This window comes from Leptosomus discolor, chromosome 1, assembly GCF_034619465.1.
Source record: "Leptosomus discolor isolate bLepDis1 chromosome 1, bLepDis1.hap2, whole genome shotgun sequence".
Classification (NCBI taxonomy): Eukaryota; Metazoa; Chordata; class Aves; order Leptosomiformes; family Leptosomidae; genus Leptosomus; species Leptosomus discolor.
The window spans coordinates 134,563,534-134,634,194 of record NC_141391.1 but is presented as its reverse complement, the minus strand read 5'-3'; the positions used below and the strand labels follow the sequence as shown (position 1 = coordinate 134,634,194).

The 70,661-nt window shown below is 45.5% G+C and overlaps 3 protein-coding genes across 3 annotated transcripts; 1 reads left to right on the top strand and 2 right to left on the bottom strand.

Moving 5' to 3' along the window:
- Positions 1-19,120: 19,120 nt before the first annotated feature.
- On the bottom strand, positions 19,121-25,446 carry LOC104345795 (C->U-editing enzyme APOBEC-1). Its single transcript, XM_009950364.2, has 4 exons — positions 25,413-25,446; positions 20,754-21,154; positions 20,093-20,208; positions 19,121-19,141 (listed from the first exon to the last, which is right to left on the bottom strand). The coding sequence occupies exons 1-4, from the start codon at positions 25,433-25,435 to the stop codon at positions 19,121-19,123; spliced, it is 561 nt and encodes a 186-aa protein (XP_009948666.2). The 5' UTR covers positions 25,436-25,446.
- Positions 25,447-45,743: 20,297 nt separating this feature from the next.
- On the top strand, positions 45,744-48,940 carry LOC104351864 (homeobox protein NANOG). The gene is made up of 4 exons (XM_086465291.1): positions 45,744-46,060; positions 46,517-46,785; positions 47,521-47,610; positions 48,524-48,940. The coding sequence occupies exons 1-4, from the start codon at positions 45,892-45,894 to the stop codon at positions 48,938-48,940; spliced, it is 945 nt and encodes a 314-aa protein (XP_086321417.1). The 5' UTR covers positions 45,744-45,891.
- Positions 48,941-56,066: 7,126 nt separating this feature from the next.
- On the bottom strand, positions 56,067-61,838 carry LOC104351863 (homeobox protein NANOG). Its single transcript, XM_086465275.1, has 4 exons — positions 61,658-61,838; positions 58,217-58,491; positions 56,784-56,873; positions 56,067-56,429 (listed from the first exon to the last, which is right to left on the bottom strand). Exons 1-4 carry the CDS (start codon positions 61,836-61,838, stop codon positions 56,067-56,069), a joined length of 909 nt encoding a protein of 302 aa, XP_086321401.1.
- Positions 61,839-70,661: the final 8,823 nt, after the last annotated feature.

Sequence of the window (70,661 nt, the reverse complement as noted above, 5' to 3'; positions counted from 1 at the left end):
CACCTCATCCGTTGCTAGCTGGGAATAGCCAGGACTGCAGCGATACTGCCAGAGAGCGATTTGCCCTCCCTTGGTCCCTGCAGAACTAATTCAGGTGGTCCACCAAATAAAGTTCTGGGTTTGGCCTCACCCAGGTGGGAGCAGACAGCCTGCAAAACTGTGCAGCTGTGTTCTCACTGGCAGCACACTGATCTGTACATTTCATGAGGGCTTTGGGGAGCACATCTCTTGGCTCTTTGAGCTGCACTACACTGAGCTGCTCTGTGTCCTCCCCTCCTCCCCTGTGAAACTGTTTATTTGTCCTTCTGGGTGTGGGTAGGAAGTTGAAAACCATCACCATTTAAGTGGTATACCCTATGTCCTATCAGCAAAATTGGCCAGTTGTTGGAAAGCTTGACTTGTAGTATAGTATTGAAGTGAGTCCTGGGCAGCCCAGGTAGCTTAGCTTGAAAACCTCACTTGAAGCCAGCAGGTCTTCTAAAAGTGGATTGTGTGCAGGCCCAGGCACTGTACTACCTCCTGCCTGGAAAGAAGGGAGCTTCAGTAGCTATGGATCCAGGTTTTGTGCCCTGGAGAGGTTGAAACTAGACAATAAAAGCCTAAAAAGGAAGCAGAAGACTTGCTGGTCAGCATTTTCAAGTGCGAGTTGCAATTCTGGGTGTCCAGCAAGACATTTCCCATACAGAAACAAGAAGTCCACTCAACTCCTATTAACTATGTTGAGAGCCGTGGGAGCTTGGGGTCAGTACTGATCACTGTGTGGACCTCCCACCCAGCCAGGAAAGTAGCCACCAACACACTTCACCTCTGCAAAGTTTTTCCAGCATGCATCTGATGGAAAACACACTTCATTTCCACATTGTATTGTCCCTCAGACTTAATTTGTCATTCATGTAGGTTGAGGCTGTGGCATTTTAGGTGGTGTATTGGCACCCACATCAGTCACCATCTGTTTCTTCAAATATCAGGTAGGAGCACCACAGCTCTCACTACTCAAGTACTTTTCATCCACTGAGCATTTCCTCCTAGATTAGACCTGCAATGTGCTCCCTCCCTAGCCAACTGTCCTCTGCTGGAGGCACCTTAACAGTCCCACAGTCTTCTGTTTTTTCAGGCCTTTTACTGCCTGTATAGCGGGCAAAATCAAAGCACCCTTGTGCCTGGCAATCACTGTGTTTCCACTAGGGGACCCCATTAGCACCTGATCTTGTGGATACAGTCTTTACAAAGTTGAAGACATGGATTCATAGTACATGCCTACTCATCACCGCCTTCATACTACCCAAATTACAGATGGGTTGTTCTCTGCAGTCTAAACTCTTGAGGCTTTGCCAAGGCTAAGTGTGTCCCATATTCTGAGGGTGCTCTGTTATTTCCTTCATGATGGGTGTGAGTTTTCTGCTCCATCCTGTTCCTCTTTCTGGGTAAGGCTGGAGGCTCCTGTGTCGCTCCTCAAACACCTCCTCTGGTGATAGGCCAGACGCAGAAGGACAGCAGAGAGCCCCGCTCCCACACTGCCTCCTTCTGCTAGATGCATCACAAGCTTCCTACAACTTCAGGATCCTGAAGCATTCTCATCTTGAGGAATTTTGACCAGGAATAGCAATAAGGGTTCTTCGCAAAGCATTAATTTGCAAGCATGGTGTTGTATATTTGTTTGATATGGTGGATATTATTTATATAAATAAAGGTCTTACAAATGAGCTTCTGGTTTTGTCATTTTTTTGGTACCATGTGAGTAAGGGAAGTAAAAGTTGACAAAGGATTGACAGGTCATCTATGCTTTCTGATTTCTGGAGAGACAACCTGGCACTATCCTATTAAACTGTCTTTATCCTTTTCACTTCTAACTTTGAAGTCGTTGACAGTATCACCCTACAGATCAAGGCAGATAAATTGTTCAGGCAATAGGTACTTTGGAAATACTACCAAAATCTGTGCTCTAAATGCTAAAGGTGTTCAAGATGCTTCCTTCATTGATTACAAGCCTATTGTCCCCATTCATGACTCGTAATTGACCAAAGTGAACATCAAATTGCTGACTCAACATACTTCACCAAAAAAAAAATCAGAGATGGAAAAATGATCTCTGTCTTCCAACTTTTGGTATTGGCTTGTACAACACCATCGTACTTCTCAGTGAAATTGTTGGAGAGGTACTAGGGAAAGTAGTATTTTCTAAAAAAGCATTTGAGAGTTGGCTTTTGCTTAAATGTTGACGGCCATTGAGTTGAAGATAGTTGTTGAAACATGACAATTGGTGACATTATACAATAGGAGAATAAACACAATGAGTAAATGCAAAGAAACGTGCACTGCATTCAGAATGCATCCCAGGTTGCTGCTTCTGAATCTAAAGCAGATTAAATTCAGAGTGGACTATTTAGCTAATCCGTGTGATTTAGCTATAGGAATTTATCTCTTCTGCTATAAAGATTCTTTTTAACCGCACTTTTTCTGTTCTCAAATACCAATTCATGTTATTTATCACAAGGTATTCTTTGAATTTGCATTATTAATTAATTCAGTCTCAAACGCATTAGGTGTCTCTGCCAAGAATAACTCCCTGGAGGATGACTGCTATGTAGTAACATCACTTTTTCAACCCAAGATTTTTTAGTTGCTTTGTAGACTGTGGATATAGTGAACATTTCACTACTGCTTATATGCTCTTGAGTACCACTTACCTTTACAGCCTATCCCTTATACAGACAGTAGCTGTGCTATTCTAGACGTCTCCTTCCTTTATATGTACCTGGGAAAAACCTAACCCCTCCAGGGGACTGTGGCAAATATACCTCAGGCCCCATTGCCTGAGCTGTGGGAAATGGGGGCTTGTGATTTCTGGGAAGGTGTGTCCTCCCAAGACTGTGGGGAACAGCCAGAGCAGGTGACTATGGTGCTAGCTGAAAACCCCAGTCTCACTTGGTTCAACATCCCATAGCTTGCAGTGATGAACAAGGCACAGGCGCATCCAAATAGCTTTACAGCTGCTGCCCAAGCCTTGCTCTCCCCGAGGGTGCCCACTGCTCCATTCTCTTGTTACTCATATCCTAAGGACTACAGCCGCAGTTAATGACAGGATAGAAAAGATTTACCAACAAATCTGGGACAAATTTGAGCTTTTGCTAGGCCTGCCCCTGTGACTGGGTGTGTAATGTTTTGAGTGCTTTTTGCGTGTTCAAGCTGTATACGCCATTACTGGAAGCACACCTTCATGAGGCCCAGGGTACTGCTGAAAACCATCCTGCCCACAGGTTGGGGGTAGCTCCTTCATCCTTGCTGGATATCATCCTGCATGTGTCTGCATGCAGTCACCTGCGTGACCTTTTGGCAATCAGACTCTCAGGACACATCTAGTCTTATGCCAAATAACGTGCTTTATCACCCTGGGGGCTGGGATACAGAGACCACCTGCTCTGTGAAAGCTCCAACTCTGCAGCAGAGTGAGGTACAGGATTGGTCTTTGATAAGAGAGGAAACAGGATAAACAGAGGATGGGATGCTTATTGATACAGCGTGGAAAACCAGGCATGGTTCTCTTCTCCTGGTGCATGGGGGTATCTGGCACCCTTTACGAGAGTGTTGGCTGGAGGGATGTTTTTCCTCACTGCAAATGGCTCCCAGCGTCCAGCTCTTGACAACCCTCAGAACATACCCATTGAAGAGCAGGACACTGACATCATTTCCACAGCTGCACACAGCATTACTCCAGGTCAGTACACAGCGTCCTTGGACATTACATAGCAATAATAAGAAACAGATTACCATTAAACAATGCAAAGACACACTCCAGGCCCTTGCAAATACAAGGGGGGTTTTCAAAGCATGTCTTGCCCCCAGCTTGCTCTTTCTGCCTCTCCCGCACATTAGTATTTGGAAACCAGGACAGAAAGGGGCTGCTACTTGCCTCTTCAGGGGTTTTTAGCCTAGATGTATTTGTGTCCAGCGTTGTCCTCTAGCTCAAGTATTTTTTTTCTCCCCTCCCTGGTGCTGACCCTTCAGTGTTTCTATGAGCAGAATTTTCATTATTTAATCTCATATGTATTAAGTATTCACAGCAATGGAAATCACATTTGATTCACAGAAGAAACGTGGAGGGGTTTGGCACAGAAGAGACAATTTGTTCTGACAGTGCCAGCAGCAATAAACAGAGCCTCTGAAGGGGAAGGAGAAAGTGGGTTGCTGCAAGAGCAGAGGTCAGAGCAGAAGGGTAGGCGTCAAAGTGTGGCAAGTATTTTGAAGGCAGCCTTTGGCTTTTAAATCTCTCATATATTTTTGTGATAGGCAGGTTTCCCTTCAGGCTTCCAAACCCTCATCAGATATAACTAAAACACCATTGTTGTTGCTGCTTTTGTCATTATTATTATTAAGCATAATAGTTGAAGGACTGATGTGACTTTTGAAGGTGCAGCACTAGTGCTGAGAAGGGTAATCTTCCTGCCTACAAGGAGCCTGTCTCCTCACATGGGTGAGTGCACCCAAATTCCAGGGCAGGGAGGATGTTCGTGTCTCCATGCTATAATCTTGTTATTAAATCATAGTCAAGAACTATCCTACTCTACAAGCTGGAACAATGCTTTTAACAGTCCAGAGGGACAGAACAAGATCATAGCAGGCCAGCTGTCTTCTGTGGTCACCTCTATAGTCTAGCAGTGTGGGAGACCCATCTCTAGGCCCCTACACACCAGTAGGAGCACAGCAGGGGTACAGCAGATTGCAAGTTCACTGCAGCAGCTAAAACTGGTGTAAAAAACTTCACTGGGCTGACTTGTAACTGGCAAACTTCTAAATGGACCAGAGAAAGTTTATCCTCCCGCCTTCAGTGGGAAAGGACTGAGCCTTCCATGAAGAATCATGCACTCTAGCTAAGTCATAAAAATGAGTATGTGCACTTCAGTTAATCCAGGAATTTCTGTGCAGCTGAATGACTTGGTAATATCCAGAGCTGATGCTAGGGGTAGAAGAACTGTGACCCATGACAGGGATGGGGATGCCAGAGACCTCTGCTTTATTATGCCCCAGTGCTCAGCTGTAGCAAGAAGCTATCCCCAGCCAGATGTGACTGGGAGATGCAGGGACACCAGCCTGTGATGGTGTTCACTTCAGAGTCCAGGCTCCACTAGGAGCATGGCACCGTCTCTCACACTGCCTTGTTCATCATTTCTGCTTTATCAGGTGTCCTCTTGTTCCTTTAGAGATAGTCCTACACATTACAGGACCATCACCACTGCAAAGTCCTTGCCTAACTGACTAGGATTGCTGCTGAGCAAATAGGCGCATCTCTGGTTCACTCCTCTGGCCCAAACTGACTTGTACTGGGGCAGGGCCATGGGACCCTGGTCACACTCCAGCTGGAGTTGTTACAGCCTCCATAAAATTCTGTCTCTGTTTTCAGTTGTCTCCAAGATCCTGCTTCATTTCCTATCCCAGAACATCAGTATAGCTGCTTATGCTTCAGAAAGGGCTATTGAATACTCAGAAACCACATTTGGCCTAGGAAGAGCTGAGGAAAGCTGGAGCCTGGGAGTGTGTCAGGCAAGAAGTACTACATCTTCTCACTTTGTTCTCTTCCCTAGTATTTCATTTTCAGGAACTCGTTGTTGCTGTGTTTCTCTTTTGAGACTTCTAGCAAGACTGATTAGCCCTTCTAAGAAGGAGGAACAAGCAAAAAAGAAGTTGAACAGAAAACCAGATACAGGTGACAACAAATGGAAATGTTTGGTTTTGGAGTAAGAGTCAGAAAGACAATACCGTAACTATAGGGAGCTAAAAAGGGACATGAACCAGCACATCCCTGTGCAGGCACCCACCTGAGGAGCCAGCAGACACTTGCCAATATTGCTTTGAGATTGGATGATGGAACAGGAGTTGGCCCAACAGCTTCCAGGATGTGTGTCCAAAACTCATCAGGTTGCATACCCATTTCATATTATTGCTAGTGCTGACCTACTGTTAATAATCCCCAAAACGTTCCTCACAATCTGAAGAGAGTCACATCTACTGCACCACCTGTCTGAGAGAAGCTGCACTGGGTAGTGCTACAGAGACCCATGTTAAATGAAACTGAGGAGGCTGGTAGGATGTACTTTTTTTCTTCCTCCTTCATTGATCATTTTGTCCTCTGTTTTTCTGCTGTATATCCTGACTTCTACCTTGCTTTTCTCCCTTGGCTACCATCCCAGCCTCATCCAAGGCTCTCTGGCCTGGAGCAGAGTGGATGAGTATCAGCTGAAGTTCAAAGCAAGAATAGGGTACTCTTGGTGTGCCAGGAATAACTCCTCTGTCCTGCAGTAAAGGCACTGTCCTCTACCTTTCCTGCAGGAAAGCTATTTCATGGTTTCATGATTTTTCATCTGACTGAGATGCACCTTGGACTGCCAAGAACAAAGTTGAAGGATTCACAGCAGGGTCTGTACTTACCCTCAGGTTATACTGCAGGAAAAAACAATTAATTTGGAGGAGGTTACCATATAGTTGTTATAGGATTAAGATCAGCTTTGGGCTGGTATATTCCTTACTGGACTACTGGTCCTTTCTCATGTAGAACAATGTGGTTGACACAGCCCTAGTTTCTGGACTATCTAATCTCCTTCACGTAGTTCTACTTACAAAAGGCTCTTGTTCTCTTTCTTGGGTCTTCTCAAATGAATTCTCTCCCATTAAACCCACTTTCCCCTCCTAATTCAAATTCATGTCTCATCTAATCTCCAGGGAATTTAATCATACTACTCCAAAGACCTGGGCCATCCAGTCTGCCACATTCCTCCAGAGAGTCAGAGCTTTAGGTACACTAAGCTCCAACCTTTCCAAGGTCAAGTCTGACTGCATGTTTATTCTAAGGTACAGAAACATGCCAGCATTTTTAGATTTTTTTTTCATGTAAACTAGCAATGTGTCAGTAATTTCCACACTGCTATGCGTAAAATCTTTGCTGTGCTGTGCTAAGCTGTGAGCAAGATTCTGTGATGCTTAAGTATTTCTGGAAGAGACATGGATGGGTCTTCAGGTCTTGCAGATTTTTTTAAACTCAGGGGTTTGATTTTGTGCTGGTCATGGACACTTGTCGTGGTTTAACCCCAGCCAGCAACTAATCACCGTGCAGCTGCTCACGCACTCCTCCCCTCTCCCAGTGGGATGGGGAGCAGAATCAGAAAAAATAAGTAAACCTTGAGAGTTGAGATAGAACAGTTTCGTAATTAAAATAAGATAAAATTAAAATAATAGTAATAATATGATATACAAATGAGTAATGCACAATGCAATTGCTCACCACCCACCAGCCGAGGCCCAGCCCATTCCCAGCTAGTGATCCCAGAGAAGAAAATCCCAAAACTGCAATCCTGGAAGAAAGCGAGCTCCAGTTTCCCGGCTAACCCTCATGTATATCCTGAGCATGATGTTGTATGATATGGAATATTCCATTGGGCAATTTGGGTCTGTTGGTGTAGCTATGCTCCCTCCCAGCTTCTGGGGCACCTGCACACTAGCAAGACATGGGAAGTTGAAAAGTCCTTGATTTCTTAGCAACAACTAAAAGCATCACTATTCACACCAGTTCCCGTACTGAATCCAAAACACAGCACTATTCTGCTACTAAGAAGAAAAAATTAGCTCTATCCCACTGAAACCAGGACAACACTACAAATTGTTGTATAGCTTTGTGCTGTTGTACTTTCTGCACTCTCAGAGGGGACCCAGTTAACTTCTGTAGCATAATGGAGTTTTAAAGCAAGACACAAATGAAGGTATTTGAAGATATATATGCTGATTAGGCTCAAATCAAGTTGCCACATTCCACAGCAGACCAGTAACTTAGAAGTTATGTTTCTGAATGGTTATGGACTCTGGTGTACTTGAGTGATTTGATTTCTCTCTACAGAAACAAAGAGTTAACACTAGAATGGCCAGAAAGAAGGCATGTGACATCCAGCCTGAGGTCCTGGGCAGGGGGAAGAAAACTTTAGCTCTGCTATACATTGCTTGAAGTAATATTATTTGGTTAATATAAGAGACACTCCCCAGTCAGCTGCTCTCAGCTTTAGATATTCTCTGAGACAGGAGGGACTGGAGCTGCTTCCTCAGCCTGCAACTTTTCTGGCTGTCTTGATCATCTGCTAAACATCTGGAGACTTTGGTGTGGCCAAAGGATGCTATAGGCATTAATCAACTAGAAGGGATAAGCACGATTCCCACCAGCCCCTGGCTTGTTCTTCAAATAAGCGTTTGTGCCTGTATGTTGCAGATCCCAGCAGCAGCACATTCCCCAGTGGGCCTCCTGCTTGGAGGTGTTGGGAATCACAAAACATGGAGCTCCCAACATGATTCATTCAATTGTTTTGCATTATTTGGAGTGCAAACTGAAAAATACTGCAAGGCCCAACACACCTGTATCTTCTTTTTGCCTTCTGCCTGTAGATATAGCTCAGAGCTCTCAATATCCCTTTATTACCAGTAGCCCCAGAATAGAAAAGCAACTCTTCTCCAGTCACCCCAATGCACCAAGAGAAAAAGAGCATCGACAAAAATGGTGTCAAGTCACATAGCTGTGGAATGACAGATAACTTTTCTGGCACCCACATATCATCAGAAAGTTCAGCAGAACACAGTGGAGAGAAGGAAACAGAAGATGTCATCTGCAAAAGCTTGTAATTGTATGGATCTCCAGCAGCTAATGATGGTTACTGCCATTTTCCTTCATACAAATCCTGTCTGCAGGGACCAAACTTCAGTGCTTCAGAGAATGGTGATAACCTCTGGGCGGGAAAGCTCTTTCTTGGCCTTTGTGAGCAAACACCAGTAACCAGTACACATTTAAATTGCTACATGTCTGGAGCAAGGGTCATACATACAGGTGGGACTGTTGTCACAAAAGTGGGGTCTGGTACCTGGTGCGCAAAACACCAATATACACACAGAGTTGAGGTACTTTATTTCATTGATGTCCGTTAATAGGTGTCTGTCACAAAACAGCACACTTGGCCTCAGAGATTTACATAATTATATACATAGCTAACATATTCATCATTATTCCCTTCAGTGATTGGTTCTTTTTCCTCACTTCTAATGCAAATTAGGGCACAAACTCTGTATTCTTCTTCTTCTAATGTCTTCTTTGAGTAGGTTGTATCATTTGGTTAGGTGGTCAATGAGTCAGTGGTGGCGATCTCCTCTTGCTGGAAATACCTTTTGCCTACTTCTTCTCTGATCTTGGCAGTCCCAGGCAGTTCTTCATGGTTTGCTGGCCAAACCACAATCCATCACCCTTTCTGACAGAATATCCTATTTACTGACAGAGCTACATTGTCTAGTAGCTAGCTCCTGAATCTCACCTTAAATCATGTCTAGGTACTGTTTTACCGAAGTAGGATTGGGATTATACAACGGACTTTCAGCAGCTTCCCAGTTGCTTCAATCACATTTTACATTTCGTTAATACCAATGATAACAGGACCTCATATTATTCAAACAGCTGTGGCCAAAATATTTTTTTCTATTTCTTATGCTGTCAGTTATATCCCCTTACAGAAGTTGCTTAAGATAGTGTTAGAGATAAATGTGAAGGTGGTTTGTGATGCTGAGCTGTCGGTAACATCTGAATGTATCTCACCTACTCCAGCAAATGGATTTTTTTAAAAATAACCACCACCCTCATATGCATACCTCCTGAACATGAATGCATTTTGGAGGAACATATATAGCAAATGGCACATAGAATGGTGGACATAGTCACTCATGACTTCTTTAGCCACCAAGTTCCTTAGACCTTCAAAATAATACTCTCTTTGGTGGTAGTAGAGCCATGCTGTATACATATGATCAGATTCACAGAGGGTAATCCTACAGAAACTTCACTGTTTCTTCAGAACACTTTGCAGAGGGACTCCAGGATATACACTAGGTGATAGACCTAGGAGGTAGACAGAGCAACAGGGAGCTAGCTCACGACAGATATCTTCCAGGAAACAGATTTCAGCATAACAGTCCTGCAACATGACAGTATCACAGTAGTGATGTCTACTGGATGTATCACTCCCCTAATTTATCTCACTGAGCCAGCTGTTCGCAATTAGGCACATATTTGCAATTTTTTTCAAATGTCTTTTGGCTTAGCTGACACTTCAAACCCAAGAGTATGTCTGATAACAAGTCCAGTGTCACACTGAACAATTTTGTTCTGCTTAAAACAGAAATTTGGACTCAGATAGAAGTCATAGAAATGGAAACATATGGAAGAAATTAGGAAAGATAGGCTGATTAGAGAGGTGTAAGGGAAGCGCAGAAGAAGGAAGTTTAGATCAGACACCACAGAAGACAAAAAGGGACAAGGTTTGAATCATCCAAGATCCCAATTTGCAAATCTCTGAGCATTTTACAGGTACTGAGCTTTTTATTCCCTGGCTGAATGATCTATTGAAAAGAGGTGAGAACCACCCGGTGGAAGTCTGGAAGGAAGGGCGAAGGCAAGACTTAAAATGTGACTAAAAGCTTGGGGCTCATGCCGCAGAGGCTTAGGTCCCAAGCTCCAGTTAGAAGCCACCTCCTGGACTTTTGTAATGGTAAATTTTATATTAGTTCGAGTGTTCTGCTGCTGGCACATTTGACAGTAAAAGCAAAATCCAATGTATGTTTGTTTGGATTTAATGGATTTTTCTCAGTAGATATCTACATTTTTATGGAAAGAAAAAACAGACAGAGCCTTTTGAGATTTACTCTGTCAACTTCAAATTTTAAAATGGGCTAAACGTGTCTTTGTGTGTGTATGAAAATATGAGTACACGCACAGATATTTACATATATATGTATATGTAACAATGCAATAATGCATATGAAAACAAGCTTGTAGATACACAAATACACATCCTTAGGAGCATATGAGTTTACAACGCTGACTGATAAGCACATCCATCCATGGCATTTTTATCTCTTCCAGCACCTTTGATTTCCTTTCCTCTGCAGGTTACACAACGTCATCATACTTTACTGAAACTCTTGTTCAGTTTCCATGTGTGGAAACAGAAACACAAGAGATTAAGATAACTGATTATGCCCTGCTACTACTGGGTGAGCTTTATGAGTCTGACTACGAACAACTAAGTGGAATGGCAGCCAGCCACAAAGGTGTGTGGGCCTGATCCAGGCAAAGTGGAGAACAGGTGGTTAGTGGGAAGGACTTAACCTGTGTGCTTGCTTACTTCTGAGTTGACTTTTCTTAGCTAAATAAAACATCCCAATATTCTTGTAATATAATTATTTCACATTAACTGGTGAGGCTATAGAAATCAGAGAAGTGGATCAAATACACGAGGAGTCAGTGTGAAAAAAGAAAAGCTGCGAGTGAACATATCTGTTTTTTAGACTGTGATTTTCTACTCTTAAGCAGTCCTTCTACAGTCATCTCACACTACTTTGCATCACAGAAGTTCTATATATTTATCTTTCTGATTTTGCCTCATTTCTGTCTCTTTGTTTCAATGCATATGCTGTGTCAAAGTACTTGGCAGAACAGTAAGTACCCCAAACCCAGCGGACATCAGAGTGTGCATACTCCCTTTGAGAGGCTGAGTCTGGCATACAGTCATCACACAACTGGCAGTGTTTTAAAATAGCGAAGGGGACAACAAAACCAGGTGGACTTCACTTGAGAGAAAGCAATGATTCATCTCTTCCTTTCCTATCAGTCATATCGGAGACAGTGTTCAGAGCATCTCTAGGAACTTTCAGCTCTGAGCTTTCCTTTTCCAAACACCCAGGGATTGTTCAATGGTGACCATATGGTTAAACTCTCCCCAAAATTCACCTGCAAGCTGTAGGTCCCATGGGAGGTAAAACCTCCATCAGAAGCAGAAAACATCGACCAGAACCAGACATTACAACCATTGGGCACCATCAAGGATAGAGTTAGTTTTCTTCATAGCAGCCCGTACAGTGCTGTGGTTTAGCCTAGTGACTAAAAGTGTTGATAACATCCCAACGTTTTACTTATTGCTGAACAGCACTTGCACAGTTTCAAAGCCTTCTCTGTTTCTGACTTTGCCCCCAAGTGAGTAGGCTGGAGGTGGGCAAGATGGTGGGAGGGAACACAGCTAGGACAACTAACTCAAATTGACCACAGGGATCTTTCATGTCATCTAACGGTACGCTCAAAAATGAAACTTGTGGGGATTTTTTTCTGACATTGCTGCTTCTTGGGGATTGGCTGGTCATCAGTCTGCTGGACTGCAGCATTTGGGGTGTCTTTTCTTTTTTCCCCCTTCACTTATTAAACTGTCTTTATCTTGATGCATGAGTTTTCTTGCTTTTGCCCTTCCAATTCTCTCCCGCCATCAATTGGGGTGAGGACAGGGGAGAGCAAGCAGCTGTGTGGTGCTTAGCTGCCTGCCAGAGTTAACCCACCTCACCATCTCATGTCCACAGGTAGGCTAGAAATCCACTCTACTTGGGTATCCACAGGTAAGCTGCTAAAGAGGTCTTGTAAGAAGCCTTCAGAAGACTACAGAGATATGGGGTTGCTCTGCCAGGATCTTCATGATTCAGGCCCTATGTTACTATGTAAATAGTCTCTTCATCACAGGTAACACTCCTTCTCCTGTCACTGGCATGGAGCAGGGCTGTGAGATAGGAACCTGTGTGTTTAAGCAGCAGTAAGTGCTTTACAATATAGCAGAGGCAGAACAATCTTCAGTGGACCATCTATCGGTAGTCTTGATAGATTTGAACAGTCACGATATGTGGTGCATGGCCAGGAGACACCTGGTACAGCTGTGAGATAACCCTTGAAGGGAAGAGATCTAGGGAATGCAGCTGAAGCAGTGGGTCCCAGATACCTTTTCCCAGGTTGAGGCTGTGTTGCTTAGCCCAGTCAGCGGTACAAGGAGGAGCCACATCTGCCACAGTGGTGGTTATGGATTGTGATCATTGCATCTGAGTAGATTTTAAGAGAACTGAGGGATTAAAAGGTGGATATGGGGCTAAGCAGTGTTTGTGAGCAGCAGATGGCAGAAGTGGAAAACAAATGAGATGACAGAAATCAAGATGTAGCAGGCAGCTGTGAGGGTGAAAGGGCAGACCTTATATCCAAAAATCCAGCTGAGCTGTCATGGTTCATTCAGGTGAGTACACCAGATGGGGTCAACTGTAAGTGCTCATCAGATCCAGCTATGAAAGTGGCCTGAGAATTATCCTCATCTACCCAAATAGCCTTGGCCCTGGTGCTATGGATTAGGCACTCACTGATCAGAATGCTGCAATGGTAAGACCTCTCTATGGGGTAGACCAATAATCCAGGTTGCAGTTGGAAGCAGAGGGAATTATGATGCCATGTCTCAGCAATCTGCCCTGTCACAATTTTCCTGTCTTATCTAGGAGAAGTCAACCATGATGCTGACAGAGAAGCCCTGCCAGATCTCACTACTACAGTTAACACAGGATGCAGATCTTGAGGCTAACACAGTTACTGCTTGTCTTGTAAGACAGGCACGGCTGCAGGATGGGGAACGTATCCATCTGTACCTCCTTTGCCACAGCCTACTGCGCAGTCCACAATCCACTGTCATCAGAGACACTTAAACTGAGACACTCTACCTCCCACCACCATGGCTAAGGTTCAAGGATGAACAGAGACTTCATTTGACAGGGAAACTGCTCTTGGTTTAACGAGATCCATGGTAGCAATGGATGCAGGGAAACAAGGCAATGCCAGTGCAAAACACTGTGGCTCTGCATCACATCTCTGGGGCTGCAGATCAGGAAGCAGATCTGAGCCAGACTCCCAAAGCCGCTTTGGGGAGATAGAGCTCTGGCTACTCCTCGGCTCCATTCAGAGCTCTGGGATGCCACCAAGTGATCATCCAGATGCACAGATAGGGTGGCACATACAGAGCATGCTTGCATAGGAACTCTGATCTGATGAAGAAAAAGTCCAGGCCAAAACAGTGATGGAGCTCCAGCCCCTTCAGTGTCTGACAGATCTGAGCCTCAGCAGGGATACTGCAGGGAGAGAGACAACAGCTAGCAGCACCTTTGTCCAGTCAGAAAATAGGCTGCGAGGAGAGCAGTCATCAAGCTGTGTGGCAGGACACAGGCTTGGGCTGGAGACGGAGAGGATATGAGCAGACCAGATATCCAGAATGAAGTGCTGGTTGAGGCCTTACTCTACATGCCATCCATAACTGCTAAATGACTGAATTTAAGTCCATAGGAGACTAAAATATCACACACCTCAAGCAGGTAAGAGAAAGGCCACAGTGCATAAGGGACTAGCAGTCATCATAGAGGTGCTTCTTGTGGCTGGATTCAAGGCCTTCTGTTTCTCTATACATGAGAACCACAAGACATGCAAAGACAGAACATCACCCCTCAGCTCCCAGATCTTTTTCCCAGCCTCATATGCATGTGCCATATGGTTAAGTGACAGTGCTCCAGTCAGCTATGGCAGCAACAAGAGTATTCACCTGTTTCATGACTCGGCTTTTTTCTCTGCCAGTTCAAGAGAGACAGCTTCTAATTTCTAAGTTACAATTGAGAAGCATTGCTCAGCTATATCACTGATATTTGGCCTGTCAGGTCACATTTGATATGTTTATTTTTACTATTACATTAGCTACAGCATTCTGTATTTCATTTCCTTGTTCTCCCCCACACACACCCTGGGGAGAACTGAGCTGAATGTGACAGCACTTCTTGCTTACTGTTTGACCACAGATTGATTTGCTAGGCGAATATGACTCAAAAAGAATGGCTGGAAATAAAAGTTTCATCGTAGTATTATGTATAAACAGAATCCAGATAACTGACCAGCTGTTCAGAGCCACTGTTTTCTGTCACCAAGTCACAGCAGCTCTTGCCAGACACTGCCAGGGTGCAGCAAGGGCCAGCTACTCCCTAAGGGATGAGGAGTCAAGTTAAGTAAGATAAAGCAAACAACAAAGAAGGAGCCTTGCTAGCCAGGGCCCATCCCAATGTATCCAGAAAAGGAGAGCAGGGCAGACTCAGGGCTACCAGCCAGGATCAACCAAGAGTCCAGACTTTCAGGCATGTTCATGCTGAAGAGGCACGCCCTAGGTCAAGCTGGGAAGTCAGTCCTCAGGTCAGGATCAGATTGTGTGATGGCAACCACGGTCACATACACAGTGATCAACAGACTGGTCCATAGAGATGAGACAGGTCTGAGATCAACCCAGAAAATCAGTTCACAGGTCAGGAAACAGATCAACAAGATCCATGGCTGGCCATGGGCATGGACATAGGCATGGGCATGAGAAATGGAGACAAGCATACCTACACCATAGCTTAGGCAGGGACTAATAGTGCAGACCTAAGCTTAAATGGAGCTTCTGGGCCATCTACAGGCAGTGTGTCAGTGGAAGTCACAAGTGAGAGTGGTCAAGGCAACTAAGGTTTTTTTTGATGCCCTCAGGGTCCTGAGAGACACAGACCATAATAATTGCCTTTAGTTTTTATTGTGAAAACAATTTGGGATTCTTGCTTGTTTGTGACATAGGAATTTCACAGCCTTGCTTTGGCCAAGAGCTGGTTACAAAAGCATAATGAGCCTTGGCATAGATGGTGGATCAACAAGCAACAGAACCATGGCCAAAGCTGCTGGAAAGGTATGCTGTGATATCATTTGATTGGCAGCCTGTGCCAACAACTAGCTACAAAGACCTTCAGCAGTAGAAATTGAGGGGAGACACTTGGTCCACTTCATGAATTGAGTTTAGCAGTTTCACATTGCTATGTTTCTGTTCCCCCCATACCAAGTTGTGTGATCAATTTTCTCTGCCTCTTTAAGACCAGCTTGAAAGATTCAGCTCCTGAACTTGTAAGATGTACAGACTCGTATCTAAATCTACCGAAGTGGACATTACTTAATGAGAAGTGCTGCCATTTTGTGAGTTACAGATTGTCATCTCTTAGTTTCCATAAGGTAGATTCTCTTTAGGTTAGACTAGTCCAAAAAGGACTGTCGTGGTTTAATCCCAGCCAGCAACTAAGTACCACACAGCCACTCACTCACTCCCCCGTGATGGGACAGGGAAGAGAATCGAAGAGTAAAAGAGAGAAAGCTCATGGGTTGAGATAAAGACTGTTTAATAGGTAAAGCAAAAGCAAAGCAAAACAAGGAATTCATTCGCCGCTTCCCATTGACGGGCAGGTGTTCAGCCACCTCCAGGAAAGCAGGGCTCCACCAGGCATAATGTTTACTTGGGAAGACAAATGCCATCACTCCAAACATCCCCTTCTTCCTTCCTCTCCCACTAGCTTTTTATTGCTGAGTAAGACATCATATGGTATGGAATATCCCTTTGGTCATCTGGAGTCAGCTGTCCCAGCTATGTCTCCTCCCAACTTTTTGTGCACCCCAAGCACACTCACTGATGAGGTGGTGTGAGGAGCAGAAAAGGCCTTGACTCTGTGTAAGCACTGCTTAGCAATACCTAAAACATCCCTATATTATCGTGCTGGTTTTGGCTAGGATAACGTTAATTTCCAGCACAAATCCAGAACATACCCCTATACTAACTACTATGAAAAAATTACCTCTACCCCAGCCAAAACCAGCACAAAAACTGAGTAATTCTATTGACTGTGTTACAAGATTAGCAATACAAATGAGAGAAGAATCAGGCCAAATCGTACCTTTAGAGTTCAATGACTCTAAAGTCAATGAATATTTATCCTAGTCTTGTAAAAATAACCTAGCATCAGAAATAGGGGATGGAGAGAGGTTCTGTCCCCAAACACTCAGTACTGACAGCAGGGCTTGTACCTGTCTGTACAGTACAGAAGAGAAAACAACCGGGCTTGACTACTGCAAGTGATATAGCTGCATTCCTACAGTTCTTTGTGCAGCCTAATATGCCTTGCTTTTCAAAGAGTTTCCAGTGGATACACCTAGAGGTCCAGTTCCAGGACAGGCTTGCCCATAAAAAATCCTTTCTTACTTCTTTTAGCCAGCTGAGTGGAGCTGCTGAAATGCAATGGCCATGGATACTGTAGTTATCATTCCACAGTCACACCAGTCGATAGGTGGAGGATTTGCTTCTGTTGAATGGAGCATCTGTGGATTTTTTAAGTTGCTCTTTTAAGATCAAGTGCTGCTGTCAGTTACATGTTATAGCTCCCACTGAGCCAGTGGAAAATTCTCTAGGCTAGCACAGTCTTTCAAATGCAGACAAGTGTTTCAGTGATTAATGATGAGACATTAATTAGTGTAGCAAGACCTGGAACTTATTGTGATGAGTTGATCAGTTTAAAACAGAGACAAGTACTTAATTACATGGCAAGCTGTGAAATTCTGGAATCTGCTGCCCCAGTAAACCGTGGACACAGATGGCAGGACCAGGTCAAAAAAGATCTGAGAAATTCATGGTAAAAAGTCCATAAATAGACACTAAAGTGAAGATGCAGGACTTCCAACCACAGTCATTGTGGGTACCAAGGTAGTGTAACTGGATCATAATGAACCAGAGATAGTGGCCAGGCTTGTCTGCCCTCCCTAAAAACCACCTGCTCCTGCCACTACTAAATACAGTGTCTGAACTATGGTCTTTGTCCTGACGGGGCATTTTCTGCATTTTTAGGTTCAATTTTGTTCCTCTTGCAGGATGAGGTAGGAGACAAGGCTAGCTGAGAAGACAACAAGTCTCCAGAGATGTTCCTTTTGCTGACCTCTTGCCAGAGGTTCATTTTTCAAGATTCAAGGAAATAGCCTTTTTTATCAAAATGCCTCAGCTGAAGTAAGTTACAGAAACTGGGGAATGTTAGCAACATTTTATGATTGTTATCCCCTACATAGAAGCAGTAAGGCAGCTGGCCATCTTCTATGGGTGAAATGTCTTAGTAGAGGATCAGAGATAGCATTGGTCCATTACTTGATGAGGATTATCACCTTACAAATATGGATATAGAGAAAGCAGAGATGTTTAATACCTTCTTCACCTCTGTCTTTAACACCAATGACGGGTCTTGGGACTCCTGGAGCCCTGTGTTAGAAGACCATGACTAGGGGATGATAAACTCCCAGCTGACCCTGAACTTGTTCAAGACTTGCTGCTCCAGCCAGATGCACATAAATCTATGGGCCCTGATAAGATTCATCCCAGGGTACTGAAAGAGCTGACCAATGTTATCACAGGACCTCTCTCCACTATTTTTCAATGGTCCTGGGAGTCTGGAGATATGTCTGTTGAATGGAAGCTGGCAAATGTTGTCCCAATAGTCAAGAAAGGTAAGAAGGAACACCCCGGTAGTTACAGGCCTGTCAGCCTCACTTCAGTGCCTGGTAAATATTTGGAGAAGGTTATTCTGGGAGTTACTGAAAAACACTTGAGAGACAACACAGTCATTGGTCATAGACTGCACAGGTTCATGAGGGGAAAGTCCTGCTTAACCAACTTAATTTCTTTTTACAGTAAGGTCACCCATCTAGCTAATCAAAGGAAGTCAGTAGATGTGGTGGTTTTGGATTTCAGTAAAGCTTCCGATACTGTCTCTCACAGTATCCTTCTGGACAAAATGTCAGCACATGACTAGACAAGCCCATAATACATTGGGTGAGCAATTGGCTGGCGGGTTGGGCTTAAAGGGCTGTAGTAAATGGGCTTACATTAGGCTGGTGGCCAGTCACCAATGGGGTGCCCCAGGGCTCCGTTTTAGGGCCAGTGCTCTTTAATAGTTTTATAAATGATCTGGACGCAGGAACTGAATGTACATTAACTAAGTTTGCCAACGATACTAAACTAGGAGGAGCTGTGGACTTCATTGAGGGTAAAGAGGCCTTACAGAGAGACCTGGATACGCTAAAGAGCTGGGCAGTCATCAACCGTATGAAATTTAAGAAGAGCAAGTGCTGGATTCTCCATCTGGGACAGGGTAATCCTGGTGCAGATCTCCTCTTCCTGGTGACCAGCAACAGGACAGGCGGAAATGGAATGAGTTGCATCAGTGGAAGTGCAGCTTGGACATTAGGAAAATATTCTTCACGGAGAGACTGGTCAGTCATCTGGGCGTTGCTTTTAGTCATACGGTTTATTTTCAAGTAGTACTGTGACGAACAGAGAGTTGGACTTGATGATATTTATAAGTCCCTTCCAACTTGAGATATCCTATAATTCTATCATCCTATGAATGGAAGATCCTGAAATGAAAATAAAAATATGACATTTAGATCCTTTAACAATTGCACTTTGGACTTATTGTGAAGTCTATTACTTGTAATAGCCCAGAATATTTCTTTTCCACAGATGCCATATAAAACGGATTTCCCAGATGTTCAACGACCTACTTAGCCATAGATTTCTTTCACCCTGTTTCACTAAAAATAGCATTTGCCAGAAAACTCTACTACATTGAAATCAAAATGCTGCAGAAATTATATTAGTTTTGCTAGATTTTTTTTGTGCACAGTCCTTCCAGGGCAGGGATGTGGACCTGTTCATTCAAGCAGGGTCTCTTGTCTCCAGAGGCATGAAATTTCAGCACCATTGGTGAACACACTCTCTCTTCTCTCTCCTGCCTTTCAGGAGGTCATGCACAAAACAAAAACAAAGATTGGATTTTCCCAAGGGACAGACATTCTCTTTTGAACAGCTTTTCTCAACTCACAGAAACTATACCCTTTGGACCAACCAGGAAAGTTGCTGAATTAAATCTGAAGGAGACTTTAATGAAGTATGTAGGGCCCAGTGACTGGGAGGGGGTGTGAGACTACTGCAGGTATTGACAGAAAGCAGATGAGTAGCATCATTTAGTAAACAGAAACCCATGCTCAGATCCATATCAGAAAGGGTTTCTGGGATGAGACTGGAGTTTCAGTTGATAATCAAGGGATTTCCTGCCCTGAAGCCCGAAGGAGAAAAGCTGTACTCTTATCCTTTGCTTTGTAATATGACGGAAGAAAATCCACAGCGCTTCTCTCCCAGTGGGACAGGATAATTCCTATGATTTTACTATATTACTCTTTCCAAAATGATGCTACTGCACTCTTTAAACTGCAACTAGATATGAACAGCTTCTTTCCTGCTCTTTACAGCTCAGTGACCCCAGACTGCAAATCATTTCATGTGATTCCTCCTGTCCCTCTACTAACCTCAAGGACGTCCTTCAGCTTCAAACGATTCTTATTTATCTTTGGTTGAAAGCCCACAGTCCAGGCATCATCATCAACATCTCCTTGGATAAAGTTTTTCCAACAGTAAGTATAGTCTGGAGAAATGGAAACAAGATGGCTAACATGAGTTTATTCAGACACCAGACAAGCTCAGGGAACAAGACTTTTTAACCTCTTCCTTCTGCCCATGACACAGAGACAACTTGTCCGTGGACAGGCCAGCTGATGGACGCTGTCCACTCCGTATTTGGTGTGGGCATCTCTCTGGGCACTTTCCCCCCCCCCCCCTCTTATCAGCCGAGGCCCCCTTCAGACAGCTTTATCCCAGTAGCTGCATTTAGTCTGCTAGGACAAGGGAGAAACACTCTATCTCCCATTCCCCCAGGAGGGACAGAAAGATGGTGTCTCTAAACAAGGGAGAATTTTCATAGAGGTCAGGTTCCTTAGAGTCCTGTTCCCCTTCTGCAATATTTGAACATCTTATTTTGGATGCGACACTCAGTCACTGAATGGTGATGGATGTGCCCCCAAGAAACTGAACAGGACACTGGGCACAGAAACAAGCCCATACCAGATTCACCCATACACAAAGTTCACCATTTCACCCCTTCCCAGTCACATAAAGCACAGGAAACCTTACCTTCAATTTCCATGACAGCTATGGTTACTTTCGCCAAGCTCACAAGGTTCTTTAGACCTTGACGGATTCTTTCATCTTCTATGTAATAAAGTCGTGCTACATGCATGTCTATGTTCACATTTGAGTGCTTCTTTAAGAAATTCAATATTTTACGGCAGCAGTTCACACAGGGACTCCAGGACAAGTACCAGGTGACGGAACAGTTGACATAATTATTGGATCTTCTCATCTTAAATATCTTCTTCAGGAAGTAGACTTCAGCATGATAGCGATCATTTTTGACCCAGTGTATCCAAGGCGTGCCAGTCTCACCCCACTGCAGTTTGCATAGTAGGTATGTGTCCTGTGGAGTCTCATAGGGGTCAAAATGGTACTTTAACACATTCTTAGATACATACATGCTGAAACAGAAAAGAAACATCAAGGAATCACTGGTTACAACTTTGTTTTCAGTGGTTCTCCAGTACACACAAAAAAGGGGAGAGTAGAGAAAATGAGTGGAAAACTGAGAAGGGCAAAACATGACAGAGCAATGCAAGGAGAATGCAGAGGTAGGCACCATGGCAGGATAAAGGAACCAAACCTTGAATCACCCAATCCTCCCTTTGTCTGCAGCTGCATGCAGAACTTTCACCTCCTCACCCCTCCCTATGACTGCCCTATACCTCATCAGCACGAGTAATTGTAAATGTACTATATATCTTTTTTATATGTCTGACATATTTCCAGGGCTCATATGTATCCCTTTTTGATGTAGGGAGCTGTTGTGAATTTTGTAAAATCTAAAAAAAAAAAAAAAAAAACCCAAAAAAACCCAACCAAATAAAAAAAAAAATCCAAAAAACCCAAAAAAAACAATCAAACAAACAACCAAAAAAAAAAAAAAAAAAAAAAAAGAAGAAAAAATAATTATGAAGTGGAGTATTTCTCCTTTTTGGATTCTCTTGCTGGTTTTATTTTCATAAGGATGAACACAGTCAGTGTTCAAGGAGATAAATCACCTGACACAAATGCGGGTATCTTTAGGTTTGCTTTATTAACAACTCAGAGTTGGGCCAGCACCCCAAATGTGTGGCAACTGAATTCCAAGTCCTTGCAGGTTTCATACCTTTTCTTTATCAATACACAGAGTCCAAAGTCTTTGTAAATCTTCACTCAACCTTTCAGTTTTTCATATAAGTCCACTCACAATCCCCTTATTCAGCTGGGTTCGTCTTTTCTCGCTCCAATTCTTGGTTTTGGGTCATCTCCAGGTCATTGTTTACAAAATTATCTTTTCTACTAGTCCGATATGGTTACAATTCTGAGAACTTCTTACATCAAGTACTTATAAGGCACAAAGTTATTTAAGACTTAAGCAATAAGTAAACTTCAAACAATCCTAATTCTAATCTTATTTCCCTATGCTCAGCACACCTGTTATTAATTAATCACTGTTATTTTCTTTTGTTTTCCTACATGATCTGCACAACTGGGTTTTAAACCAATCCTGGGAGGGTCTATACAAAGGACAAGGCTAAGAACATTTTCTTGGCTTTTAGAGCAGCTTATTCATCTCTAAAATTTTAATACAGTCAGCATGATCTTATACAAGAGAAGGAAAAAGAAGTGCTGTATACAAAAAGGTGCAGCTCCCAAGAATGACATTTTCTGACAGTCCATCTCTTAGATCCAGACCTATTCAGTTCAGAACAGACCTTTAAACCTTGTCAATTAATTAACTATAGAAAGACTGCCAGTGGTGGTCATGAACATATCCTTTATATCAGTAATTATCCATTATAGATAAATTAAGTCACCATTAGCACTTTGTAGCCTTTGTATAATTGCTTTATATAGAGATTTATATGAGAATGCACTTCAGAAATATATTTTAGAGTAATTGAGAATAAATCTAGTAGATAACTGGGTAGACCCTTAACAGAGAAGGAACAAGCCTGTGGATTGTTTTATAGATTAGCACCCACCAATAACAAAAAAAAAAAAACACCCACCATCTGAAGTTAGGACAAATGAAATCTTGCAAATCAAGCAACTGTCACACCTTCTCTAGCTGTAGGACTCATCGCTTATGTAGAAAAGGATCTCATTTATCTGATTCAGTCAGAAAGCTTTGTCTTCTTACCCTGTCGTCCCTTCCACATGTTAAAATACGTATGTACATAAAGCAGTTTATAACCACAGAGTGCATCTCTGTTTATGTTCTATAATGTAAACTCTGTGTGTATAAACCACAGAAACGATGCATGTAGATTTCTTTATCAGATGTTCTATTGAATTTATGTAAATGTGGCAAATGTAAATGTCACCAAATGTTTAATTCTGGTACAGGAATAACTTTTTTGTATTATAATTGATTCCTTTAGTATGTCATTAAAAAAAAAAAAAACAACAGAGGGACAAAAGTGAAGCACAGGCTTAATTTTTTTTTTCTCTCATTTGAGGTGCTCACAAAGGTGTATTTTTTCCATTTCTATTATGTTATTTGAAAGTTAGTGCCTATTAGCTTAAATTTCTTTAAAACTTGATGATTAGGGAACATGTATATATAAAATAAGTATATAATAGGTACATAATATTATATGTGTGTGTGTGATTTATATATATATACATACAAATATATATATATATATAGGGACTACAGTATCAGTGGTTGAAATTCACCAAAGAAAATACATTGAACTCCCAATATTCAAGCCAAATCAGTTCATGTAATTCTTACAGAAGGTATCTTTACAGTTTTGGAAAGCAGTGTTACAATAGATTACAGAGATCTGTTTTGTCCAAAGATACCTGTAATTGTTGCCATCTGATTATAACATACAGACAAGACAAAATTTCCAAGTGTTACTTAAATTGGTCTTAAGCATCCTCTTGCCTGTGTCCTGACCATAAAATATTGCATTTTGGATAAGCTATTGCAGTGGGTGTCCTGTGCATATTTTCAGGGACATAAAGCCATTTATTTAGAACAATCTTGCAATACACTAATCTTCAAGATATAGCCACCTTAAAGATGTGTTAAGCCAAATTAAATTTATTGTGTAATCAACTTCATGCAATATAAACAAAAGTCTGCATTCTTATAAATATCTGCTACAGATAAATCTTGCTATTTTTTAAGTAATGGATTAATCCAAATTTAAACAGCTGTGACAGAAGGACAGAAAAGAAATTTTAAAAACATCATAAAAAATTCCCACGCTATAGAATATATACAAAATCCCAGCACCTATTCCCTTTTCACCCCAAACCAGGTAAGAAAATACTTAAAATAAGTTGTGGGTTTACAGATAAATTGCCCAAAGCCATGCAATCACTTTATTTTATTTTTTTTATAGCTACGACAAACAGTCCTTGCTGTTCAGCATTGTTATGTATGATACATATATAGACATGGTACCTGACTCAAAAAAAAGTCAAGCACTTAGTAGCTGGTTCATTGATACAAACATGAGCCAAAATTAAGAGATAGCAAATAAATAAAAAAAGTCCTAAAACATTTTTTGTTTTCTTTCTAAATTTGGTTCATCATTCTCATGAAGGCGAACCTGTAACCCTTCAGAATTTAAGAGCTGGAGAGAAATACACCAACTGTAAAGACTGAATGAGTATTTGAAAGGTGAATTGCACACAAAAATGTTTAAAGGAGTTAGGGGATAAAATGGCAGGAGGATTACAGCCATCGTAACTGTCTCCTAGGCTTTATTTTCTTTCCATTAGTATGCATCTGCTATGTAAATGTGCATTAAACCTTGAGAACATATCGACTGATTACAAATATCTTTTAAAATGTGTTATTTATACTTTTTATATTGTCCCATCATCCATAACTTGAACAGGAATGCAATGAGTTTGTTTTAAAATGTACTAATTTTATGAAAAGATCTCCTAAAAATTCTATCTCTCTCATTAAAACTTTGTGTAATAAACTGCCACATTATAGATATTCAATAATTTTCCTTCTTTTCTCCAACACTTTTTGTTAGAAACTATTTAAAATCCTGCTTGTTGCAAGATGATAATAGTAATAATGATAATATCTAAAAATGTATGAGCATAGATGTTTCAAAACTTCTTTAATTTACGGTTTTCATCCATTTTTAACACTTTGCACAGCCAATGCTCTTCTTTACTAAACTTCGCATTAAAACTTTTTTTTTCCCTCTACTGGGCAAAAAAAGTCTAGTTTGACACTTCCTGTTTATTTTGTGGCACAACAGCCGTTTCAAGACCTCAAAACTGTCCAGCAGGTAGAAGGCACTTTCGATTCTTTTGCTGCCCCGCATTGGAGTGAGCCAGCTCCCACCTCAGCCCTTCCCCCAGCCCACCACAATCTTTCACTCATTTTTATCTGTGCCTTTTGTTCCCTGTCATTTTATGGGTCCCATGACAGTTTTATGCTGATGGGAACTTCCCCAACAGGCTCAGACTCTGGTGCAGCCCCTCGCTGCTGCAGTTACACCAGGGACCAGGGCTCCCACTCACGTACACTGGCACCAGTATCACCCTCACCCTTCCCCAAGCAAGGCAGAGACTTCACACAGACAGAAAGCACATCCCTGGGGCAGCAAAGCGAGGCGTCCCCTTGGGTTGGAGCAATGACAACACAGAGCTGAAGCTGGGGTGGGGTTTTATGATCAGCAATTTTTTTTTTACCCTCTTAGCTTTTTCTTGTACATGGCTTCTTTTCTCCTTGTGAACCCCTCTTTGGTCCTGTCCTTTCTGTTTCTGTTCCTGCAGCCGATGACAGGGCACACCCCCAGGCTCCACTCCCACGGGGTGATGTAAGAGGAAAGGGAAAAAAGTGGTTTGACTGCAGTTGCTACCACATAATGACACGTCTTCACAAGCCTGCCCTTAGCAGCGCTCTTTCCTCACCCCTTAGCTGGGGAGTGAGGGCTTATACATTTCTGGTTAAAAATGTAATATTTGTGCAATGTTTTTGAAGCCTGCTTGTAAGTTTGAAAGGGTTGATAATGCTTCGTTGACAGAAAAATGAGGTTTATTCTTCTGTGCAGGAAACTCCTCCCAGTGGTGCAGCTGTCCTGTGTTGCATGAAGGCATTTCCTTCAAAGCACCCGAAGCTTGGCTCTGTGGAAAGCACAGTGGTTCGGCCTCATGTGCCACGCCACCGTGCTGTCAGAGCTTTGTCAAGGATGAAGCGCTCACAAATACCTCTGATGAGAGACTTAGTTCACAAGGTGTCAGCAAAGCTTATGCACCTTCCCTGCCAAACCCAGAAGGCTGAGAGTTCCCCCTATGGAGGAAGATAGGGGACCATGCATTCGGAGCCTTGCAGAAGACATGGCATTTGAGGACCTGGTGATCTCAAACAGGCCTTGTCTGCTCTCTTGGGCCTTGTCCTTAGGGACTGAGAAGCCTGTATGTCACTAATGTAATCTGTAATTTATATACACATCTCTGTGCTGCATGTGCAGCATGGCCTTCAGGCAGTGCCGTGCTGCATAAACTCCTTGTCCGCAGGATAAACTTTGCTGGTGGATTGTAACAGAGGAGCCTGCAGGCAGCTCCTGCTTGGCACTGGCAATTGCACCACCAGCCTGGCCCTGCCGTTACCTACATGTGCAGCAGAAAGTTCAAACATCCTTTAGGAACAGAACTGTATTCCTGTATGAAAATATTTAATAGCTCAGGTGACCAAAAAGGGGGAGCTTCCCTTCATGGACAGGATCTGTGCACTGTGCCGTGGGGAAATCCATCCAGGGTCTGTCCAATGCTGCACGAATGCGGGGTGCCCAGCATCTGAAGGGATGTTAGATTTACTCACTGTCTATATTTCTCTTCTTATTCTGTCTTATTAAAACAGCCGTTTGTTGCCAGGCCTTTCTTATTGAGATCTGGCAAGTATCCTGCAGCAGCTCTCTTGCATGTAAGTGATCCTGGCCGTGCCACTGAGATGCACACATCTTGGTGCTGGTGCATATATGGATAAGAGTGTAAGGGGGGGAAATACATTTATTTTGAGGTTTGTAAAATAAAATCACGTTCCCCTTCCTTAAGGCCTTTTTGAGTTTTGTTATATTAATTTCCTATGGAGACATTTAGGAAAGATAGTAGCTCCCAAGTTCCACAGAATTGTTACTGTTTGTGTAACTGCTACGCTAGAAGAACACAGTGCAGCTCAGTAACTTTGCCAACCCTTTTCTGAAAACACGGCCAAGGCACAACTAGCAAGACTCACAATCCCAGGGTGACACCAAGGAGCAGCTACAATTGCCAGTCACTCAGGAGCTCATATTCTGCTTGCATATTAACTGCACTGTGGATGCAGAGACCTTAGCTGGCTCCATGCAAAGTCTGGCTGGATCCATTAGCTGAGACATAGCACTGCCTGCTCAGGTCTGGAATATACAAGCACTTCCACAGGACACCGAGCCTAACCTAACAAGGACCAGATGTATCTAGACAGAGTGCTGCAGAGACTCTGCAGACATGTTCCTGAGACCAGGAGCCCAGGAGAGCAGGGGGCAATGACACCCGAGTGACTCCTCACAGGGCCGTGAAGGGACCAGCTCTGCCTCAAAGTGAGCTATGCCACACTTTCACGCTGGCAGCACTCTGTGGTCCAGGAGGGTAGGTTACCTCAGGCTCAACACTGATGCACAGAGCCAGCTTTGTCCTAGTACAGTGACAAGAGATATTTGACCCTCCAGGGGTTTTTTTCATTACTTGGGATACCCTAAAACTGCATGAGTTGACAGTATGAGGATTTTGGTTTCCATTTCTCTTTTTATGGAATACCTGAAGAAAATTGCTGAGCCCTGTCCCTTCTGAGGGACAAGAAGCTTCAGTGATTTCAGGGCTGATGCTGGAACTAGTGACAGATACTGACACCAGCTTGTCAAACGCCCTTGGCTGGAGCACTGGCTGCCTCAGAAACTGCCTCTTTCCATGAGGGACAAAGTGAGTACTGTGGGCTGTTGGCTAACCAATGTACGCTGCCTTAACCTGATGTGCAAACTTTGTGTGTGTCTTGGAAGAGGATGTAAGATGTGCGTGACCAGTGTGTTCATTTTGACATGGTTGTTTGTGCATGCATTGTAAGTATCTGTGTCAGCAGTGCAACTTTCTGAAAGCTGAAATGTATCATCGCAGATACTGCTAGAAAAGTTCTACTAGGAATGCATACATGTGAGGTATTAAATATGCTACTTCTGTCATAACAAACCCACAAATGGAAGTTCATGGTGGAAATTCATGAAGCTCAAGGTTGTGATAAACTCACCTACCTTTGACTGAAAAACATTACTAAGGAATGGGCCTCTTTGGAGATTTCAAACTGAGACACAGAACACTTTTAAGATAAGAGGGTGACACTCAGCCTGTAATGGGCTGAGTGGAGATTTGATGGGAAAGTTTCCTGCAGAATAATGCGCAATGTGCATTTGTTTACCTGATCCATTCCAGTGACCCTGCTCTGACAGCAATAAACATCACCTGAGATGAAGTCAAGAGATGGGATGGTACTGTCCTAAAAAACTGCAGCAGCTCTGTTCGCTGGAATGTGCCTGTCAAAAACTTCCTCCAAAAATGTAAGCAGTATGTGATGGGCTGACACTACGCAATGTCTATATATCTCTTCTCCAGAAAACATTTCCTACTCTACATATTTCTTCACCTTTAGCTCCACAAACCATAGTGCTTGTATCTGTGACACCTGAAAGCCCTTAGTGGACAGACACACACTCATTGCCACAGCTGTAATTTCTCAGGATTAGCAAATTTAGCCACGGTTCTCACTCACATACTCTCCATCATGCAGGCAACATTAGTGAATAACACAGGGATCTAAAACTAACATAGCTTGAGACACAAAACCACAGCATTTCCTAGGTCGAGTTCTCTTTCACTCTTCCAGAGATTGCTTTTCCTGCTCCAGGCTTCATCATCTCCTGAGTACTGCAACAGCAATGTGGTGTGCTGACCTCGATTTCCCACGGCCTGGCAAAAGAGATGCTTTTGCTGTGCTGTGACAGCTTTGCATCAGTTTGTCACGACACAGGTTAACCTTCTCTGAGTGAGCTGCCCACAAAAGGCTGGATGTTGAGGGCTTCCAGTTTCCAAACACACAGGGTTTGAACTGCCGCCAGAGTGCGACGTCTTTATTTAAGGTCATGTCATGTGATGGTGCTTGCCCCCAGAAACAGCCAGTCCCTTCCTGGGAAGCTACCCAAACGTATCTGCTCTGTGCAAACGGAGTGCATCCTTGCAAGGCACAGCACAAGCCATGGTCAGTGCCACCTGGAGCACCAGCTTCACACAGGCAGGGCATATGCTGGCACAAAATCACAACTGGGGGGAGTCAGCACAGCCCTGTCAGAATGTGGCTATGGGCACACACTTGAACTAGAACAAATCTACGGCACCTAGCAATGACCAACAGCAGTGCCTGGGTCTGGCATTAATGGTCAGGGGTCTGCCGGGTAATTAATACGTATTATTAACTACAGGGTTCTGACAGGGTTATAGAGGAAGCAGGTTAGGTATCTAGATTGGTAGACACCCAATGAAGAAAAGAAGAAAACCAATGACTTTGATTGATGTGTCCACAGTCATTTTGCTTTTTGAGCACTCTGACCATATTTGTTATTTCAGCAAAGGATTGAATACTGTGATGACAAACATTATGTGAGATCATCATCAGGTAGGTAACTCAAGCAAGAATAAAAAACATCTTGTTCTGACAGCTCAGTCATGCGACATGTGAGTCATAATGTTTTAGTTCGATTTATCTCATTCAGTATGCTGCTCTTTATATTTGTCTTTATTACTCAGCAAAACAGAAACCATAACATAACTGCATTTTTGTGATTAATTTTCCTCTTTTAAAAGCTTGCAGAGTGTCAGGGAATATTTCCTATGTACATATTGGATATTGGTTCCCCAACAGCTGGGCCTTTCCCTCCCCCACATCTGTTTGTGATCTTGTTAAGGAGCCTCCATCACCTCCCAGAGTTGAATAGGATAGCAGAATCTGTACAAGCTAGGAGCTTTATAGGAAACAATTGTCACCAAAGCCAGTTATCACAAAACTACAGCACTCCCTAGTACATCTCTCTGTAGCCTCTTGGATGTTGTTGACCTTTGCTGTCGGGTTCTGAAGTCTTTCCTTACGTCTCAGCCCCTCTAGCCTCAGACCTGCGTCACAGCCACTCATCTGACATTATATATTTGTCCAGGCCTCAGGACAAGAAACAGGGGACAGTTCAGAGCTCAAAAAAACAAGAGGCAAATATATAGCCCAGAAAAAAATTACTGATCCCTGTTATTAAGCTTGTTTCCTTGTTTAATAAGGCGCATGCTGCCCTGACGATTTTCAAAGAGTTATAATTGGGGGCAGACAATAAAATAGTTTCTGTTTTGAAAGCTCGTGTTTGAAGAAAGAAAAATGCAATGGGAAAAGTTTTCCTGAGCAGTGCAATAACACAAAGGATTTCCCTCACCCTTTAAAGGAGATTTCTCTCTCCTGCATCATCCATGTGGCATCCAGACACCTCTCCTCACTGCAGAGAGACTGCCCTGAACAATGGCTGCCCTTCAGCTACTCCACCTCGATTAGCTGTTCAAGGAAACTCTTTTCACAAAGAGGGAAGATGAGTCAGACAGAGGCAAAGAAAATCAGGCTGGGATACAACAGATCTCTCTGCAGCTCTAGCTGTCCATATGCAAGGCCCTTCTGTTACCAGAGGAATTTCTTGGAGACCTTTGTGGTAACAGGAGCCAGTCCACCCCTCAGCACTACCTAGTTTCCTCCATGCAACTCCAGAGGCAGCAGGCAGCTGCCTACACATCTGTGGCACAGCAGTATGAGGGATGAACCGGCAGAGCTGAGGAGACTCGGGCAGGATTTGCCCCTGCTATTGTTATAACCAGGTTTGAATTTTGAATAGATGATGACTTTTCATTGATAACTAATTGCTTTTAATGAATGACTTAATTGCTTTAATGAATAACTAATGTTTTGTATTAATGTGATCAGTTTACATTATGGTAAGAAATATACAAAACCTCACTTATGCTAAGAGACAACAGATGCAGGCCTTACGAAGAAGGTCAAAGCTAAAGCTGCCGCGGATTATGAAATTGTCCAGAACACAGAACAGGGAGGCAGGGAGACAGGTACAGGGAATGAAAGTGCACATTCTTGGCATGTCTTCTTATCTTATGTGATGAAACCATAGAAACTAAGGAATGTTAAGGTGAAGACCCTTACATCCTCCCCATCCTAATTTGTATATCAGAGATCTTGATCAGTAAGATAATCAATGATTATATTAGTATAGGAATATTAATGAAGTTAGTTAATAGGGTGGACCAGTCATTGTAAATGTCAAAATTAATAGCGGGCATAACATGCATGCTTATGTTAAAATATGTTAAAGACCATGATTTTGCAGAAAAAGAATATAAAATGCTGAATTTTTTTTATGTAACTTTGAAGCACGTCAGGTGGAGCTATCACCCGTGCTTCCCAGCGCTGCAATAAAGAAGTGCCTGCTTATCTGCAACTGTGTAGAGAAGTTCATCGTGATTGCAAACTTTCATCAACACTATTGTCTGTAGGACAGCCCTCACTAGGCACAGCCAGTGGGGAATCTACCTCCATGTGCTGAGGACATCCCTGCTCCTATCCCCAGCCTGATAATGCCCCATTTCATTCCAGCCCATGGACAGCCATTTGCTGCACCAGTACCAATAGCTCTGGGGAAAACCTGCCTGCCCTGTGCTTCAACCCTAATGTCTGCAGGCTCCTTTTCAGACACAAATACATGAGCATCACAGAGGCAATGTAGCTAGGCAGTGGAATTTGTCTCTGATCTCTGTCCCCAAGTCAGCCCTGTGCCCATCTCTTCTCTTGAATCTGTATATCATCTCCAGAAGGAAAATTCAAGCTGCAGCAGTGGGTGGTAGGTGAGTGAAAGGAAAGATGGGGATAAAGAGGATTTACAAGGGCACGGTGGCTGTGCAGGCAGTGGTAGGGCCAAGGGTTTTGGCAAAAGCCCATAGCAAGGGAAAAAATCCCAGTTCAGGTGAAAACTACTGTGAGACAGGGAATGAGGAAAAACTTCATTTTCTTCTCTCTGGTGCTAGTTTGTCCTGGGTCTTTAGCCTTAGAAAGATACAACATGAGCCAGGACAGCTTTGTCGTGACTTCAAGCAGCAGACTGTGTCTATACTGTGGTTTTGTAGCGATACCTGAAGGAATAGGGTGAGCTGTGAGCCTCAAGTCCAAATCCCAAAACAACAGTCGAAGTTGCTTTATTTGGCTTGCATCATATCTTTGCAGATGGTTTGAAGCAGGATAGCTTCATTTACTACAGCACAAATTGTTCATAGGGCAGCAGGACTATCGCTGGTTGTTTTTTATTGCTGTTCTGCTACCAGTTACCACCCTTATGGTTCTGTTTATTGGGAAGATCAGGATGAACGATCTCCTCTGTAGATTTTTTTATATTTAATTCTAATTCAGTCAGTTCTGCAAGAGGTAGTAAAAGAGCTTGGAGAGCAGCTCTGCAAAGGAGCATATGGATTTTGGCCAAAAGTAATGAGGCAGGCAAGCAAACCAAAATGGAAAGCTGCAATGTGATATAAAACAAGGTATCGCAACCTTGGAAATCCCATTTTCCTAGAAATACCTTTCTTGACTGATTTCAGCCAAGCTTGAAGACAGCTGGCCAGAAATCAGCAGTTCTGTTTCCTGAAAAGCATCACCCTGATAAACTTATTTTATACTGACTCACAACACAAACAGGATGCCTCCTTCTGTTGCCTCCCAGTCTCACTGGTTTCTCACCCTCATACTCTGTTGTCTCTGAAACAGCTGATAGCCTCTGGCGTGCAGCTGGGATGCCACAGAAACAGGTTTAAAAATGGGTATGAACCCGAGTCTCACCCAGGAGTGGCTACCCAACTAAACTCCTTCTTTTCAGTCTGGAGAACACTTCCCAAAGGGGAAAAAAAAAAATGAAAATTGAAAATAAAACTTCCCAAAGAAACCTTTTAGTTCTGTCCGTGCAACCTCTCCATATGAGAGCCAAACAGTCCTGGCCAGCTCAGCTCTCATTCCTGCATGCACTGATGCATCTCCTAGATAGAAAACAACTCGAAGGGCTGCAGAAACAGACTGTCCTTAATTGAGGAGAACAAAAGTTAGGATTAAGCACACATGGATGGGATTTACGTTTTGACAGCTTCATCTTCAGAAGGCTGAGGCTTTTCTTAAACATAGTATTGGACTCTGCTGCTGTAGCAAGTACAGCTCCTACCTTTTCTTCTCCTGCTGTCCCCCACACCTACTGTCTGTTGCTGCTACTGGGGCAGAAGGGCACAGTTCCCTGAGGTGAGTCTCTGAGTTTTTATAAGGGGAGAGCGCTGTCAAAGCCAAAGAGACTGCTGATCTGGTTAGTGTCCATGATACATTGAAAATAGTATAGATATTCAACGTGATAATGTGTGAAATTCCTTCTGCCCTCAACAGTAAATAGCCATGAACTCCTAAACCTCACTGTGCTACAGCCACAGAACCTTTGGTTCCTTGGTGCTAATGGATACTCCTATCTCCTTTAGTCTGGGATCCTGCCATCCTTACCGTCAGACAGGAAAGGAGTACCTGTGAGGCTGTGTGGCAGCACACTAGATAGGTGGATAGGGCTCTTTTCAAAGACATAACATATTTTGACACAAATAAAGACCACCTGCACACATGCAACCAGTGAATCACCTGGAAGTTGGAGATGAAAAAACTGTTATTACTTTGGCTCCTCTGAGCATGCAAAGAAGCCCGATGCAATCTGACTGTGATTTAGGAGGCAGAGTTCAAGTGCAGATGAAGCTGCCAGGTTGACACCATCCCCTGGTTTACTTGGAGAGATTGCCGCCATGCCAGAGAGGATGTTACAGCAGCATAGTTGGTAGAAAGTTCTCAGCACTGGTGTCCTTGACAGTGCCCTCAGTAGTGTCAACACCATGCATGCTGAGAGCACCTAACTGTCCCCACAATATAAATGGACAATAATAAAGGAGGATCATAAAACAACATGAGAATTCTCCCTCTCCAAGAAAAAAAATTGTAAAAAAAAATTTAAAAGCATTAATAAAAAGAAAACAGAGAGGGGCAAAGCAGGTGTCTGGTCTACATTGGTATGGTGCCCACATCCTTGTAGCTAGCTGATGGCAGCTACCATTGCAGTCATATTTGTGCAAGCAACAGGTGCATCAAAATCAACTCTATCAGCAGCTATGCTTGTCTTCAAATTAAGTTTTCTTTGGTTACTGACCAAAGACTGATGCACGTCACACAGAAACAAGGAAACAGAGCAAGGAGATACAGAGTCATGACGGAAAAAAAAAAATACAGAGAGATGAGTATCTAAAATGGCAGGCCATCTGGAGGACAAAATGAAAAAATGCATGAGAGGAATAAAAGCAAATAAAAGAGATAATAAGGAGAAAAACCTGAGGGGGGATCAGAGATGGGACATGCACAGGAGGCTCTCCTGGAATGCTATGCTTCCAACCTCTCTATGCAAGTGAAAGAAAATGCTGGATGCTCCATGCTTACTCATCCCATGTGCAGAGAAGACAGACCAGAAGACCATGACAGGCAGTGGAGGGAAAGGAAATCCTTCTCCTAGCTCAACTGAAGCCTTTAATCTTTGCCAGCCTAGCTTCTGGCATATGCCCCAGACCTGCTGGAAACTGTTAGCAATAACAAGCAGGGGAAGTTCAACCTCATTTCATATAGCCTGCTTGATTCCCAGGCTAATGAACCTCCAGGAACGCAGGCCATGTACCCTGTCTTACACCCTACAGATTAAGATCTTCAGAACCCATTTTAGCTGAAGGGCTTATTTGCATAGGAAATTTCCCCCAATTGTGGCCTTTATCGCTTTGTGGTACAGGTACCTGTCTAGTGGAAACTCTACTGCATGAATCACTTGCCTGCAGCACAGGTAGCAAAACCAGCACCCACAGAGAGTTTGAATGGCCTGGCAACTGTGTCACGCTGAAACAAACACGAGTAAAGAGTAGTGAGTCTCAGCTGCGACTGAGACAGAACAGCTGAATCAACACCTCTGCAAGATTTCTAAGGCACGTTCAGTCTTTCCTTTGCAAAAAGACAGTACAGTCTAGCATGTCACCCTAGAAAGGATGTTAGTCCCTCCCTCTGTGCAAACAAGCAAAGATGTGCATTTTGCATCAGTTAAGCTAGGCCAAGCTTGCCGCCAGTCAAGTTGATGCCGATGCAAATACCAGTTTACAGAGGTTGGGTCTGGGACTTACTGCCAGCAATAGAAATCATGTCCAAAACACAGGTGCAGGTGACTGCTGTGAGCCTGAAAAAGAGAAATCAAGCAGGGGAAGAACAGAAAGGCATAAGAACCATTGTGCGGGGGGGAATCTATGTTTTCAAGCTTTTCTTTTGGATACAAAATGAGTAAATAGAATTTCCCAGATTTATGTGCTCTCACAGCTGATATCACTGTGTATCTTGTTCATACAGAATCACAGAATGTTAGGGGTTGTAAGGGACCTCAAAAGATCATCTAGTCCAAGCCCCCTGCCAGAGCAGGACCACCTAGAGTAGATCACACAGTAACGTGTCCAGGCGGGTTTTGAATGTCTCCAGAGAAGGAGACTCCACAACCTCTCTGGGCAGCCTATCCCAGTGCTGTCACCCTCACAGTGAAAAAGTTTTTCCTTATATTAATGTGGAACTTCCTATGCTCCAGCTTGCACTCACTGAGCCTTGTCCTATTATTGGCCATCACAGAGAAGAGCCCGGCTCCATCCTCCTGACACTCACCCTTTATGTATTTATAAACATTAATGAGGTCACCCCTCAGTCTCCCCTTCCCCAAGCTAAAGAGACCCAGCTCCCTCAGCCTTTCATCATAAGGGAGATGTTCCACCCCCTTAATCACCTTTGTGGCTCTGCGCTGGACTCTTTCAAGCAGTTCCCTCTCCGTCTTGAACTGAGGGGCCCAGAACTGGACACAATATTCCAGATGTGGTATCACCAGGGCAGAGTAGAGGGGGAGGAGAACCTCTCTCGACCTACTGACTACACTCCTAATACACCCCAGGATGCCATTGGCCTTCTTGGGCACAAGGCACATTGCTGGCTCATAGGCATCCTGCTGTCCACCAGGATCCCCAGGTCCCTTTCCCCTACGCTACTTTCTAACAGCTCAGTCCCTAATCTATACAGGTACATGGAGTTGTTCAGGTTCGCAACGTTCTCTGGATGTCTTGTGAAAGTACCTGAAATTGTCCTCTCAGGGACAGCCTTCAGGAACTACTCCTGTTATGAATGAAACAAGAGGAGAATAAAGGAAGAAAGCTCATGTCACTAAAGTTCCCACAATATTACTCATGGGATAGTCGTGTACAATGCCACAAGAGGAAATGCATAGCATTCCCCCTTCCGAGGGGACAGACTTCTTCATCTGGATGATGTTTCCTCATTTGTCCTGTCCCTCAGCTGCAGCTCAGCTCTTGTTTTGAGGCCTGAAAAGAGTTGTTCGTGTATGGGAAGAGAGGCCCAAGTTTGTAAAAGACCTCTGCAGTTCAAGCCTATCTCATTCAATGTACAGACCAGCCGTTACGGAGATCGGTGTCAGTGGTGCCTCCCTGCGGTGTTCATAGCAAGCTGGTGAGCAAGAAGAATTTCTCAGTCCTTGAAGCGGTGAGTAGTTTTCCTTCATGAAGCTGCCAGCTGGAGATCTCCTGGAGACTGCCATTGAGAGATGGGAATGGGAAGAAGGGAGGCAGGACAAACGCCCCCAGCGTATCTCAGCCCTGGGTCTCAAAAGGCGCTGGGGGCACCCAGGGCGAGCCCACTGTTACCCCGAGCTCTCTGCATCCACTCTCACTCGGTACCACCTTGCCCTGCCCGGAAGCATCTCAGCTCACTGCCGCTGCCTTCCCCAGGCCTTCTCCTCCCACGGGAGATCCCCAGCTCCCAGCCCCCCCTCACCGGCTTTGCTTCCGACCCACCTCACTTGCCATATACCCAGCGACGACGAACGTGGCGGCGGCCCTAAAAACACACCTACCCCACCCCACCCCCGCTTCGGAGGCTGTGGGGGCGCTGGGGCAGCCCGGGGGCGCGGACACACCCAGACACACCTCCCGCGGCTCGCCAGGCCGCCGCTGGCGGGAAGGGCAGGAGAAGGGGGATGGGGACTGGAGCCTCTCCCGCCGGTCCCGCTGCCGCCGCGGCTGTCTGCTGCCCCTCGGTGGCCGCCTGAAGGTGAAGCAGGGGAGAGCCGGGGGGACACCCCTGCCCCGGCCCCCCGAGTTCAGCCCCCCGCCCCCGCGACCTGTCCCAGAAGCATGCCGTCCCGGGTCGGAGGATGCTCTGGCTTCCCAGAAGCACCTCTCTGCAGAACGCTGCCGTCGGGGACCTTCTCCACCCATTCCCTATCCCTGTGTCCCAGGACTGGCTCTTCCTCACATCAGGGCCACAGACACCAAGCCTGGGTGGGCTTCAAGCTGCAGGGCTGGTCTGCAGACAGGGTTACACTTTCTTTTCAGGTGTGAGATGGAACTGATGGCACAAAGCAGAAATCCCTGAGAAGCCGCTTACACGGGTCAATGCAGTTGTTCGGACTAACGCGAAGTAACTCACTCTCTGCCTGAAATGGCGTTCCCTCGAAGGTTTAAAGGGATTTGAGCACCACAGGATGCCCCTTTTCCTGGGCAGCAGTACAAGGCAGGAGTGCACAAGGGAAATGCCACAGCTCCCTGCGGCTGTGTTTTGGGATAGGGAGTAGCCAGCTTCCACACTGCCCTCCTGGCGGGGGCCGTCCGTCCCAGCAACCCAGCAAAGGTCTGTGGGAGAAGCTGTTTTAACAAGTATGTGACAAACCAAACAGCCTCCTGCCCCGCTCTGTGGAGTGCCTGTGGCTGGGGCACAGAAAGCAGCAGTGTCACTGCCTGTAAACTCTTTCGCTAAATACAAACAGCAATCTGTGCAGAAGGTATTGCCAGCATATGATCCTCAGGCCAGATCTTCACCTAAGAGTGCAAGTTGTCAAAGACATGCGAATCACCTGATGCTCGCTCCAGGCCTGGTAGGACTGCCAGGCTACCACAAAGCCTTGTGCCTTAATTTCCTGGCATGTGGGGAAAATAAACAAAAAAAAAACCAGTTACCCACTGCTATGTGCACTACTGAGGGTGGGGTGGAGTGGTGAGGTGGGTAGTGACCTATTTGTGGGAAATGATTAATTATCACTCCATTTTCCTTTAGTCAGCTAGACTAAGGAGATGATGTTGTGTTATTTCCAATCCTTCCCCTAACCTGATCATTTAGGTCACACCAAGCCAGGCCATAGGTAGATCGTTTTGCCACAGAACTACCCAATGTAATTGCACTGCATTTGCTTGCAGTTTGGATAACACTCCTTCAGATCACTGCCAGAGTGTCTAACCAGCATCTCAGAGGGGTTTTGCAGCTTCTTAGCTTCAAACTGTCCAAACTCCATCATTAGTCATAATCAAGACACAGGGTTAAGTGCTTACTTGGAGATGTACCTTAGAACAGCAGTTCCTGTGGTAAGGTAAGGTCTTTCTTTTCCTGATATGAAAAGCTGCCTGGAGCTGAGTCTGCTGATGAACATGGGTTCGTGATGGACCCAGCACAGTGGGATGGTAGCCATCCCTCAGTTAGCCTGCACATTTTATGTAGTCTAAGTACACCACTTTTCCCCTGTTGACCTGATTTTCTTTGTATCTGACCCATGTTTTCTAACTGAAGCTGCCACTACTTACCAAAGTGCCCAGCTCATGGTCTCCTCTATGTACTCCTCAGACCAGCATATAGAGATTCCTTTAAGGCACTGAAGCCAACAGGTGGCATCTACTGGTGTCAGCAGCTCCACTTTACTGGTGCAGGGGAGCTCTTTAACCCTGTGAAAATCTAGACTAAGCAGGAGGCAGAGTTGTCTCAGGGGTCATAGTAAGGCAGTGCTACAACATAAACCGATCTGACCGCTTCGCTTTCCAAGTAGAAGGTGCACTTCTCCAAAATACACCTCAAATACAAACAGCTGTGAGCACGTTATGAACAAGCCCTAAACCAAGACAGCTAACCCAAAGTGAAATCCTCCACAACATGTGCAGTTCTCTCCCTGCAGAGAGGATGAGAAAGAGACAAAGAACCACATGTGGCAGATCTGAGTCAGGGCACTGAATACTCCACCGGAAAATGCTCAGACACCATAACAATGAAGGCAATCTAGGAACCTAGGTGGAATCGACTGGTTTTCTGTTCTCTTTTTCTCTTTCCTCCCCTCTACTTAATGTGGCCCACTTTTTTTCTCACCGTGTTCAACTTTATTTCTTTGTCCAGGAATGCATGTATTGCCACATCTAAGTAAAGGGTCAGATTATGCACTCAGGTACGCTGTTGCAAGAAAAGAAAAATTTCAAACCTCAGTGCCACCCAAGCCGATGTGAAACTGTATTTGACTGTCATGGGACCAGAATCCATCCCTTTTGAGGAATTCTTCTGGTTACACAGAGGGAGCAGAAATCAGCACCTGGCCCACTGGACTAATTGCTTCTCTTTTGCCCTTAACTTCAGGAGGCTGAAACCAGATGTTCATGTATTTCACCATAAGGGAGGTTTTAAAGCTAGGAAGAGGATGTTACATAGAACAGCCTGAGTCTGAGCATTTTCTTTTCCTCCTGTTTCCTGGTGCTATAGCAGATTACTGTTAAGCAGGCTGACAGCAGACCTTGGTATGATTCTATGATTTCCATCACTGCATCATTCAGTGCTGTGAGGGACAGCTTCAGGTGCTCCAAGTGGCTCTCTCAAGTACATGAAGGATACATGCAGGGGACAGGTGTTGAATCCGATGACCAGTGTACACATATTCTCTGGGAATCAAATCGCAGGAGTACATCAGGGGCTGGCCTTCATTCACCACTGAGCTATGCTAGAGAACATGCTGTTCAACAGCCTGCTCTGGCTGCAGGGCAATGCTGCTGTCTCGTCCCAGTACTGGGTGAAGCTTGTGGACAGATCAGACCTCCAGCTGGGGCCAGCACATGGCTTCACAGAGCAGATGGGTACTGATAGAAACTGAAATCTTCAGCGGTTTGTGTCAACGTGCTGTCTGTGAACTGCAGTGGCTGAGGAAAGATGAACTACATCCAGCTTGACCATTCCTGCTTCAGAGGTGGGAAAGTCTCGTGAGTGCAGTAAGTGAAGAGAGACATCTGAGGTATTATCATGTCAGAGGGCCCTGCTAGATCATGAGTTGACATCTGCGTCTTTGCACCAAAGCCATACAACACTCTGCAAGGTTGTTTTGCATCTGCAGGCACTTTGACACTATTATTAGGCAGTTTGCAACTACAGTAAAGCAACTTAGTCATGAGTAGGGTTAAGAAAAGGTGTTCTCAGGCCTGCCTTAGCCCCAGAGTTTGCATGTAGGACACAACTGGGCTTAGAACTGGAACTTTTAGCAAGATGTTGTTCCCAACACAGACAGTCATGGCTCCTCCTCCTCCTTCATGACTAAGCTGTGCTGGGAAAGCATTTTTATTTTGTCAGAATCTGGGGGTCTGGAGTTCTTTCCCTGTATGATTCTGTGGCTTTTTTCCTGTCTTGCACCCTGGGAAGAGATGCAGTCAATAATATAGTCTCTGATTTTTTCTATGCTGCCCTAAAAGATGTGGTTTCACAGCCTAATATGAGCTGGTTCTCCATGGACTATCTAAGGGAGATGAAATACAGATAATTTTTACCTTTACACCACTAGATGATGTCAATGCTGTATTCTCCTCCCCAGCCTCCACCCTTCGCTGGATTCAATTCCTAGACAAATGACACCCAGTTAAAAAAAAAGCTACAGCCTCTCTCTCTCTCTCTGTCTCTTTTTCTTTCCAAGTCGGCCATCTAAATATTGTTAGACAAAAGCAGGTAAATCTTTTTCTTCCGTCAGTCCCAGACAACATCCACTTGCAGATCCCATTCCACAGCCCTGGGCTTCACCTGCTCTACCATTCAGATGTAGAGCAGGTGCCAGCCAGGGAGCCTCATGCTCTAACACTTGCTAATCGCTCATGAATGCGTGTGCAAGAGCCGGTCTTGGAGAAAAAAGAGAGGATGAGCAGGTGGGGAGAAGGGCCAGGTTATGTGGGGAACCCCCATCTCAACCTGTGACAGATTTAAAAGATGAGAACTCTTTTCCCTAATCCCAGCCTTCCCTGTAATTAGACACTCACCTCGCAGGTGATCTGCTCTTATTGGAACTTTCTGGGACTTAAAAAATCCAGATGGCACAGATTAGGCACAGTGACCTGCCTGAAAAGTGTGTGCTAACTTGGAAGAGCTTGGTTAGTGGGATGTATTAGCAGCACTTGCAGACTGTGTGCCCATTCAGAACCTGCACAAGTGTACTTACAGTTATCTGCTTGACACATAATCCTCATTAGTTCTGTTCTGATATGCATTAACAACGGTGAAATACACAGGATCAGCCTCAGATGAGAGCTCTGGAAGAAAGCAGATGCCACAATACACAGTGAACTCTAGAGAGCCTTCAACATGCATGAAATCTAGCTACCACTTCAGTGCCCCCTCGAACCAAAGGTTCTGGCAATGATGGATTTTGCAGCGACTTTTCCCCCTGGATGAGTTGTAGGAAACTGTCCCAATCAGAAGACAAGCAAAGAAGCCTCAGAGAAAAAAAAGCATCTGTGTCATTTCAAAGTTCATAAGCTGTTTGTGTTTGGGGAACAAAAGGCAAACTGCCTGATACAGAGAATCCTTTTGGAGGAAAGTGTGGGAGGTGGCTCATGTTTGAGACTACATAGGGCCTCCATACACTGAGAAACACAGGACTTGTTATTCCCCTTTGGTGGTGGAAATGGCAGAAAGCATTTGAAAACAGCTACATCTATGCCATTTGCTTTTATTAAGAGGTCATCTAACTGAGCCTGTAGGAACAACCACACTATGGCTAAAAGGAAGAGGGGAGAATTTGAGCAGAGAGGACACTTGGAAGATTTTTGCCAAATATGCACAATCTCTCCACGTTACCCAGGACTTCGCACAACCCTGGCTCCAAGCTGTGCTACTTGCGAGTCTTCCCTTGGGGACGCTAGTCCATATTCCAGCTGACGGGCACTGGTAGGGAATGCTTCTTGAGACCAGTGCTTACCACTACAGCACTCCAGCATCGTGTGCTTGGCAGGCATGGATGAAGGATTGGTAAAGAAAGAACAGACCCATCAAAGCCTAGATATTTGGATTGGCTCACTAGCCTGCTCCCCACCTGTTTTTTGACACTCAGCTTTCCTGCCTTTTCAAGGATTCCCTTGGTTTTGTGCCATGGCTCCTCTGTCCTAGTCTGCCTCTCCACTGCTAACAAAGGGCCACATCATCCAGTAATTCTCAGGTGATTGAGAGACTGGGTTGTTAATGGGAGGGAGCAGCCTTGTCCTTTTCTCAACTTGCTCCCTTAAAGAGTAAAGAGAAAGGAAAACTGTATTTTAATATGAATGAGGGTCTAATTTTTGTTATTCTTTCTTGACTCCCTTCCTTCCACAAACATGGCCGCTTGGGTCCAGACTGTGAGCTGTGACCACGCTACAGGGGGTAGGCTGTCTGGAGCCAAGTGCTGGGCGAGTACAGAAGGCTGCAGGGCAGGAGTGTTTTCATATGCCTAACTTGAGGAGTGTTCAATTTTAGAAAAACAATAAAAATCAAAGGTGCCTGCTTGGGGGAGAAGCCAGGCAAGTTCAACAGAATACGAAGGAGGTATTTCTACCTGCCTTGCCCAACCACACACATCCCTGACAGAGGATGATGGCTCCTAGGGACACTTCTGAGGGGCAATGGGGCTCAAGCTATGGTTCCCCATTCATTAATAACAAGCCTGCAGCCTGCCACCTCGCTGAGCCCCATGAACGTGAGCAGAATGACACAGCGACACTTGGTGACACTTCACAGTGTTACCAAAATACAGATGACCCACGTTTGAGCTAGCTACAGGACAATAGAAGAACACCTAATCTACATAGAATTAGAGGCAATCTCTACTGCTATAACAGTAACCTGCTGATGAAAATGAGTTTAGCGATGCTCTGAGATAAGAACCCATATAATTTCTGACCCAGTGGTATGAGCTGCAGAGATGGGTGTACAGTATCAGCCAGCTGCTGCTTCCTCAGCTCCAGCCTATGTAAACTGGTGTGTTTGCATCACTTCAGCACAATGTTGAGCTCCAGCCCTCTGAAGGGAGTGACCCTACTGACACTAATGGGGGATCTGTTGTAGGGGGAACTTGCTGGATGAAAACATCTTCCAGGCATGGTCCTGTCTTACCTATGCTTAGGCCAAGACTGCTTTTAAACCTGAGCTTCTAGCTCTGCTGTTGAAGGACTATGGAAAATGCTTGTTAGGGTATGCTTCATCGCAGTGAGTGGTTACATTCACTTCCATACACTTCGTGAGACAACTTATGTTTACTCACCTGACTAATGCTCCACAGTATTAGGCACATGATGAACTGAGAACTGCAAAAGCGAGGGTGGCCACAGCATGAAGGGAGAGTGGGACACAACCTTGGGCCAAAAAAAAACCCAAATTGTTGCTGCTTTTTGGCCCTGTTGAGAACAGGACTAGCCTAGGTCTGAACTGTGTGGCTGTTCCGGCTAAAAACACTCCCAAAAGAAACATGAGTGGATACTTGCATCTGCCCTATGAGTCATTCCCAACGGGTATTTTTTAAAAGCACATCAGCTCAAGATATTCATGGGCAGTATATCCAGTTCGAAGGCTGATGGTGCCACAGAGCAGATGTCCCAGACCTAGCACCATGGGGACACTCTCAAACACCTACACCTTGCTTCCCATAGTGTCCTCTGTATGACTTCTGGATTTATCTTCTCAAGATGTTTTTATCTGTATCATTTATTTGGGGGATAACAGGATTTCTTTTCCTAAATAAATTCTGACTTTAGGTGGTATGGTTTTATACACTCATGCCAGTCTTGTTTCTCTCACAAAGACTTTAAAAACGGTATGTTTGGTCACCTGATTAGAGGTATGGTTGGTGAGAGGGAGCAAATTACTCCCACTGGAAGGGGATAATCAGAAAATAAAAGAGATTTGGTAGTTAAAGCCTAAAACCAAAGGGAATGGAAGACGAGGGGATAAGAAAATCAAAAGATGAATGAGGACAGAAAAAAAAAAATAAAATAAAAAAAAAAAAAGTCGAGGGGAAATTAAATCAGCTCCATGCACACTACAAAGCAGGTCTGACTCTGGGAAGGAATCTGATCTGTATGTGAAAACTGATCCATATACAAAAGTTACAAACTACGAGCAGTTCTGCTGCGTTTCCAAACACACGCGCACACACACCATTCCCCGAGGGAGGATTTGCTGGCAGAGGCGGTGTTACTCCGGCTGTAAAAAGCTAGAACCCCTGCTGCGGGTGTCCCTCTCAAGCCGTGTCCCCTCCGACATCTCGAGGGCTCCTGCAGCCTGCGGGACAGTCGGCAGTGCCTCCTGGAGACCTCCGGCGGCCCTCGCCCCCACAGCGGGCAGCACGACGGCTTCGCCTCCGTGGGGGAACACCTTCCTGTGCGTGCATCAGCGGGGCTGATGGCATCAAGCAAGCGACCTGCCCTAAACCTCCAGCCCGGGACTGCGAGGGCAGGGGAAGCCCCATGGGGCGGCGGGCTGTCCCCTGGCTGGCGCTGCCTGTGCTGCGGGGCGAGGAGCGGGCTGCGGCTCTAGCTCTGTGTTTCATGCCTCTCGCCCGATTATGATCACCTCCCCCCGCGTTCCTAATCGTCTCTCCGCCTGGATCCTGTCCGGTTCTAACTGAGAAATTCATTAGGAGGTGATCAAAGGTGGGCCCGAGGAGGACCCCTCCAGGCGAGCAGCACCCCAACGCTCCCCTGCAGTGGTGGGCTCAGGGCACCAGCTGGGGCTCGTTTCTCATCATGACTTAAGATGGGAGGAGCAGATATATGGAAGTGATGGGAGGCCCTTCTCTGTCATCCCCAAAAGATTTTTAGCTGTGTGACAGGTTAGTAGCTACTCCCTGCCTTTGTATACAGGTAGGTGTCTGTGTCCTGTTTCCTTGCACTGGGAGAGGTGAGGAATTCGCTTGATGTGTCACATGCCCTCATTGTACCCTTTCCAGGTGATTTTCCAGGTTTTGTAACTCTTGGGCTGCGAGATCCTCCCGATGGTTTTTTAATTTCCTTAAAGGAAGTGGTAATGGCTGGGAGGCGGCGGGAGGGTTTATCTTCCCCAAGCAGACTGTAGGCACTGGTTTCAAATCCTTAAGATCTATAAGGCTCTTGTATAGCTGCACTGCTCTCTTTTCCTCTGAAATCTGACTGGGTGATTCCTACTTCTCCCTGGTGTGTAGCGAAAATAAACTTTTTTTTAAGCTATCACTTCTTTCAAAGGCAAAAATAAATAATAAAGAAGTGACAAATAGCTGAGGAAAGAAGCTTGAAAAAGGCAATACAGACACTGCTCTTCAGCGCCTTCTCCCCTGCCCCCAGTCTGTATGCACTTGCGGAGAGGTGGAGGGCTTATCTGTTTGCGATGATAGTTGCGATCTGCAATGCAGACACGCATAGGCTCCGCATGCCCCGAGGCAGGCCCTGGGTTCCCTCCATTCTTTGCATTTGGGTGGGGGCCGGTGAGGAGGCGGAGGTGGGGAGAGTGTTAAATGTGGGGGTGGGAGGTGTCTGCCAAGCCCTGTCCAACTCACCGGGCGGCCCTGCTCAGGCCTTCTGGCCCCGAGGGGGAAACAAGGCTCTTCCTCCCACCCCCCAGCAGGGAGGGGTGTGCTGGCAGTAACAGCCTGACCCCCACCGCGGCACCTAGGAGTCAAGTTGGGAAGCGGGGCCTGGTGTTCCTCCCCCACTCCCTGAATACCCCCAAAGCCCCTCCCCTCCAATCAACTGACTTTTAACATGACAATGGCTGTGACAATCCCTTCTAGCCAAGGCCAGGATGGGAAGGACATAAAGCATCCCCCCACCTCCGCCTAATGGGGGACCTGCCTGCAACCTCTAACCGCCAACTTGCTGCCTGCTCGGGGCTGGGGGTCCCGGCTCGGCCATGAGTGCTCACATGGCCATGGCGCCCTACCTGTCCTACCCCAGCGCGGTCAGGTATGGGGACTTCTACTGGTTCTCTCCAGGGAGCACGGACAGCGTGCCCGCCGAGGAGGCTCCGGCGGCGGACCCCGTCCCCTGCCCCGCGGCGGCGAAGATGCCCAGCCACCCAGGTATGCGCCCCGGCCTGGCTGACCCCAGCGAAGCGATCGGGCTGCCCTCGGCTTGGGGGGGGGGGGGGGGTGGTCGTCTGCCTTGTGTCCCTTCTGCCCCGGGGGCTGGGGACGATGCCGGTGCTGCCGGTGGCTCCGCTCGCCCCGGCGAGGATGCGACGGGGGCTGCTCTGCCTGCTGCCCCGCTGGAAGCGGCAGCGGGAGCCGGGCGCGTTTGCCAGCGCCCCCCGTATCTGGATGGGACGGAGCAGAGGTGCGAGCAAAGAGGGATCTCGGCTCCGCTGGCCCGAGGGTGCCTGTGCCCGCTTCTCTGCCCTGAGTTGCCTGCGGCTGCGGAGCCTCTGCAAGTCCCCAAGGCACCCGCAATCTCAAATTCTCCCAAGAACCTGGACTTCAAAGTCTTTGAGTCCTCTCTGCCTGACTCTGCTCACCCTAGTTCTCTCTTTTTCTCCTCAGATGTCTCTCCAGCTTCCTCCAGCTCTGGGACACTCATCCAGTACACCCCAGACTCTGCCACTAGCCCCACTGCAGAGCGCCCGTCTCCCCATCCATCTTTCCAGAGGGTCAAGGAGGAAGGCAAAGGTGCAGTGAAGAAGGCCAAGAGCCGCACAGCCTTCTCCCAGGAGCAGCTACAAATCCTGCACCAGCGGTTCCAGATCCAGAAGTACCTCAGCCCCCAGCAGATCCGGGAGCTAGCTGCTGCCCTGGGCCTCACCTACAAGCAGGTGAACATCTTGCTCTGAGTAGCTGAGTCGCATCCCTCGTGTGAAGTGCTCTTGCAAGCGTGTTTTTTTGGTGGCTTTTTTTTTTTTCTTAGACACCAGAGATGAGTTTCTTTCGTGGTCTTGTTTGTGCCATTGCTTACGTGAGAGAGCAGAGGGTGTGAAAACTTATGACTCAGTCTTCCTTTTATGTTTGACTCCAACACTATCTACCCACTCTGTGCAGGTGTTTGAAAGTTCATACAGAGCAGGGCTATGCAGAATCAGGTTACTGTTCTGTGTGGACATGTGTTTTCTCTGAACTGAAGTCAGGTACTTGCATTGCTATGCAACTTGCCTTTCTTAGTCAGAGTGGCACCTGGGTCCTTCCCTAGAGAGAGGCTCCTTGCCCCACCAGCTACTCATGTCTGACTGAAGGAATGACTCATCCCTGAGTCAGCACTGATCTTGGTGCAGCCATGAGATGCTGCTACTGTACCAGCTGTGTTTCAGATAGGGTTTTTGATGTCATGAAAGATCCCATGGTGATCTGAGAAATAAGAGTGTTAGTTTTCATGTCTCAGCTCTGTGATTCTAAGGCTTTCTGGGTCTACTGCATGTTGTTAGCTGCTGAAATTATGTACAATATTAAGAGTCAAGAAGAAACTGGATTGTAGTAGAAGGCAAAACATCTTTAGGATGTATAGTAAACTCAGAATTAATTTCTAATGCCCTACGTCCTTTCCCCACTACTTCTAGGTGAAAACATGGTTTCAGAATCAACGGATGAAATTTAAACGTTGCCAGAAGGAGAGACAGTGGGTGGAAAAAGGAGTGTATCTACCACAGGTGAGAGAATTACCCCTTACCTCATCATGACCAGTCATGGTTCATCCAGTCTGTGGGTATAATCATAGAATCATAGAACGGTTTGGGTTGGAAGACATCTTAAAGATTGTCTAGTTCCAAACCCCCTGCCATGGCAGGGACACCTCCCACTAGACCAGGTTGCTCAAGGCTCCATCCAACCTGGTCTATAAGGTCTCCCCAGAGCCTTCTGTTTTTCAGGCTGAACAAGCCAACCTCTCAGCCTGTCCTCATAGGAAAGGTGTTCCAGCCCTCTGACCATCCTGGTAGACCTCCTCTGGACTCTTTCCAACAGCTCCATGTCTTTCTTGCATTGGGGACTCCAGAGCTGGATTCCAGGTGGTGTCAGGGCAGAGTAGCAGGGCAGAATCGCCTCCCTTGACCTGCTGGCCACACATCTTTTGATGCAGCCCAGGATACAGTTGGCTTTTTGGGCTGCAAGTGCACACTGTTGGCTCGCGTTCATCCCATCATCCACCAGCATGCCTAAGTCCTTCTCCCTGGGACTGCTCTCAATCCACTCATCACCCAACCTGTGTCTGTGCTGGGGATTGCCTCGAGTGAATCACGTGCAACTGGTTAACTTGAACAGTGCACAGGACTTGATATTACCAAGCCACCTGTATTTCTTGTAGTAGGACTTAGAGTAGCATCTATTTGAAGCCTGCCCTGGCAACTGATGAGCTTTGTTTCCAGTCCATTTATCTCCCAGTTGAGACTCGATAGATCTTGTCATCTCTGCTATTATTAGTCTAGAGTGAGGACAACAAGTATGAAAAATATACTTGTTTGGCTTGGGGGAGGGGGTGGGGGAGAAAGGAGGACCCATCCAAAAGAATGGGCACAGTTGCTGTGGTGCTCTGCATTACTGAACAGCCTTCTCTGTCTCTCCTAGAATGGGCTTCATCAGGCTGCATATCTGGATATAACCCCCACATTTCACCACAGCTTCCCTGTTGGTGCCAGCAGAAACCTTCAAGCCACAACCAACGTGCACCAGGCTTACAGCAGTGGCCAGACTTATGGGAACGGGCAGAGCCTGTACTCGTTCATGGCTGTGGAAGATGAGGGGCTTTTTGGAAAAGGTGGGACAAGCTGCAACACCCAGCAAGCCATGGGTTTATTTAGCCAGCAGATGAACTTCTATCATGGTTACACCGGTGATATGGATTATGTCAGCCTGGAGTCGGAAGACACCTACAGCTTCCAGAGCACCTCTGACTGTGTCACACCATTCTCGAGCTCTCCTGCATGGCATCAATACCAGGCCCCTTGGCATCCCCGGGGGACCCAGAGTGTTTATGAGTCTTAGGCCCAAGTATTTTTTTTTCCTTCCTTCTCCTGTTTTCTCTCATGGGGTTTCCAGAGTGTTGACTTGGGGATCCAGTTTCCACTCCTTTCTATTGCCCCTCCTCCCCTACTCCTGTTTTAACCATTGGTGGGGCTAGGCACCCAGATGCTGTGGGCTAGTTTTCTGTTTAAAGGCACATGTATGTTCATAGCTAACCCTTGGCAAGGGTGGATAGATGAAACTTCATTCATGGAGGGCAACATGCAATGCCACAGCCAGGAGCAGCAGAGGTGGTAAAAGTCCATGTTTGCTGTCCAAGTCTTGCCTTCCTCTACTGCCCCTTTAGCAGGTGATCTCTGATCCTTGCTCTGTGTGTCTTGCAGCAGAGCTTTGCTGGAGAAGAAAACCCCTGTACTTAAGCATATTTCTGCTAAAAGTACACTGTTGTAGCCCAGAATCTTTCCTGCTGTCTTGCTTATTTCTGTTGCTACCTTAGCCAGCTAACTGCTAATAGGTTCTTCATCTGCATCCTCTTCTCCCTCACTGAAAAGCTGCATGAGATCATCTGATTTCAGATTACTTGATCCTCTTACTTTCAGCCACTCCTCTTAGAGGGGCTGGCACCTGCCTATCCTTTGCCTGCTGCTGTCATGTGTACATAGGACAGTGGGGAGGAGCAGAGGAGAGAAAGTGAGGTAGAATATTGCCTGTATCTCACATGAAAAATTTCTCCATGGTTTCCAAAGCTGCAAATTTACTTGTGCCCGTCAGCTCATTCAGGATGGTGTCTCTGGGACCGTCCCCATCCACCCCACCCCACCCCCCCTGTTTAGATCTTACTTTTCTACATCTCTCCACTGAGAGACTGGTGGCTTGTCCCAACCTGCAAATTGCAGCGGAGGGTAGCCCAAGGAGCCATTGTAGCCATTGTAAGTGTGAGGAGGGCTGTGTGTAGTCACCTTTGGAGTGGTAACAGGCTGCTTATGTGTACACGATGGACCCCTAGCACTTCGCAAGCACAGTACCACTACAGTGGAGCTTCCTTTGGGGTAGAGGTGGGCAGCTAGGAAAAGGACTCAGGTTATTTTAAAAGTGATGTTTAATGTAACATATGTTGGAAGTTGGATGTTGGGTGTGGGGAAGCCTGTTGGGTCCCAGTGGAGTTGTCATCCAAGGGGCTAGAGCAAGATAGTTTCCCACTCTCTTGTCTAACCCCAGTTTTAAGGTAGTAGGATTTTTGTCCCTTCCCCAGGGCTTGGTTGGATCACTTCTGTATTCTGCTGAAAAGGGCATTGGCTGCCTCATCTGATTTAAGTATCCAAGCTCTAGGGGAGGTGAGGAGTTAAGAGAAACCTAGTTAGACAAAGTGAGTGAAATGGCAATTAAAATTTTCAGGTTTTTTTTTTTTTAAATAACTGAATCATCCTTTCCAGTATGGGGAAACTGGAAGTCAACTCCAATGTATGTGAAACTGACTTTTTTTTTTAACAAGACGTGGAATTGCAAAGTTCAGTCTGCCACTGCTCAAGAATACAAAATGGCATGAGCTGGCAGGAGTAACTGAGATAGTAAAAGCATAAATATTTCTGCAGTAGTTTGGGATGTTTTTGTGGTTAGTGCACAATTTTTACTGCAACCCTGTCTTCAAATGTCTGCACAAGAGTTGTATGTCATAGTTAAACTTTCACCGCAAAGGAGGCAAACTGTTGTTGTTGTTCCAGAAAGTCTGTTTTCTTGCAGTGATCTCAAGCATGTTTTATATTATGTACATGTTGTCTTTTATTACTTTGTTTCTGCTTAATGTTCTTACAAATTTGTTTCAATTGAAAATAAATTCCTTTATTTTAATGTTGAAACAGTGTTTCCAGCTTGCATTTGAGCAGCCTGCTATGAGAATGTTTATTTTGCACAGGGTAGACCAACTGTACTGAGGAAAGGAGGAAAAAAGTAATCCTATGTTTCTTCCAGAAGTAGAATCAAGCAACTGTTTAAAAAGGAGTAGGTCACAGAAGCCCATCAGCCTTGTTTTAACATGCAGGTGTGTTGCCTAGTGCAAGGGGGGCCTGCAAGTGTAAGCAACTGGACTGCTAGCTGCTCACTTGCAGTAGTGTGAGCCTTGTAACATGCTTGTATTAGTCCTTAAACTGCAATACTTCAAAATAACTATTTAATTACAAGCTCAGGAGCAAAAGAATGTGTCTTTGAGACTGCATGGCTACCTGCTGTTGCTCCAGAAGGTCACATTTAGAAGCCTGGAAATCCTGCCTAGTTGTCTTCTTGTGCCAGGCTCAAATGGCAGCAGAAATTTGTAAGTAACTGAATCCTGTCTCCAGCACTGGAACAAAAACTTACTATTTTTTCTGAAGGTACTGAAACATGAGACAGACATTGGGAGTGAAGCAGTGCATCAGCAGCCACCAGTTTAGAGGCACAATGAACGTCTCTGCTTGGTGAGCTTTGCTTCATCAGAGCCTTGCTTTCCTTATATACCTCTTAATCTGTGTATCTGTGCAACTTGCATGCAGCCAATGGCTGCAAGTGTCCATGAACAGCAGCACTAATGGAACAAGGCAACTATCGGTGCTCAAAGGCTGACATTACTGCTGTATCAGCAGAACCAAGCTCCTATTAACAGCCATGGTTTAAACTAGCAAAGATGATGTGTTTTAGTTTAATCCTGGGTTTCTTAAACTACAATATGCCACCAAAGCTTTCATCTGTCTGAAATGGGCAGTTCAACGGGTACTCCCACTGAGTGCAATTGGCTAAACTGTTAGCTGCCTGCTCAGGCTCAAGCTACTGCACGTCCTTTGTCCTTTGCTGACCTGAACCTGCTTGTGTGGATGGCAAAGCATGTCCACTTTTCTTTTGTGATGCTATAATGCTCTGTTTCCAAGGGTAAGGTGGAATATGTGCAGGAAAGAGGGAGTGGAGATTTGAGCCTGTAAAGGAGGAAGAAAGGCTGAGTTGTCCACGTGTGGGCTGGCAACTTCAACAGTAGAAAAAGTTAAATCTGGCCTGGAAGAGAGGGAAATGCCAGGTTCACATGATTTCCTGTGTTACAGAACAGAGGTCCTCCCTCATCCTGACCTGAGACTCATGTCCCAATATCAAGTTTGGATGAATTCTGGGTAGTGTTCTAGTAGTAGTGTTAATTTCAACAATTCCCTTGGGGGGGGGGGGGGGGGGGGGAAAAAAAGGGCAAGCTGAACCATATACCTATAAAAGTTATAGATACTAAAGCCTTGCCTTTTGGCCTTAAAATCAGCAGCTTCCATTTTTTTTAGATTTGAGATGCAAACTTAAGCTCTAAAGAAAAACACAAGCGTATAGGTCTTTGCAGAATGATTGTGGAGGCTGCTTGCTACAGATTACCTGTGTTGCTTGGATGTGTTTCTCTTCTGTGTTTCTGCCACAAGGGTAAGGAGGTTGCCAGAGCTCTGCTGGCAGATGTCCTCCTGCAGAAACAGGTATTGTTGCTAAAACAGGCCTGGGACTGAGATGACTTGCTCTGCATGCTGTGGTTTGTGTTACTGCATTTACCATGGGAGCATTCTGTGGAAATGGAGTGTTCCTTCATATGTGTGTTATTCCCCTAATTGCTCAGCCTGGGTTGCACACAGGTTTGGCAAGCACATGTAGTTGTGTGGCTGCAGGGAACATGCAGAGTTACTGTTGTTGGAATTTTGGCAGATGGGCTGGAAAGGGCTGCAAGCAGCTCAGGAAGAGTTTCTAGAAGCTGTGGAATTAAGTAGGACTCTGCCTTTCTACAGTGTTGGAGACCTCTGTTACCTTGACATGCCTGAGTTGCATCACAATGTGAAGCAGCTGCACAGGTAATTGCAGCACTACTATCAAAACTGGTGGAGATACAACTAATCCTTCCAGACTCATACTTCCAAAAGGGTTTATGACAGTTTGTCAAAGAAAGCAAGTGCATGTCAGTAAAACCCATTTCTGCTGGGATGTATTACATCTCTGTTAGGACTGCTGCTTCTTGTGACTGTGCTGTGTAACAGCTATTTCTGCACACTGCAAACGTGATTTGCCTTGCTAGCAAATCTTTTCAGAATCAAACTGTAAGCTCATATGGAGCTCTTTATGTGTATTATAGCTTGTGGGAATACATTGGACTTCCACACTATGTTTACAGTGTCAACACTTCAGTTTGTCAACATTGCAGATGTAGCTCCAGTGATGCAGAGAATCCCACCCAAACAGAATAAATTAGATCTAGTACAGACCAGGGTTTATTCTCTAGTTTAGTGGGTTCCAGTCTTTGTTGTCCCATAGGCAAAATACCAAGCAAGTAGTGGTGCAAGCAAACTTGTTCCTTGCTCTCCGTGTCAACATGGCCTGTGGTGATGTTTTACAAGCTACATGTTTCTTCTGAGTGGCCTGTGAACCAAAGTCTTACAGCCTCAGTTGTCTCTCCGGTGCAGATAAAACGCAGGACCTTTGCTTTAAAAGGCTCTTCCTTACAGACACATGTAAACACTGTATTTAGTTATCTAACCACACTGTATGACTCAAATGCTGAGCTAACAGGCTTTTGGAAATTCTCTGTAAAGCATTGCCAGGCATCACTTGCTTGGCCCATCATCCGAGGCCAACAGCATCTTGGCTGATAGTGAGCACTCAAGAGTCGTGAAGGACCCAAAGTCATGGCACTGCTCTTAGACCAAAAAAAAAAAAAAAATTCTTCCTTTCCTATGAGGGCCATGTCATCTTCATGCTGTCCAAAGTTTTGAAGAGTATCCTCAGGTCATGTCTGTGAATCTCTTTTATAACCAGGCTACAGTTAATTTCTCATTTTTAGTGGAAGTCCATCTGCTTACAGACAGGGTGTCTAGCACTAAATATTTTACAAATGATGACATTGGGACTGCTGCCTTGGGTGAACCCCAAGATCCATCTAAATCATTGCTTAGGTACTGTGGAAGGACTAGAAGAGAAAGAAAGTCCCCAGTGTCCTTCTCTGACTGGCTGTGGCTGAGTGACTGCCTGTAACACGAGCTGTGTTCCTACTGTTGCTACACAGGGCAGTGGGAATGCAGCTCCTGATACAGCAGGCATCAATGAACTCCCTTTCTGGAAGCTGCTTGCTTGTCTGTTGGAATTGCTGCAGGCTGTTGGTCTCCAGAACCTCCTGTGGCAATAAGCTCTGTCTTTGAACAATGGCCTCTGAAAAATTTTATAGGTCTCTTGAAGAAACTGCAAGATTTGGTAGTGTTAGCACATCTCTGATCAAAGTCAATCATAGGGAGGTCAACTGTTGCTCTCATAGCCAGCATCCTTCTGCAAGTCAGTCCAAGAGACTTCACAGCAAGATCCTGCCTGTCTTAAACCATCCCTGAAGGAACAGGGCATGACAGGCAACTCCTTTTCCAGAAAATTATTAGTGAGGAGCCGCCACAAACTCAACTTTTTCACTACAACAGCCTTTCATGGGGTGGCATGGAAAGGTTTCAGATGATATTCAGATTAGTAACAGCACTGTTGGCTCCAAAGGAGCTGAAAACACTCCCCTTGCACTCATGTGAGAGCCCTGATAATTGCTGCTATTGTAGTCCACCTTCAGATGTTAACCAGCACCTTTTCAGTTAAGCTAAATCAGTCCATCCTCACTTCTCTGATGGTGCAGTGGTTGCAAGATCTTTCTCAAGCTTAGACACTTGCTGGGTGTAGAAACCATGTGTTTAGGCTGTGCTTTAAAATGGATCTCCAAAATTATATGACTTAGAGAGTTGCCCTTCAAAAGGCCTTCTTTTTCCCCAAATTATGCTGGTCATATAGTTTACAGTACAGTTCTGTAAACAGTGTAGCTGAACAACCAAAGGGTCAAAGAGTGTCTGCGTGATGGAATGGGGGTGGGAAAAAACCAGCTGTGAGGCACAGGGACATAAGCCAGCTTTGACAATAGACAATGATGCCTCTTATTATGCCAGAGTCAAACATCAATTGCCTTCATTTTAGGCTCATTATTTTAACCATGACAGCTACTTCGTGACAGTAAGTTAAAGTCATGGTCATCACCAAAGAGTGATAGCAAACCTGTGACTCAGGGAAGTGAGGCTCTGCTGTTAAATGCACTTTGATACACACATCTGTTTTCAGGTTCTTAGACACTTTTAGAAGTGATGGTACCTCTACATTTTAGCCAGTCTCGGTATCAAATATTGCAGGGTAGGGGAAATTTTTAAGGTGGGTGGTAGTTACTTCATCCTTTGACTCTAGATATCTGGCCTTGACAAGAGTCATGAAGCTGATCCACTAATAACACAGAAAAATCTCTGTTTATAATTTCAGAGTCAAATCAGTAATAACAATGGAATACAGTCACTACGGCTATTTATGCTCCATCTGGATTTCATAAGGCAATGCTATGTTAGTGGGAAAAAAGATACAGAAAAAAACATAATCCATCTTAAAAAATATTTTATTATTTGCCAAATTGAATACACTGTGTGGTTATCCTGAGGGGAGGCACAGAAAGACCAGAACAGAGGACTTATTTATCATGTTGATGCTTATAAGATCATCTTACCAGCCTTTCTGCAAGCTACTTGTCATGTCTTCCTTCACTAGACACTTCATCGATTCCATATCTTGTGATTGACCTACAGAACTTGCAGTCTAACCATCAGATGGATGGCCCGGCGTGTGATAATAACTTCTCCAACTTCAGTGAAATGTATGTGACCAGCACCTCTCCATACAGCCCATGGTTTCATGTGTTATGTATACACAACTGTACAGTGAAATGTATAAATGAGATGCCCAAAGGAATCTGTGCCTCCTCTGAGACAAGTTACAAGATGCGTAATTTTGAAGATCCAGGGCATAATTTAGGTAGCTGGATGTTGGTTCTTGCTATAAGAGAACTTGGTTGTCTGTGCCAGTAAAGAAGGATGTGTGTCTGTGTGTGTGCACATGTGTAAGGGCATATGAAGGACAACGCGTACATATATGGGGAAACGGGTACCTGCATGTCTCTGTGTCAGTGCATCCCTCAGGCACACACTTGGATACCAAAACAGATTCTAGCTATATGATGCCTCTGAGTTGGAGAGCACATGAATAACAAAGGGAGACATGAGAATAAGATTCAATTCCCAGGTGCCCAAGTACCCCACATCTACAGTGCTTAGGAGTGATAGAGGTGGTGGCCAGCAGTGGTTGGGAAAGGAGTCCCCATGGTGGCTGAGTGGTGAAAGTTACAGCCATCACCTGTCTTTGTGACCGGATATTCCACACTGCCAGGACAGCTATGGTAAAAGTCTACTTTGTGCTGGGCAATGAAGCCCACTGTCTGCTGGACACTGCAGGTGCCCCCGCCTTTGCCAAAGACTCCTCCATCCTCACTGGTCACGATTGTGTAAGCATTCTGCCCTGCTCCATAGTGCTGACATGGGGGAGGCATGGTTTGGATGTTGCTGGCTGTGGTGATCGGGTAGCCCTGGTGGAATTTGGGGTGCATGTCCAGGTAAGTACTCGGCTGGAAGCCACTCTGCAAGGGAAAGACAGTGAGTCAGAACACATAGCTTCTCCACTGGCATCCACAGACCTGACATGTACTACATCTCTGTCTCTTCACATTTCATGTTGTTTCTTGATCAGAAGAAATGGCATGGGAGGGCAAGAAGAACCATAGCCACCCCCATTTCAGTGGCATAGTCAGCCTGTTGCTAGGCTACCTACAGAACATGGAGAGCCTTGCCAAGTCTGTGCCTCTGCACTGAACAAACCAGAAGGCAGGGTATGCTGATGCTATATGCTTAAGTGTCGCCCGTGGAGGAAATACATCACAGGATTTATCTGCCCAGATAAAAGGGCTATGCTGAGTCATGTGTTATGTTCTTACTTGCACGAGGCACTGAGCCCGTTCAGTCCACAGGTTATGGTTCTGGCACCTTTTCAGCTTCATCCTCCGGTTCTGGAACCAAGTCTTCACCTGGGTGGGGAAGGGAGAGCAGAGAAAACATCAGCAAAGAAGAGGGAAGAGCAAATGTTATCAGATTCACAAGCAGGAAGAACCAGGGGGAGAGTGACCAGATGGCATAGATATATGGGCAGCAGCAGATAAAGGCCTTTAAGAGCTCCCTGGGGTTGTTGCCAAGGGGAGAAATCTGTCTAGCAGCCTCAGCAGGTAGCTAGTACCTCTGCATGGGGTGGGGGGAAGGGCGGTGATACATCCATGGGACAGTTATAGCTGTGACAAATTGACTCATTTCAATCATGGAGATGAATGCCTGCTGCAAATTAGACCTACCCAGGTCTCTACAAGCCCCCTTTGCTACAGGCAAGCTTCCAAGACACTGTTTCTGCATGCCTGTGAGCAGAGAAGGGAGAGGCTTGCTCCATGTATCCAGCAGTTCCCAAATTCAAAGCTCCTTCCTGAGGTGAATTCCAGAGTCTTTTCCCCCCAGGGCTCTGTCTGCGCTGTGACAGCAGCCTTTGCAGGGATGTGGATTGAAGGAAAGAGTAGATTGTCCCACCGGTCTTGTTCCTGACAGAACCAGTTCAGTGTGTGCTTGCATATGTGTGCACCTACAATGCATATATAACTTTTAAAAAAGTCGTGGGACGTGCAGGGGCATCCAGGCCATCATGCCCAGCTCCGAGATCCAAATTCCAAGCAGATTTTGGACTTGTAACTGCAAGCACTTAGGCCACATTGCCCAGCCCCCTCTGCTTTAGGAAGGCATCGTTTGAGCCAGCACCAGTTCACTACACACAATCTACCTGGAGATCAGCAGAGACCCAGAAGGGTTGCAATGTATGAACCTAGCAATACCCACGTGGAGGGGGAAGTGGGTGTCAAGCAGCCAGGTAGTGCTATGCGGGAAATTATTAGATGTTGGACAAGATCAGCCTGGGGAAATGTTAGCAATAGCTTTCAGCATCTTGCAGCTCTAGGATGCAGAGAACTGATGCATGCCAAGGTTCCTGTGAAGTTCACCAGTGCACGGAAAAAGTGTGAAGCACTGTTAAGCCCAGGGTAGAGGCTGTTTATAGCAAACAACATATTCATCACTGTGTTTGCAATTCTACTACAAGTGTTGGCAAAAGTACCCTTAACTGACCTCTCACTGGGGAGGTCCCAAGGAGGTGCCACTGACTCTCCTCTCCCCCAGAAGTACTTCTGATCTCTGGGCATGAATAGGCAGGGGAACAACTGTTAGCTGCCACCTTTGCCTCTGCTCTCTGCTAGGGACTCATCTTTCCATCCTGCCTTATGTGACCACTCAGCCACTGTGTGACAGGTATACCATGGGTCAAAGGCTCTGTGTTCACCTGCTTGTACGTGAGCCCCAGGGCAGCAGCTAGCTCCCGGATCTGCTGGGGGCTGAGGTACTTCTGGCTCTGGAACCGCTGGTGTAGGGTTTGCAGCTGCTCCTTGGAGAAAGCTGTGCGGCTCTTGGCCTTTCTCACCCCCTCTGTGGCATCCTTTCTGCCCTTCTGAGACTTAGCTGTAGGCTGTGGGGACGAGGATGCCGAATGTGGACTGGTGGCTGAATCTGGTGTGAATTGGCTGAAATTCCCAGAACTGGACGAAGCTGGGGATACTTCTAGAAATAAAAAGACAATGGGAAAAGGTATACAAGACAAAATGCACAGATGTATGGGTATGAGCATGCTCCGTGCCTGCTGCAGAACTCCTTGCCTATCAGACAGGGGCTTTCCTGAAGCAAAGGCTTGTGTCACTCTCCTTCCTTCATGGACCTGTGAGCACAAACAAGCCCACTGAGAGCAAGGAGCTTCCCAGCTCAGCCCTCTGGGATGCCCGTGGCTCCCTTTCTCCAGGTGGAAAAGTCAGGGCAGGGAAGGGAAAATGGTGCACGTTGGCTCACAGTGTTACTGTCCTCCTCCAAAAGGCCCTAGTAATATTTCAGTCTCAGTGTGGTGTAAAGATGCCTGGTCATGATTGCAAGCATAGCTTTGGATTGGTGACTGGGCTCCCCAAGACTCCCTGCCTAGCAATCTCAAGACTCTTGACAGACAGTGGCAAAGCAACCTCCAACCAGGGTGGATGGTGGGGCAGAGGAGTTGGTGCTTACAATGATGTGTCAGTAGGTGGAGAGCATCACTCAGGCCTTGGATGTTGTCTCCCTCCTGTTTACTGTTGGCTCCCACCACAAACCATCCCACTGCTGGAAATGTGTACAGATGGAGGGACCTATTTGGCTGGGGGGGGTTCTGGTGAGAGAAGAATGGAGGAGAAAAATTTGACATGGAAGTGGGGAGGGAGAGAGGAAAGGTGGAAGGGTTGGACAAGCAAGAAGAGCCAGTAATCCTGTACCAGGGACATGGGGGACAGAATTCAAGAGTGCAGAGGAAAGTCCTTCTCACTCTTCCTTGTACATGTCTTAAGGGGTCTCTGTTGAGGACAAAGTTGAGATAAAGATCTAAAGGAAAAACACGCTGAACAATCTGGGCAACTAGTCCAGACGAAAGCTGCCAAGATGCAAAGTCATTCAGGCAGCCTGAATAGGAAAATGCTAACAAGAGCTATTACCCCAGCACCTTTCTGTCAGGTGCCTGGTTACTGGGTCTGTGAGAGGCTGAGATTCTCAGGCCAGCCCTTACTGAAGGGCTGTGATGCCAGTCTCCCCTCTTCCCCATAACTGCAATGATAAATCTGTCCATCCCTCCTTCCTCCAGCTAGTCAGCTGCAAACCCTTCTGCATGGTCTATCCCCTCTCTTCCTACTGACGTTTCAGGAGAGAGGGGGTGCAGTGAATGGAGCAGTGCCTTTTTCAGTATACACCTTCTGCCTACTGAGTCCAGCCTATAGCCCTCAATCTCCTTCCCAGTCACCCTGAGAGTTGTGACTCTGAAGCCCACTAAAGACACCCTCTACAACCTCCTGAATGTACGTCCAATGCAAAGTACTGATGTCCTCCTGAGGAAAGGGCTCCCTGTTCACCCTACCAAATCCTTCATTCTTCTGTCTTAAGCTGAGAGGCTATTAAGCACTCAAAAGCCTTGAGGTGTTGCTGGGCCTCAGAAAGTTGGCCATGTCCGCGCTATCTTTTCGCTTGTTACCCTCCTGATAGAGGCACACATGTCTTTGCAGTGCCTGCCGCTCCAGGGTTGCCTGCTCTTATAGGCCTGCTCTTGGCTATTTGCTGTCCCTAGATGATAACCACCTAGAGCTGTGTGAAGAGGCAGGTGTGTAGGGGGGCAAGTTTCTGGTGCTGGGGAGCAGGGCTATGAGGATTGCAAAAGGATTCTGCCTACAAGGAGAAAGGGTCTGTCAACAGAAGAGGTACAAGCGCCTGAGGTGTTATGTGGATGGGGCTAGAACTTCAGAGCCTGAGAGGAAGATGAGCATCCGTGGCCTGGATGCACAGGAAGATAAAATTTCATGTGGGACCACAGGATGCTTGGCTCCTGCAGGCTGTGCAGTAAAAACCTTATAAGTAGGAAATGAGCATGGTGAGAATGCAGGATTGGGAAACAGGAAAGCCTTCTGTTAGATGGGAACCACAGCAAGATACCATAGAACTAGAGCTCCCACATGTTCCTGCTTAGCCTGTCATCCCAAAACCCCAGGTAATTTACCACCTGTGGCTTGAGCTCAAGACAAAAGTGCTCCCTCTCCCATGACAAGAGAGTGAAGGAAAGAGGAAGCAAGAAATACAAGCAGCAGTGCAATGGACATAAACATGAAAACCTAAGACAGACCCACTCCCACAAGGCCTTGATTAGGTTTTTGCTTCCACAGCCGGGCTCCTTCTGCAGAGGGGCACCAGAGGAGAGTGTTTGAAGACAGATTTTAAGTCTATATACCAGGCCCTTTAAGGGCATGAATGAGTCAATCTTTGTGGAGCAGACAGTATGCAGACAACCCAAACCTTTCTGCAAACTACATGGCAAGTAGCCACGTGCCAAGTTGCCAGTGGTCACTCTGCCCGAGATTGTAGCTCTCTATAGCATCTGATAGCTTGAAACCGGCACTCCAAAAGCTCGCTCTCCTCCCACCCATTAACCTTACAAGAGCGTTACCCTGCTGAGAATACAATGGGGCTGGGCGAAAACCTGCTTTCAGCAGCTATTCTATTGCCACTTAGTGGAGTGGGAGGGGAATGGCGAAAATGCCACTGCGGTAGGGCCTGGGACTTTTTTGCAAGGAGAGAAGGGCAAGGCCACAAGTGCACGGAAAGGAGAGGGAAATCGAGAGAGGAAAACAGCAAACTAAAATAAGCAGAGAGTAACAGCGCTGGATTTAAAGGGAGCAAATTTCCCGGCACAGTGATTCAAAGCATGCCTTGGCTCAAGTTTAATGAGCACATGAAGGGCATGAGTTTGTAAGGGGATAAGGGATGCCACAAGGAGAATCACCTTCAGGATGTTTCTCTCCATAGCACACATGACAACATTTGACTGAAAGGAGGCCCAGACTTTTCTGCCCTAAGAACCATGAACTTCCGTGAGACCATGTTGTCACACTGCCCTTCAGCCTGGAGCACAGACCTGCCAGTGCCTTGGCTCTCACAGGCTCTTTTAAGAAACCGCTTCACATTCGCCAAAGAAAAGTAGCATGGAAAGGTGGTGTGACTGCCCAAGGCCACCCATCTTCCTTGCCTACCACATCGCACTTTGCCTAGCTCACACATTAGGAAACCAAGGGAGGGAAAGAGAAAAATTCGCTCAAGGTTGTTAAGCGAGTGGCTGACATGGGACCACAGGTATCCTGGGGATCAGCTCTAGGACTTAGCTGAAACGCCTTACCTGCCGTCTGCCTCTTCCCTCCTGCCTCCGGGCACTGGCTGGCGCTGGCGGCTCCCGCTGGCCCAGCCGAAGCGGGGACATGTCCTGCCTCCCCCGCGGAGTTCCAGTAAAACTCCAGGTACCCCTTGCCAGCCCCGCTGGGATAAGCCTGGTAGGGAGGCAGAGCCAAGTGTGCACACATGGCGGACAGATGAAGGGGTGGTTCACCCACCTTCTAATAGATGCCACCTTCACTTGGTGGGGGGGGGGCAGGTCTCACCAGCAAGCTGAGGTAGCCCCGAAGCGTAGACAGGCAGTTACCTTTATAGCTGGCTATACCCTGCCTAGGACTGCAATATTCACCATCATCCGCTCCTCGAGGCTCTTTGTCATGTTAAAGAGGCTGATGGGTGGGGTGGGGACAGAGCAGGGTGGAGGGGGGGAGAGAAAGCCACACATGGCATCAGGGCTAAAATATGTCCCCTCTGAATTCTTCCCATTCTGCAGGTTCCTCAGTCACACCTAAGCAGGGGATTAATCCAGAGCCCCAGGAAACCTCCTCCCTCTTGCTTCTTTGGGCTCATCTCAAATTGTCCTGTCACAAAATAATTCCATGAGTGCAGATGTCCTGTAGAAAACAGCTGTTCACTGCATTAGGAGAACAAATCCCAACCAATCTCCACCACATGTGAGTGGATAGGAGGTAGATCTGGCGCTGAGCTGCTCAGTACCGCGCCAGGCAAACCCAAGTCCTAGCTCCAGGTTATTGGGAAGGGTTTTGCTTTGTGGCTAATGTCACACTTGATACTCCCACAAATCACACACACATGCACACACCCTCCCGACCCGGCAACACTTCCCAGGCTCTTGGTGCAGTTGTCAGAGATTGAGCAAGGGGGGAAAACAAGTAAGGATCAGACCTGGGGGCTAGAACTTTTTTTTTTTTTTTTTTTTTTTTTGAAACTGAGAAGGAATTTCCTTCACACGAATTTGAGGGAGCCAGCTGAAAATGTGTCTGGCTTATCTTCCACATGTCTGTGCCAGAGCAAACTGAGAAACACTGGACAAGTTACATCTGACACCGGATCTCATTTTTGCAGAGCAGACTTAGAAATCTCAGATGTCTGGTCTACAGAGGGACAATTAACAGAGACATTTTCACTACAGAAGTAGGAAAAGATTTAATGCAGATAAGGTCCACAGCTAACAGATTTGTGCCCCCGTGGCCTTTCAAAGGCATTCCATTTCATTTCATTTGCATAGTCTTGGCTGTGGCCTTTGCCAGGCTGTTGCAGGTTGATTGGAATAAAGAAGATGAAGAGTTTCCTTTAAGGCAGGGTTAGCTGATGCTTGCTAAAATATGGCCCACTCAATGGGGACAGGCACCTGCAGAGCTGTTCATTAAATAACTAGAGGTAAGTAAGTGAGCCACAGAATTCATCTGGGCCTTCAGGTTGGTCTGCTCTATGGGCTTGCTCCAGTCCCTTCCTCTCAGGAGGTTTTGTTCTGCCTGTGTTTAGGAAGATTTTGTTAGTTTCATCTCAAAAGACATTGCAAGTCCCTAGCTAATGCCTCTGTTTCTCAATGCACACACAGAAGTCTCCAAGTTAATTTAAATATTTCTTGCTAGAGCATGCCCTACCTCAGCACCAGGACATGTGCATGCCTCATGTCAGAAGCTCAGAGCTGAGGGTGCAGATCCACAGAAGCGTAAAATGATTTAACCTGGACTGTCCTTCACCCCTCTGTGCCTCATTGCTCCACAGGTGCTTGTCAATGCCTTCTTCCCAAGCTGATGCTGGCACCCAGTACCTGCCCAACAGGCCAGAGAGGGGAACCTGCTCTTTATGAGAGTGTTCAACTATCAGCAGGGAGAAGAAACAGACAGGTGGAGGTGAGAAAGACCATAGGAAATGGGATTAAGATCAGTTTAAAAGGATGTAGAACACCACTTCTACGAGCATATCTGCGGCTGCTCTGTGTCCCATGGTGGGTTAATAGTCCTACTTCCCTGTCTGTAGAGCAGGGATAACTTGGAAGCCTTCTGAGATCACTGCATGGGAAACCAAAAGGAACTGTAGGACTGGCCTGTGAGTGAACCTGCAAATCAATGCAGCTGCTCTTGAACTGTCATGAAGCAGAGCATCCAACTCATTTGCCACATCACAGCACGATTGTGCTGCCTTCGGACCCTCTGCTTTCCTATGAGGTGCAGACTGGAGGGAACTAAGGGCCTGGATAGGGTCTCTTTAACTTGACTCAGTACTACATTTTCTGTTTTCATGAAACACTTTTTTATGCCTACAAACTACAGGGACTGACATCTCTCTGCACAAAAAATGCAGTATTAAATATGAAATTAACTTGAAAAACTTAGAGAAAAAAGGGCTTTTAAGCACATCTGCCCCAATAGAATCCCAAGAACATCCTGAATATGGCAGGCACTCTGCCACAGTCCCTACATGGTGCTTTTGGTTCATGCCTCACTTCTGAATCATGCCACATTTCAGAGCTGCAGTGCCACAAAAGCTCAGATCACTGTCTCTCATATCTGCCCTCAGGCCCTAGCCAACTAAGCAAAGAGAGAGACACCAATGGCATGAGTTGTACAGAGCTTGGGACCCTGTTAGGAAGCTCCAGTGCCACCAGTCAAGGAGAATGTCATGTCTGGCCTGAATCTTGAACACCAACATTTCATGGCCTTAGGTGCAATTAGAAAGTAAGAACAAGGTAGCAGACCTGGAGGATGTCAACGTAACTTCTAAGACTGTTTCATCTGAAGACCTGGCAGAAAACATGGCATGAGGTGCTGGTGTTGGTGGCAGTGGGTTTCTGTGTGCTTGTTGGGAGTCTCACTGACTGAGCACTTTGCACTTGATCTCCTTGACTTCAGCTACTTCTGAAGGTGTCTGAGATCCTTCTTGCAAAGCGCCCAGAGGCCATAATAAACTAGCATAGTCACTGCACTACAAAGTCCCACTGGGCAGAAGCCGAGGAAGAGTCACTGGGAGCAAAGCCACCCACCCGACTAGACCAGTGAGTGGGGCAGCACAGAGGGAGTCACCTCCCTGGAGGCGGGAGGGGCATTGAGATGCAGAGGAGACTAAGGAACATCATGGCCTCACCCCCCATGGTTTCGAGCAGCACCACCTCTCAGGAAGCAGCTTATCTCCTGAACACAGCACATGACGCAGCCCGTGGTGCAGGCAGCAGCTCCCTAAAACCAGCACTGCAGGCGTCTGACAGATGTGGCTTGGCATCAAACTGAGCCAGACCCTGTATGGTTTGGTACTGTGTTACTCCAGGCTGGGCCCAGATACTCGCTATTATCTCACAACGACCTCTACAAAAGCCTTCCCAGGCTTATGCTCTTGGCTTAAAGGGCTTTCTAGTATCTTGAACAACCTTTACTTGCTCTTCTGTACCATGAAGCTGAAAGCACACTTCAACAAAAAGAAGGTAAATTTTTCACAGGCGTGTTAATAACATGATCTTTCATCAACAGCTAAGCCCCTTGCTTTTTCTGAGATGGCACTGAACTCTGCAACAGTCACAGCAATGGAAAAGTATCCTGTAAACGACCAGACTTCCTCCATAAAGCCAGTGAGGCAGGTAAACTAGTAGTCTGAGAGACCAGGAGGAAAGAGGAAAAGTCTTCATTCTCTGTCCCCATGTGGTTGTAGCTCATGCTGACTTGTCCAAGATAGCCACAAAGTAGTGACCTCAGGTGCTACTGACAGGGTAACAACTCCAGTGACATGGAAGGCAGGAGAGGCTGAAAAAACAGCCTTCAAAACTGGGCCAGTATTATGGACATCATTCAGAAGATGGTCAAGCAGAGCAAAAGATGGAGAACATGCTCAAGGAAATAATTTCTGTAACTAGGTCCTTTCACTGGCACAGTCCCTGTGGTTGTGACAATCTGATTTCCTTAAAACAATCCCTGCCTAGCCATGTTTGGTCATGGCCCCAATGTCTTCTACACCTTTCACAGGTGATCTCAGCAAAATTATTCTTCCAGGAAACAGCTTTTGATTTGTTTTGTGTTGTTTTGGTTTTTTGCGGGGTTTGGTTTGGTTTGGTTTGGTTGCTTCTGTTTTTCACCGGAGTTTTAGGTAATAAATTACCTTTCAGACCTCTTCATTTGTCAGCTGCTGCTCTTTTCTCTTAAAAGAGAAATCAGACACGGCCAAATGGGAAAGCTGAGATCTGCATAAAGACACTGGACACACCTGACTGAGATGCCTGTGTTCTGGCAAAGTGTCCCATGACAGCTAACATACAAACAAGGCTTGATGTGTACAATGTGGATGTAACAGAGCAAGAACTGAAAATTGAAGCTGACAGCACCCTGAATATATTGTGTTCAGTCACAGCTTGAGCCCTTGTTGCGCACCTATTCTTGGTGCCCAACAGCATCTTCAGTGAAGATAGAGCTGATGCCACTTACTGTGGAGTATCACTACATCTGCATTCCTGTTTGGCTGGCAGAGCTGTGGCAGTTTCGGATACAACAGTTTAAAAGTCCTTATTGCTACCACTATACCAGGAAAACGCCAAGTTTCTTGGAGGCTTGGGCTCACCAGACACCACTTGGATGGTGCATCGGAAGTACCCCTCCCCAGAGGGACCTGTGCTTCAACGTCAAGTGCTGCTAGCAGCAGGCGAGCACCTGGCAAGCCTCCAGAGGCTTTCTGGGCCATACAGTCTCTTTCTGTGACTAGTAATATTGGCAAACGAGCATTTTTTTCTGTTCAAGTTGGCTTTTTTAAAAAAAAAACCTGCTGAATGTGGTTTTGGTTAAGTATTCAAAGACGGTCAATGCAGTTGTTTTAAGAAAAAGGCTTTGACAGTATTGTTCTATAGTATTTCTCCTTTCTTTGAAGCCTTAAACAAATGCCCTGCTTTGTTTAAACATGTGCAAGGATTTTGTGATTTATTTTGAAACTAATGGCTTAATCTAAAGACATTTTTAGAAGCAAAAAGGTGGATAGGTAATATAGTTTGAATTATAGGAAGCAAAGTAGCTAAAACATTTCCACATTGCAACATTCCCACCCTGTGAACTTGTATTTACTTCTCTTAAAGAACTATATTTTTCTCCCAGTACTTTTATTTTTTGATGATTGATCATCCTCTACATGTTTTCTTTGTTTTATGTGAGATTGTCCTGTAATCTAGTCAGATCCATGTGTTTGCCTGTTCTCACAATGGCCTCGTCCTCCTTGCAAATGCTGTTAATGAGTCTGCACCAGCAACAGAGTTAAGACCTCTCAGGGCTGGAAGATGTAACGGGAGCTATGGTAATATCTACCTAAAAAAGAGGGAGGGAGGGGCTAGAAAGTCTGCAAACCTTAAATAACATTCAAGAGTATTTCCTAGCTGCCTTCCGTTTTTCCTTCTGTAAATGTAATTTAGGAGTCAACTTCCCATGTTAAGTGATTTTTGTTCATGAAGGAAGGGGACAATCTGAAGAGGCCCCTTCTCTTATATTATCCAGAGTAACAAAAGCCCACCTTTTGTTTATAAAATTTTTCAGTAAAATCAGCTAAAGATAAAAGTGAAAATCTACGCCACACCCACACATACATATATTTAAATCCACACCCTCTGTCTCCTTTTCTTTTTTTTTTTTGTTAAATCTGCCTAGTGAAAAAAATCTAAGGGCTGAGAAATGAATGGGCTTAGTTTCCAACAAAGCAGTTCAGGACAAGATGTTGACCATTATCACAAGATAGATTTTTCTGCTCATATATTCTTCCTGAAGTACTTCACAGAGTGAGGCCCTCTAGGAGAAGTGTAATTTGGCCCTGATGCCAAGAGGAAGATGAAGTTGGAAGAAAAGAATTCTGCCAGTGCTGCCAGCACTCCCACAGTCTCCTGGGCCTCATCTTTAGGATTTTACTTCCCTGGTCTGCTAAAAAAAAAGTGATCAGAGTAGGCACAAGAAAAGGCCCTGGACAGTGTCACCGTGTCTACCACTTTTAGACTCGTTCCAACATCTCTTTAAAATGTCATGGATTATTCCTCTCATTCACAAAGTTTTTTCAGTCCACCTTCAGTCCCTCAACTTCATGTTTAAAAGGCTGTGGTTATTAGCCAAGGCACTTTCTCTGGCTATATGGCTACAAGCTTACGGACAGTGTGCAAGTATACCAAATTCTCCGACAGCATGATAATGCTGTGTGTGTTCTGTGGAGAAGAACCTGGGAGTCCTGGTGGACAGAAAGTTAGCCATGAACTAGCAATGTGCTCTTGTAGCCAAGAAGGACAATGGCATCCTGGGGTGCATTAAGTGTGGCCAGCAGGTTGAGGGAGGTTATTCTCTTCCTCTACTCTGCCCTGGTGAGGTCACATCTAGAGTACTGCCTCCAGTTCTGGGCCCCCCAGTTCAAGAGGGACAGGCAACTACTGGAGAGAGTCCCAGCAGAGGGCTACAAAGATGATTAGGGGACTGGAGCATCTCTCTTACGAGGAAAGGCTGAGAGACCTGGGGCTTTTGGCCTGGGGAAGAGAAGACTGAGAGGGGACCTCATCAACACTTATGTACCTAAAGGACAGGTGTCAAGAGGATGGGGCCAGGCTTTTTTCAGTGGTGCCCAGGGACATGACAAGGGGCAATGGGCACAAACTGGAATACAGGAAATTCCATCTGAACATGAGGAAAAACTTCTTGACATTGAGGGTGGCAGAGTACTGGAATAGGCTTCCCAGAGTGGTCGTGAAGTCTCCTTCTCTGGAGGTATTCAAAACCCACCCGGATGTGATCCCATGCAACCTGCTATAGGTGAACATGCTCTGGCAGGGGGTTGGACTAGATGATCTCCTGAGGTCCCTTCCAACTCCTACCATTCTGTGATTTCATCATTTCGTGTTTCTTACTTCCCAAACTGCCTGTCCATACCATGTGTGTGCCACCTGCAGAAAGTAGTGTGAAAGTCCAGCATCAGAAATGTAAGGTGCACTTGCCTCCTTCATTGGTCTTCCTTTCCATATTCAATGCGTGTTTCGTCTTTAAAGAAAGAAGTTTGTGTATAAAGTAACAGCAAGGCTATGCTCCTGGTCCATCATGACTAACTCCCCTAGAATAACGGATCTTAGCTGTTGTTAATGTTATCTGTGGTGTATTTTCTCCCTAAAAAGAAAGGGGATGAGGGATTTTCTAATGCTCACATTTTTTTAGTACTTGAACTGTTTTCCCTCCTCCTTAACAAAAGCTATGAAGTTTTTTAATGGTGATTATTGCCATGGCACCAAACTGAGTTCTTGAAATGTCAAATCATGTTTAACATTTTTGTGTAACATAGAGCATTTTAATCAAAATGTATACGTAGAGAAAACACTCTCCTACCATTGGAAAACCCACTTGTTCCTAGAGACATGGTCCTGTGTGACACCCACCCAACTTGTTCCTAGGCAAATCTTCCAAAGAATTACCACTTAAGCCCAGTTTGCCAAACTCTGGGTCTCCATGGCCCCTCTTCCAGCTCAGCTGTCAATACCTCGGAATCCATCCCACTCATCCATCGCCTTGATATTAGGCTTTTGACCAAAACATTTGAAGTAGGCTAGGCTCAAGCTAGACTTTCCATGCTCCTTTCACGATTTTCACTCACCTTGCTTCATGACCAGTGGATCACTGCACAGTTTCATAAAGGAGTGGTGAAACTGTCTTCAGTATCTTGTGAGCATGTGGCACAGAAGTAGAGGATGAGCTGGCAGGGAAATCTGCCCACAGAACAAGGCAAGAGGAAGAGGAAACTGTGTTGACACCTCAGCAGAGGTGTAAGATACACGGAGAGCAGGTGATGGATTTTGGTAGGTGGAAGAAAGAGGTTTCTCAGTTGCATTAAATGCAGACAAAGGCTGTTTTAAGGGGTTTACAGGCCCTGGAGTATCAAAACTTTTAGAGCCTTTGACATATCTAAGACTGGGAGAAGAATGCAGTGTGCTTCTTTTCCAGTCACCAGCTCTGATATCTGTGATTCCACCAGCCCAAATGTGTCAGGAATTAAGTCTCCCCAGACAAACGTAGATAAGAGCAGAGCTCTGATCAAGGGACTGATATCAAAAGAGCAAATCTCTCAGCCCCAGGGATGAATCATCAGAGCAGTTTATTCCAACCTTTTCTCCTCCTTTCAAGTATCATGTCCAATTGCAGCAAGGGCAGCACAAAAGGCTTCGTCATTCTAGGTGCTGCAAAGACAAGGAAAATGCAACCAGGAGGAATGGAATTCACAGGTGATACAAGGCTGGGAGGGTGTTGCAAATACCACAGAGAACAAAGAAGTAATGCAAAAGGAACCTATCTTACTTGCTCCCCTTCAGGGAGGAAGAAGGAAAGATGGGGGTTAGTCATGTGCCTAGGGAGAAAGAATCCCAAAGTAAGTAACCAAAGGGAGAGGTCTAGAAAGACCAGCATGGAAAAAAAAAAAAAATAAAGACAGGCAAAATAGATGCATGTTTGCTGGCTGAGGTATACCAAACTGAAGCAACAGTAATACTATTTTGCAGGCGTGCAAGCACTTGACAAAGATCCATATAATCTCATTTTCATGGACGGGGAAACTGAGGCACCACACGGGCTCAGTAAAGGGCCTGTTATTGTGCAGCACTGGCCACACCTTGGCTAGGCAGAAACACCAGCTTGTCAACAGAGAAAACTTTTGTCTTAGAACTAAAGGGCAGTTATGGTGAGATTACATGAAGAAGGTTACATTCTAGTTTGTATGCCTCGCCAAATGAGGGGAATGAGGAGGAGAGGGACGCCCCAGGGGAAAACAGCAGGCACAGGAGTGCTATAAAACACAGCTTCTCTCTGCCAAGTGAGTATCAAACCAGAATTGCAGCACCTCATCCTCTCTGCTTCTCAGCAATCTGTGGAGTTAATCTCTGTTTACAAGCAGGGGGAGATATGTCTTGTCTGAAGGCATTCCTGCTGCCAGCTCCACTCAGGTTGACCTTCCCACAAAGCAGGTGAGGACAGGTAGAAAAGGCTGAATTAGCAGACACAGTGCCAGAGATG

Bases quoted from the DNA above. Each gene is read 5' to 3' on its own strand.
- LOC104351864 (XM_086465291.1), top strand. From the start codon at position 45,892: ATGAGTGCTCACATGGCCATGGCGCCCTACCTGTCCTACCCCAGCGCG. The intron at 46,786-47,520 runs GTGAACATCTTG...CACTACTTCTAG, and splicing joins TGGGCCTCACCTACAAGCAG to GTGAAAACATGGTTTCAGAA. The intron at 47,611-48,523 runs GTGAGAGAATTA...TGTCTCTCCTAG, and splicing joins AAGGAGTGTATCTACCACAG to AATGGGCTTCATCAGGCTGC.
- LOC104345795 (XM_009950364.2), bottom strand. From the start codon at position 25,435: ATGTACAAGAAAAAGCTAAGAGG. The intron at 21,155-25,412 runs GTAAAAAAAAAA...TTTCTGTTTCAG, and splicing joins TACAAGAAAAAGCTAAGAGG to CATGTATGTATCTAAGAATG. The intron at 20,209-20,753 runs GTAAGGTTTCCT...CCATTTCTCCAG, and splicing joins AGCTGTCATGGAAATTGAAG to ACTATACTTACTGTTGGAAA.
- LOC104351863 (XM_086465275.1), bottom strand. From the start codon at position 61,838: ATGTGTGCACACTTGGCTCTGCCTCCCTACCAGGCTTATCCCAGCGGG. The intron at 58,492-61,657 runs GTAAGGCGTTTC...TTTTATTTCTAG, and splicing joins AGGGAAGAGGCAGACGGCAG to AAGTATCCCCAGCTTCGTCC. The intron at 56,874-58,216 runs GTGAACACAGAG...TTCCCCACCCAG, and splicing joins TGGGGCTCACGTACAAGCAG to GTGAAGACTTGGTTCCAGAA.